This window comes from Myotis myotis, unplaced genomic scaffold (genome assembly GCF_014108235.1).
Source record: "Myotis myotis isolate mMyoMyo1 unplaced genomic scaffold, mMyoMyo1.p scaffold_m19_p_17, whole genome shotgun sequence".
Taxonomy (NCBI): domain Eukaryota; kingdom Metazoa; phylum Chordata; class Mammalia; order Chiroptera; family Vespertilionidae; genus Myotis; species Myotis myotis.
The window spans coordinates 36238452-36295930 of record NW_023416321.1 but is presented as its reverse complement, the minus strand read 5'-3'; the positions used below and the strand labels follow the sequence as shown (position 1 = coordinate 36295930).

Sequence of the window (57479 nt, the reverse complement as noted above, 5' to 3'; positions counted from 1 at the left end):
ACTACTCAACTCCTCCATCCGCTCATGGCAGCTAACATTCTTCCATCTACCCGTGCCTATTTTGTTCCAGTCACTATGCTAGGGCGATGGGGACACAGACATGAATGAACAGGACTCCTGCCTTCCTAGGATACTTGAGGAAACACATAAATAAGTATGATCCCAGGAATGCTATAATGGAGTTACGACTCAGAAGACAAAGCAGCTACTATTAGGGTTTTGCTGAGGTGGGGGTGGAGCAGTGCAGGCTGTCCAGAGGAGGGGACATTTGAGGACAATCTTTATGAATGGTGGGCAGAAGCTGAGAAAGGGCGTTCCAAATGCAGAGAAAGGCAAGGCACAGCCTGTTCTGAAGTGATTGTGGGGGTAAGACAAGGAGAGAGAAGGCTGAGAAGGAAGACTGGAACAGTGTGAAGGGTTTTGTATAACAGGTAAAAAGGAATGAGACCGAGGCGCTTCTCTGGAGGAGGGCACATGGGTCCAGTAGTGTTTCTTAAAGCAAAGGAGTGGCATGATGACATGTCTCTTTTAGGAAGATAATTCCGGGCAATGTGGAGGGTGGAGGGAGTGCAGCAAGGCTGTTGTAGTCTACAACTAATCGAGGGGAGATGATGAACCACAGAGTGGAGGGAAGAAGAGAGGCCAGGCTGACGAGTTATTTCTAGGGCAAAATTGACTGGATTTTGGGAGGATGGTGGATGACTGACATTTTGGATTTAAGGAGCTACAGTATTTCTTCTTCCATCTCCTTTTCCATACTCTCACTATCATCCCCAAATGAACCAACTTCACACTCCCCCCTCCACTTTTGTATGCAACAAAAAGTAATACACACAAGACTGTTTCTGAGATCATCTTCTTTTGTTTTGTTTTAAATATATTTTTATTTATTTTAGAGGAAGAGAGAGGGAGAGAGAGATAGACACATCATTGATGAGAGAGAATCATAGATTGGCTGCCTCTGGCATGCCCCCTACTGGGGATCGAGTTCCCAATCTAGGCACGTACCCTGACCAGGAATTAAACTGTGACCTCCTGGTTCACAGGTCGATGCTCAACCACTGAGCCACATGGCATGGTCTGAGATCATTTTTACAAAAATATATTTTATTGATTCTTTTACAGAGAGGAAGGGAGAGGGATAGAAAGCCAGAAACATCGATGAGAGAGAAACATCGATCATCTGCCTCCTGCACACTACCTACTGGGGATGTGCCGGCAACCAAGGTACATGCCCTTGACCAGAATTGAACCTGGGACCCTTGAGTCCGCAGGCTAATGCTCTATCCACTGAGCCAAACCAGTTAGGGCATGAGATCATCTTCAAGGGTTAAACACAGGCCTTGCCCACCAGATGCCACTTCCCCACCTTCAGTTCTATCACCAACTTCTAAGTTCACTGTTCACCTATTTCAGCGGTTCTCAACCTGTGGGTCGTGAACAATGAAAATACATCCTGCATATCAGATATTTACATTATGATTCATAACTGTAGCAAAATTACAGTTATGAAGTAGCAATGAAAATAATTTTATGGTTGGGGTCACCACAACATGAGGAACTGTATTAAAGGGTTGTGGCATTAGGAAGGTTGAGAACCACTGACCTATTTCAATATTTAAACATTTCTTGTAGACTCATCAATCACTTTTGTCAAAGGGTCATGACCAGAAGGTAATGAGATCTTTATTGCTACATATTTAAAGTGCTTTTGGAACTGAAAAGTAAGTGGTCTGCATAGAATGAAAACTATTGTATTAAAAGATACTAATTGAAAGACAACTTTAGAAAGATAATAAAGGCCAGGAAGAATGGAAAAGATATGCCCTATTCTAACTGAGAAAAACCATTACTATAAAGATGTAATTTATTGCCCTGGCTGGTGTGGCTCAATTGGTTGGAATGTTGTCCCATAAACTAAAAGCTCGCTGGTTTGAGTCCCAGTCAAGGCACATGCCTGGGTTGCAGGTTACATCCCTGGTCAAGGCATCCAGTTGATGTTACCCACCTTGATGTTTCTCTCTCTGAAATCAATAAACACTTAAAAAATCCTTTAAAAATGTCATTTCTCTGAAAATTTTCTATAAATTTAATGCCACATCAAAATAACAATAAGCCTATTTTGTGCACAAAGATAATCTAATAATCTATAATAATACCAGTGAAAGCATAATATGCTAATTAGACCAGACGACCTTCCAGACGAAGCTGGGACTGCGAGGGAAGCCTGGGTCCTGGGTGCCTGCCAGCGGCTGGAGGGAAGCCCAGGTCCCGGGTGCTGGAGTGAAGCCTGGGTCCTGGTTGCCAGAGGGAAGTTGGTGCCAGAAGCTGGGGGAAGGAAGGCCTACTCTTACACAAATTTTCTGCATCAAGCCTCTAGTCTTCTGTAATAACAAAAGCATAATATGCTAATTAGACCAGACAGCTGAACGTCCTTCTGGATGACCTTCCGGATGAAGCTGGGGCTGCGAGGCCCAAGCCCCTTGCTCGAATTTCGTGCATTGGGCCTCTAGTTTGAATATAATAAAAGTCAAATCTAAGCCTGTAGTGCAAGGGTCTTCTTTTTTCTTTTCATACTGCCTTCTATCTAATCCTTCTTCAAGTCCTGGCATTCTGCCTCCAAAATACATTAACCCATTGGGTTATTTTTTCTTTCTTCCTCTATTTCTTTATCTCCAGTGCCATTCTGGTCCCAGTCACCATCTTCATTTTCCCCCCCACCATCCTCTCTTACCTGGCCTGTTATGATAGCTTCTTACAATGCCGCCTCCTTCCCCTTCCCCTTCTCCTTCCCTTTCCCCTTCCCCTTCCCCTTCCCCTTCCCCTTCTCCTCCTCCTCCTCCTCCTCCTCCCCCTCCTCATCCTCCCCCTCCTCCTTTTCCTCCTCCTCCTCCTCCTCCTTTTCCTCCTTCTCCTTCTTCTAATCCTCACTGGAGGATATGTTTTTTATTGATTTTAGAGAGAGAGGAAGGGAGAGAAAGAGAGAAACATTGATCAGTTGTCTCCCCTGTATGCCCTGACCAGGGATCGAACCTGAAACCTAGGTATGTGTTCTGACTGGGAATCAAACCTGCAACCTGATAGGTGTACAGGGTGTTGCTTCAACCAACTGAGCAACCTGGCTATGTCACAGTGACTTCTTTATCGCTCTCCTTGCTTCCTTCTTAGCCCTCTAAGTCCCTTCTCCACTCACAACCAGAGTGGTCTTCTCAGTTCTTTTTTTCTTCTTAAATATATTTTTATTGATTTCAGAGAGGAAGGGAGAGGGAGACAGAAACATCAATGATGAGAGAGAATCATTGAACGGCTGCCCCCTGCACACCTGCCACTGGGCATGGAGCCCACAACCCAGGCATGTGCCCTTGACCGGAATTGAACCCGAGATCCCTCAGTTCCCGGGCTGATGCTCTATCCACTGAGCCAAAACAGCTAGGGCTGTAAGTCAGTTTTTGTCACTCCCTGCTTAAAACCCTTCAGTTGCTCCCAAATATTATGTGAATGAAATGAAATCCCATTTTGCACTTTAGTCTAGTAGAATCCACATGACCTGGTCCATATTCACTTCTCTTAGCATAACACATACCATATGTATCAATTACATTTCCTCTCTTTCTCTATCCTTGAGCCAAACTAGCCCTCTTTCTATCTTCCAGCAAGCCCATTTCCACCTCAGAGCTGTTGCACATGTTGCTGCTTCCACTTAGAGAAACTTTCTTTTGATTCTGTATGAATGACATCATCTTTCCATCCTCAGAGAGGACATTAAAAAAAAAGATTTTTATTGATTTTAGAGAGTAAGGGAGAGAGAGAGAGAAACATCAATGATGAGACAGAATCATTGATCTGCTGAGAGAGGGCTTTCTTTTTAAGAAGTCCCCACTGCAATCCATGTCACCCTCTAGCAAATTACCATGCTTATTTTTTATTTTTAAAAATATATTTTTATTGATTTCAGAGAGGAAGGGAGGGGGAGAGATTGAAACATCAGTGGTGAGAGAGAATCATTGATTGGCTGCCTTCTGCATGCCCCCTACTGGGGATGGAGCTCCCCCCCCCATGTGCCCTTGGTAGAAATTGAACCCAGAACCCTTCAGGCCTCAGGCCACACTCTACCCGCAGAGCAAAACCGGCTAGGGCCATGCTTATTTTTTAAATAACGCATAGCACTATACAAAATTTATTTATTTTCTTATTTATTGACTATCTCTTCTGTCTAGAAGTGTACTGTCTTCTTCATTATTTTATTCTCATCACTTAGAATGGTGCCTGGCACCTTAAAAGGTGCTCAATAAATATTTGTTGAATGAGTAAATGTCAGATGAGAGAGACTGCCTCGGGAACTAGCAAGATGCCATCAAGAAAGGCTGCATCAATTTACTTCCTTGCCAACCGTGTAGAATAGTGTTCTATGCCTTATACATCATTCCAATGTTAGGTGTACTGACCTTTTTAAATTGGCAAGGAGTGTGTTGTGTCAGTTCTGTAGTTGTAAATGTAGTTTAAAAATGCCTATGGTTTCAAACAAGAGGTCAGTTCCTTAGACGTCAGTGCTGCCTAGAGCGAAAGTGCCTGGATTCTGCTATTTTAAAGGATCCCTTTCGGGACTTCGGCGCCTTTTGTCCTCACCACGTGTGTTGCTTAGGCGCCCCCGGCCCGCCCGCCCGCCAGCCCTTCGCAGACCAGGAACCAAACCCCGCCCACCCCGCGGACCCCGCCCACCCCGCGCATGCTCCCTCCCACCAGAGCCCGGAGCCCAATCCCCGGGCATCCCAGGCGCAGGACCACAACCCCCTTCCGCCCCTCTCCACAGGCGTGCGTCGCGCTGTGTTTGCGTCATCGCGCCGCGCCACGCCACCACTAGAGCCCGGGGGAAGATGGCCGCAGCTGTGCTCAGTGGGCCCTCTGCGGGCTCCGCGGCTGGGGTTCCCGGCGGGGCCGGGGGCCTTTCGGCGGTGGGCTCGGGCCCGCGCCTCCGCATGCTGCTGCTGGAGAGCGTGTCCGGGCTGCTGCAGCCGCGAGCGGGGTCCACCATTCCTCCCGTGCATCCCCCAGTCCGTTCGGCCCCACACTTGCCCGGGCTCATGTGCCTGTTGCGGCTGCATGGGACAGTGGGCGGGGCCCAGGTGAGTCTGTGGCCGGCGTGTGGGCGGCCCCGGTGGGAGGTGGGCGCGGCATCTGTGCGCCAGGCTCACGGGGCTGCGGCTGCCGTGGTCCGGTGGAGGGAAGGAGAGCTGGGTGCAGAAAGCGAATCCGGGTATCAGTCTGCACGAAATTCACGTATTTCGCCCTTTTCAGCCACGAGGAGGAACTCGGGAACACATGGGCCTCGTTTCTCTATTGCTAGGCTATTGGTAGTCACACACGAATGGATTCCATTCCAGGCCCCGTCGCTAGATCTGTGATCTTTAGCTTCTTTTTCCTCTGGGAGTATCTGTTTTTGCGATTTTTTCCTGCTAAGTGAATGTGTATTGAACAAGTAAATATTTACTGAACTCATACTGAGGGCCAAGTACTGGGTGCTTCAGTTGGTTATAGATGTGATGGTGATGAACAGAATGTTATAAAACACTATGAGCATTGTATAGCAGGGACCTCTAACCCTACTCTGGAGAATGGGGTTTAAGCTGAGACCCCCAAGGATGCGTAGGGGTTGGTAGGGAAAGAAAATGGGAAAAGTGGTTCAGTCAGGGGGAAATTCATGTCGGTAGGCCCTGTGGTGGGAAGGAGCGGAAAAGAAGGGCATTGTGCCTGGGGCTCAGGGGGAGGGGAAGAGAGTGGGCGCTGTGAGGCTGGTGAGGTGGGTAGGTAGTGGACAGGTCATGTAGAGATTTTTAGACGGGTTTAGCAGGGTTCTTTGGGTTATACTAAGAGTAGAATTTCACATCCATTCAGTTCTGCAAGCTAGAAACCCAAATGTCATCCATCCTAAACACTTTTTAAAAAAATATATTTTATTGATTTTTTACAGCGAGGAAGGGAGAGAGATAGAGAGTCAGAAACATCGATGAGAGAGAAACATCGATCAGCCGCCTCCTGCACATCCCCCACCGAGGATGTGCCCGCAACCCAGGTACATGCCCCCGACCGGAATCGAACCTGGGACCTTTCAGTCCTCAGGCCGACGCTCTATCCACTGAGCCAAACCGGTTTCGGCAACACTTTTTTTTCTTGCTCACACACCTCCATACACACTCTGTTAGGTCCTGTTGGTTTTATCCTCTGAGTAGTTTTTAGATCTGTCCACTCCTTTCCATATCTTTGTCATTGCTTCCATTCTAGCTTGAACCCCATCTTGTTCAGATGAAGCCACTGATTCTAAGAAGATATAACATGTCTAACTATGGAAGGTGTTCCTTTACTATCTCTTGCCCTCCAGCCTTTCCCCAATCCTCCCCCAAATTCTACCCGTGCTTCGTGCTTCGAGACTGATGTGCACGAGGTCTTTCTTGTCCAGCTTTCGTTATGGGACCTTCTGAGCTCTATGCTTCCTTCCAGGAAGAGGGTTGTCATAACCTGCTGGGTGGTCCAATTATCTTAGCCCCACATTCATGAGGAATGACCTCATTTATTACTTGTATTAACATTACTCCTCATTGTTGAGGGTAACAAAGCTGTGCCTCTGCTATCTCAGCCCAGTTTCAGAAGCAGGAGCTGATTACATATTTCCTTTTCCTTCTAAATCCTCTCATATTCCTAAGTATTTCTGAAATGTTATATATTCTGCCTATGTATGTGTGATTTCTTTCATCATCTTTTTCAAGTTTTCCCCTCCTCCCTCAAGGTGAGCTACATGAATTTATTGTCTTGTTTATTTTCTCTAAGTGCCTAAAAGTCTAGTAGAATTTTGAGTAAAGAAGCTGAAGGTGATGTGGGAAGTGAGACTCCTTCCTTTAATATTGCATGTATCACATTTTTTGAGTATATCCTGCCTTGAGTTTTTTCTACTTGTGTCTCTGATATTGGGTCTTCAGTACTGTATTGGAACTGTATGGTTTCCCTTGCTTCCCCATGGATTTTCATTCGGCAAACATTTATTGAGTATCCGTTATGTGTTAGCTACTATTCCTCATCTTTAGGTTAGATAAGCAAGACAAATTTCTTGAGAGAGATTCTAGTCTAGCGGGGATGAGTAATGAAGGTAAGCAATAGGCTTGGTGCTTGAGAGAAAAAGATCTGTTGATTGGTCTGTCCACCTAGGCTTAATCACCAACATTGCTTTCCCATAGGTTCTGACAGGGAATTGAATTGCTGATTTGATTCTCTACTTCATGTAATCTGTTGATTCACTCTAATGTATTCTTTATTTCAGTTACTGTATTCTTAATTTCTGACTGGTTCTTTTTTATGTTTTCTATATTCATTTTATGTTTTCTATATTTATTTTCTATAATCTCTTTGTTGAAATTCTCACTGAGATCATTAAGCATATTTATAACCAGTGTTTTGAACTCTGCATCTGGTAGATTGCTTGTCTCCTTTTTGTTCTTTTTCTGGAGTTTCTTTGTTTTGTTCTTTCATTTGGAACATGCTTCTTTATCTCCTCATTTTGGCAGCGTCCCTCTTTGTTTCTATGTATGAGGTAGAGCTACCATGTCTCCTGGTCTTGGTAGAGTGTCTGTGGGGCCCAGTGGTACAGTCTCCCTGGTCGCCTGAGCTGGACGCTCCAGGTGTGTCCCTTGTGTGGGTTGTGTGTGCCCTTTTATTGTAGTTTAGCCTTAATTGCTGTTGGTACATCAATGAGATGGATTAATCCTCAGGCTGATTGATTATGAGGACTGGCTGTGACTACAGTGGAGGAGCCATTGTGCAGGGGTTAATCCTATGGAGCAGGATTTGCTTTATCAGGGTACTGGTGCCTACTGAGTGTGCCCTTTGAGTATGTCATTTCTAGAGGTGGTTGGGTGGTGCTCTGATGTGGCCTGAAGCTGGCCACTGGGTGTATTTGTTTTGGGGTCTCTTGGGAGGTGCAGGCCAAGGTTAGCTGCTGCTTTGTGCCCTCTCAGAGCCACCTAGTACGAGCTACAAAGTGATGTGCAGATCGTTGCCATTTGTGCTGGGCTTGGAGGTGCCTGGGAGAGGTTAAGCTATGAACTAAGGTTAGGTGCTGCTAGTGCTGTGTTTGGGGTTGCTTAGCTAGTTGGGGCATGGTGAAGCCAGGTTCTGCTTGTTTGGGGTTTGTGAACCTTTGTGAGATTTTAGGAAACTCTGAAGCATGAGCCGAGACAGACTGGTTATTTTATTTATTATATTTAAAAAACACATTTTTATTGATTTCAGAGAGGAAGAGGGAGAGAGAGAGAGAGAGAGAGAGCGAGAAAGAGAGAAACATCAGTGATGAGAGAGAATTATTGATCGGCTGCCTGGGAATTGAGCCTGCAACCTGGGCATGTGCCCTTGACCGGAATTGAATCCTGGACCCTTCCGTCCGCAGGCTGACGCTCTATCCACTGAGCCAAACCAGCTAGGACTGTTATATGGAAAAGCTACTGGAAGCCATTTGGGTGGGTTGGCAAGTTGGGTGGGTCAAGGTAAGGAAATTACTAGGGTGGGGTGAACAGTGTTAGCCAAGTTGATGGAGACTCAGAGGTAGTGCCTGCCTGCACCTGTCAGGGAAGAGCCCAGCAAAGGAACAATGGCTTCTGCCAGTATTTCTTTTTTTTCCTTTTCTTTTTAATTTGTCTGTATTTGCCATAACTTTTTAAAGCAGAATGTGACGAGAACACTGCACTTCTATTCACAGAACTTGCTCTGAGTAACTTTCAGACGGCTTTACAACATGCCTAGGTAGTTTATATTTCTGCTATGCTACACAATGCTTTTCTCTGGAGACAAACCCTGCGGACAGTTACTACCATTGTGTTGGTCAGCTGAGCATACTAACTTCTAGAGGCCATACATGCAGTTGATAAACTACAGGGTGTGTTGGGCTTAAAAAGTAGATCTTAGAGGAGGAAGGTTGTTTTAACCATGCATCTCAGAACACTTTAGCAACGAAGATTTGGTTTACTTAGGAATCTGCTTGCGAGATAAACACTTCAGACCACAAAGCTAACAAACATTAGGCTACATGTATCTTACAACAAAGATAGCCCCGTTCTGTTAAAACAGGCCAACATGGAACTAGGAAAGAAAAACGAGCCTGTGGCTTCAGTGCCTGAAGTATCACAGTCTCATACACATAGAGGGGGAAAGGAACCCAGTCTTCCCTTTAAGTAGTTGCCATGCCATACATATTTTAAAAATGTTAACAAAAATAAATAAATAAAAAAATTAAAAAAGATAAATAAAATGTCAACAAAAATAAAGGAAAAAGTCCTTGAAAATATATCATCCAAGTTCTGCCAGTATTTCTGTCTGGGAGAAAGCTCTCTCTCTAGCCCAGTGGTTCTCAACCTGTGGGTTGCGACCCCTTTGGCGGTCGAACGACCCTTTCACAGGGGTCGCCTAAGACCATCCTGCATATCAGATATTTACATTACGATTCATAACAGTAGCAACATTACAGTTATGAAGTAGCAACGAAAATAATTTTATGGTTGGGTCACAACATGAGGAACTGTATTTAAAGGGCCAGAAGGTTGAGAACCACTGCGCTAGCCCTTGCCCCAAAGCCAGATAATTTAGTTGTTGCTTCCTCTATGTCCCTGCTGCCTTTCGAGCTGCTGCCCCAGGGCTGGAGTTCAGAGGGAGCCAGTCCGAATAAGTCTGTGCACGGGATTCCATAGCCTTCCGTCTCACTGCTGGTTTTCACAGCCAGAAGTTATGGGAACGTCTCTTCTTGGCACTGGGACCCTGGGCTGGGGAGTCTGGTGTGGGGCTTGGACCCCTCACTCCTTAGGGGGCACCTCTGCAGCTGAGCAATCCCTTCAGATTTTTTATTGCCACATGTGGGTGTGGGACCAGCCTGTTCCACATCTCTCCCCCTCCTATCAGTCTCTGGCTTCTTCCATATATCCTTAGTTACAGGATTTCTGTTCCGGTGGTTTTCAACCTGTGGGTCGCGACCATCGGAAAACACATATAGCATATCAGATACTTCATTACGATTCATAACTGTAGCAAAATTATAGTTATGAAGTAGCAACGAAAATAATTTTATGGTTGGGGGTCACCACAACATGAGGAACTCTATTAAAGGGTCGCAGCATTAGGAAGGTTGAGAACCACTGGTAGGCTGTTCTCAATGATGGGTGTTCTGTAGTTTAGTTGTAATTTTGATGTGGTCATGGGAGGAGGTGAGTACAGCATTTACCTACTCATACACCATCTTGACCAGAACTCTACCTTGGCATTCTTAACAGGTCTAAGGAAGCCAGGGACAGGAGGAGGGGGATTTGTTTGGGGGTGAAGGAGGAAGGGAAGCAGGTGAGTTCAGTGTCCATTAAAGCAAGCATTTATGAATGTCTCCTCTGCTAGGTGCTGCTCAGGGATACACCGGTGAAGCAGACCTGTCTTTGAGGTCTGGTCGCTGGGATGAGTTGGGCTGTCCTCTGTATAGCACTAATCTGTAGGGTGGACAGTAAAAGAAGGAGTCAAGCATGACGTGACTTTGAGGAAAGTCTGCAGGGCAGGCTGCTGTGTGTGTCACCTACTGAAGATAGGACAAAGGCCGAGGCCTCTAGTCTAGAGGAATGGTCTTTTCTCCTCAGAGGAGGTGGGACTCCAGAAAAGGCTTCATAGGTACTGGGACATGGCAGGGCTTGGGGAAATTCTGCACCTTTAGCATCCTATTCCTGACTCACTTTCCTGTTTTCTTCTAGAACCTTTCAGCTGTTGGGGCGTTGGTGGGTCTCAGTAATGCACGTCTCAGTTCTATCAAAACTCGGTAAGTCTTTAACCTTTTTTTTCCCCCTCCAGAAGGATGTTTCCTTAGGAAGTGAGCTTACAGCTGTCCATTATTGTCCACCCATGGAGTCAAGAAGTTCGCTCCCAGGAGGCTGGGGAGTGTCATTCTTTCATGAACTCACTTGAGCTGGATCTCACCCATTCCAGCCCCACCTGGGATTATGAAGATCTCTGTTCCCTTTCCTTGCTGCCTGTACCTCACTCCACGTCTTCTGAGTATTTCAGGATTTAGAAACCTCAGTGACCTGGAGGTGAAGTTTTGCTGTAGTCTAGTCCAGTGAGTGTGAAAGAGCAATACATAGCTTTCTCTGAAGTCTAGCCTCCACCTTGTTATCACTCACTCCTTTCTTATAAGGTTTGAGGGCCTCTGTCTGCTGTCTTTGCTGGTTGGGGAGAGCTCTACAGAGATGTTCCAGCAGCACTGTGTCTCTTGGCTTCGGAGCATCCAGCAGGTCTTGCAGGTAAGGATTCAGCTGCTGCCCTGACTGCGCCCCCTCCCCCAACCATTCCTTGTTCCCCATTCTGGATGTGGTGTATTCTTTGTGGCTTGGACATTTAGTTCTGAGGACAGAATAATTAGCAGTTTTCTGACCGTAGGGAGGATAACCTTCAAATGGAAGTCTTTTTAAGCTTTTTGATATTTTCAACTACTGAATTATTTTAATTCATCTGACCTTTCACACATTGTAACCTCTAACTGTTTCACTTCCTCATTAGCTTTTCTAATGAGTGACATCTCTAAAGCTACTTTTTCCAGGTTGATTTCTTTTTTTTTGCCCACTCCTTTCTTTCTCTTTCAACATTTTAATATTTTTCTACTTTTACATCTTTTTTTTTTTTTTTAAATATATTTTATTGATTTTTTACAGAGAGGAAGGGAGAGAGATAGAGAGTTAGAAACATCGATGAGAGAGAAACATCGATCAGCTGCCTCCTGCACATCTCCCACTGGGGATATGCCCGCAACCAAGGTACATGCCCTTGACCGGAATCGAACCTGGGACCCTTCAGTCCGCAGGCCGACGCTCTATCCACTGAGCCAAACTGGTTTCGGCTACTTTTACATCTTTGATGACATCTCCGTTTACTTCTTCGACAGTCATTCTGAGCACATGTGGCAGGCTGTGTGCTAAGCTCTGGGAGACAGTGGTAAGATGGACGTAGACCCTGCTTTCATGGTGCTGACTCTTACTCTGGGGCTGGGAAACTTCCTATGAAGTAAATGTTTATAGATAGTAAATCTTTTATGTTTTGCAAACCACATATGGTTTCTGTTGCATGTTGTTTTTTTCTTTGGTAGTTTGCCAACCCTTTAAAAATGTAAAAATCATTTTTTAGCTTGTGGACCATCAATCAGCTGCCTCCCACTGGGGATTGAGCCTGCAACCTGGGCATGTGCCCTGACCCGGAATTGAACCTCAACCTCTTGGTTCATAGGTCGACGCTCAACCACTGAGCCATGCCGGCTGGGTGGGCACATTTTTTTTTAAAATATATTTTATTGATTTTTCATAGAGAGGATGGGAGAGGGATAGAGAGTTAGAAACATCAATGAGGGAGAAACATTGATCAGCTGCCTCTTGTACACTCCCTACTGGGTATGTGCCCACAACCAATGTACATGCCCTTGACTGGAATCGAACCTGGGACCCTTCAGTCCGCAGGCTGACGCTCCATCCACTGAGCGAAACCGGTTAGGGCCATTTTTTTTTTTTTTTATGCATTCTAGAGAGAGGAAGGAAGAGGGAGAAAGAAACACCAATATAAGAAACATCCATCTGTTGCCTCACGCATGCACCCACAACCTGGGTATGTGTCCTGACTAGGAATGGAACCCACAACCCTTCAGTGTGTGGTGCAACGCTCTAACCACTGCACCACTGGCCAAGTCCAAACCTTTTTTTTTCTTCATGAGTTCCAGGGTAGGTTTGAGCCAGCTTAGAGATGCAGTGATTTTGTTGCGGCTGAGACTTTGTTTTTTAGTCTGAGAGTGCTCTTTCACTGAAGGGAGGGAGAATATGGGAGAATCAAGCTCTTGAGCTCTTCCAGTTAGATCTTTCAGTTGTAGATTTGTTACTCTCCCCCTCCCCCAAACAAATTCTTAGGACCCCAGATACCCCTAATACGAAAATGTAAGCACATGTTCTTTCTGTGGACAAATACGTGACTTTTGAATACCCCATGTCTCTAATGTACTCTATTCCTAGTGGACCTGATGGTAGTGTTGACATTAACCGTGGTGTTTCTCAAAAGCCCCGTGTTGTCATACCTCATTCTTCCTCTTGGTGACCATGAAGATAAGGTTGGAAGCATGGGGTGTTGTTGCTTTTCAGTCCCAGGACCCGCCCGCCACGATGGATTTGGCTGTGGTTGTTCTGAGGGACCTGCTCCGATATGCAGCCCAGCTTCCTACAGTTTTCCGGGACATCTCCATGAACCACCTCCCTGGCCTTCTCACTTCCCTGCTGGGCCTCAGACCAGAGGTGAGACACCTGCCCAGTCCCTCTGCCCTTTGCCCCTTTTAATGCCTGTCTTACTCAGACGGCTTGGATTAAGGAATGTGATGGGAAGTGATTGGGGACTAGGATGACAGAAGTGAGAAGAAGGAAGGGCCAAGAAAAAGTGTATGAGGAGGGACCTTGGGGGTTGTGGGGTGGAGAGGGGGGGTCTATGGGGGTATTGGACTCTCATCTCTTCCTTGCTTTTCCCCCCACAGTGTGAGCTCTCAGCACTGGAGGGAATGAAGGCATGTATGACCTATTTTCCTCGGGCTTGTGGGTCTCTCAAAGTAAGTATTCATTGCAATTCCTCTTCCCGCCAACTTAAGCCTTGTAGCTATCTTACCTCAGATGCTATTTCTGAGACTTCTAAGCACCTGTCTTCTGATTTTTCTATCATTGATCTCCATAGCTTTAATTATACCACCTCTTAGCACTTCACATGCATTATCTCGTTAACCATCACTGATGAAGAAATTGAAATTAAATAACTTGCCTAAGATCAATAGAGATGGGAAACTAGATCTGATGCTAAAGCCCAGGCTCTTAGCCCAGGGCTCCTTCTGCCGGGAGCCTGTCCATCCTTGCTGTTTCAAGGGACCTGGCATATATGGCATACTGTTCTTAATATGTTTGCTCACCTTCTTGGCACTATGTGTTTTAACCAAGGTCACCTCTCTGAGAAAGGTTGTTTCCCCAGGTAGGGATTTTCCCCTGAAGTTAGGGAGGGAATAAAACCCCTTAACTAAGTGCCAGGCGGGTAATTAATCACTTTAACTACGAACAATCATGCTTAAGCTACATAATCTTTACTCCCTGGAATGGAGATAAGAAACGCCCTAACCTTTGGAATAGAGATTGATAGGATTGGAATCAACTGGTATAAATACAGATGTAACAAGACAACAGGACACAGAACCTAGACACAGAACCTATACACAGAACCTACACACAGAACCTACACAGAACCTAGAGACAAAAGAACTTCGCTGGAGAGAACATGGCAAAAGATCCTGGACAGAAACTGGAGACAGAACCTAGAGACAGAACCTAGCAAGAGAACCTGGCTGAAGAACCTAGAGACAGAACCTGGCTACAGAACCTGGATAGAACATGGCAAGAGAACCTGACTAGAACCTGGTGACTGAACCTGGCTGGAGAACCTGGACAGAACCTAGGGACAGAACCTAGCAAGAGAACATGGACAGAGAACCTGGCTGGAGATCCTAACCAGAACTTTGCCAGAGATCCTGACCAGAACTTGGCTAGAGATCCTGGCTAGGCTGCTGATCAACTGAACGCTGCCTCTGTGTCGTTCCTTCTTCGCCAATGCCGTCCACACCTTTGGGGACCCCAGCATCCTTCCTCTTTTTGCCTTCCTCCTCTGTACCTCTAGAGTGCCCTGCCTGTTTTTTCTACCATTTGCTCTTTTTTATTTTTAATTGTTTTATTGCTTAAAGTATTACAAAGATTATTCCATATGTCTCCCTTTTTTCCCCGCCCTTGACAATCCCCTGGCCTCCCCTACCCCCCCAGTGTCTTACGTCCATTGGTTATGCTTATATGCATGCATACAAGTCCTTTGGTTGATCTCTTACCCGCCCCATCCTGTCCCCCAAACCTCCCCAGCCTTCCTGCTGTAGTTTGACAGTTTGTTCGAGGCAGCTCTGCCTCTGTATCTATTTTTGTTCGTAAGTTTATAATGGTCTTTATTATCCATGAATGAGTGAGGTCATGTGGTATTTTTCCTTCATTGACTGGCTTATTTCACTAGCATAATGCTTTCCAGTTCCATCCATGCCGTTGCAAATGGTAAGAGTTCCTTCTTTTTTACAGCAGCATAGTATTCCATCGTGTAGATGTACCACAGTTTTCTAATCCACTCATCTGCTGATGGGCACTTAGGTTATTTACAAATCTTAGCTATGGTGAATTGTGCTGCTATGAACATAGGGGTGCATATATCCTTTCTGATTGGTGTTTCTGGTTTCCTGGGATATATTCCTAGAAGTGGGATCACAGGGTCAAATGGGAGTTCCATTTTGAGTTTTTTGAGGAAACTCCATACTGTTCTCCACAGTGGCTGCACCAGTCTGCATTCCCACCAGCAGTGCACGAGTGTTCCTTTTTCTCCACGTCCTCTCCCACACTTGTCGTTTGTTGATTTGTTGATGATAGCCATTCTGACAGGTGTGAGATGGTACCTCATTGTTGTTTTGATTTGCATCTCTCGGATGATTAGTGACTTTGAGCACGTTTTCATATGTCTCTTGGCTTTCTGAACGTCCTCTTTTGAAAGGTGTTTATGTAGGTCCTTTGCCCATTTTTTGATTGGATTGTTTATCTTCATTTTGTTAAGTTGTATGAGTTCCCTATAAATGTTGGAGATTAAACCCTTATCAGTGATAACACTGGCAAATATGTTCTCCCATGCAGTGGGCTTTCTTGTTGTTTTTGTTTTTTTTTTCTTTTCTTTTTATTTTATTTTATTTATTTATTTTTTTATTGCTTAAAGTATTACAGAAAGTATTACATATGTCTCCTTTTTTTCCCCCCGCCCTTGACAATCCCCTGGCCTCCCCTACCCCCCAGTGTCTTATGTCCATTGGTTATGCTTATATGCATGCTCACAAGTCCTTTGGTTGATCTCTTACCCACCCCTCTCCTGCCCTCCCACCCTCCCCGGCCTTCCTGCTGTAGTTTGACAGTCTGTTTGAGGCAGCTCTGCCTCTGTATCTATTTTTGTTCATAAGTTTATAGTGGTCTCTATTATCCATGAATGAGTGACATCATGTGGTATTTTTCCTTCATTGACTGGCTTATTTCACTTAGCATAATGCTCTCCAGTTCCATCCATGCTGTTGCAAATGGTAAGAGTTCCTTCTTTTTTATAGCAGAATAGTATTCCATCGTGTAGATGTACCACAGTTTTCTAATCCATTCATCTACTGATGGGCACTTAGGCTGTTTCCAGATCTTAGCTATGGTGAATTGTGCTGCTATGAACATAGGGGTGCATATATCCTTTCTGATTGGTGTTTCTGGTTTCCTGGGATATATTCCTAGAAGTGGGATCACAGGGTCAAATGGGAGTTCCATTTTGAGTTTTTTGAGGAAACTCCATACTGTCTTCCATAGTGGCTGCACCAGTCTGCATTCCCACCAGCAGTGCACAAGTGTTCCTTTTTCTCCACATCCTCTCCAGCACTTGTCGTTTGTTGATTTGTTGATGATAGCCATTCTGACAGGTGTGAGATGGTACCTCATTGTTGTTTTGATTTGCATCTCTTGGATGATTAGTGACTTTGAGCATGTTTTCATATGTCTCTTGGCTTTCTGAATGTCCTCTTTTGAAAGGTGTCTATTTAGATCCTTTGCCCATTTTTTGATTGGATTGTTTATCTTCCTTTTGTTAAGTTGTATGAGTTCCCTATAAATGTTGGAGATTAGGCCCTTATCAGATATGACATTGGCGAATATGTTTTCCCATGCAGGGGTTTTCCTGTTGTTTTGTTGATGGTTTCTTTAGCTGTGCAGAAGCTTTTTATTTTGATGTAGTCCCATTTGTTTATTTTCTCTTTAGTTTCCAATGCCCTAGGAGCTGTATCGGTGAAGAAATTGCTTCGGCATATGTCTGAGATTTTGTTGCCTTTGGATTTTTCTAGTATTTGTATGGTTTCCCGTCGTACATTTAAGTCCTTTATCCATTTTGAGTTTATTTTTGTGTATGGTGTAAGTTGGTGGTCTAGTTTCATTTTCTTGCATGTATCTGTCCAATTTTCCCAACACCATTTATTGAAGAGACTATCTTGACTCCATTGTATGTTCTTGCCTCCTTTGTCAAATATTAATTGAGCATATTGGTTCGGGCCATTTTCTGGGCTCTCTATTCTATTCCATTGATCTATATGTCTGTTCTTGTGCCAGTACCAGGCAGTTTTGAGAACAGTGGCTTTGTAATACAGCTTGATACCTGGTATTGAGATCCCACCTACTTTGTTCTTAGGATTGCTGCAGCTATTATTTTGTGTAGAGGATTTATCCAGTGATGTCAGTGGTGTATTAAAGTCCCCTACTATGATTGTATTGTTGTCGATCTCTCCCTGGATATCTTCCAGGAGTTTTTTTATGTATTTGGATGCTCCTGCATTGGGTGCATATATGTTTATCAGGGTTATATCCTCTTGTTGTATTGATCCCTTTAGTATTATGAAGTGGCCTCCCTTATCTCTTGTTATGGCCTTCACTTTGAGGTCTATTTTGTCCGATATAAGTATTGCTACCCCAGCTTTCTTTTCATTTCCATTTGCCTGAAAGATATTTTTCCATCCCTTCACTTTCAGTCTGTGTGAATCCCTTCTTCTGAGGTGGGTCTCTTGTAGACAGCAAATGTATGGGTCATGTTTTTTTTATCCATTCAGCCACTCGATGTCTTTTGGTTGGAGCATTTAGTCCATTTACATTTAAAGTTATTATTGAAAGGTACTTGTTTGTAGCCATTTCTATTTTTTGTGGCTGTTTTCTTTCTGAGCTTTTTATTTCTTCTTTTTATACTAGTCCCTTTAGCATTTCTTGCATCGCTGGCTTGGTGGTGATAAATTCCTTTAGCCTTTTTTTGTCTGTGAAGCTTCTTATTTCCCCTTCAATTTTGAATGATAGCCTTGCTGGATAGAGTATTCTTGGATTCAGTCCTTTGCTTTGAGTAACTTTCTAAATTTCCGTCCATTCTTTTCTGGCCTGATGTGTTTCTGTTGAGAAATCATTTGATAATCTAATGGGAGATCCCTTGTATGTAACTTTCCGTCTCTCTCTTGCAGCCTTTAAGATTCTCTCTTTGTCCTGAACATTTGCCCTGGTAATTATGATGTGTCTTGGTGTGGGTCTTTTCAGGTTCACCTTGTTTGGGACTCTCTGTGCTTCTGTGACTTTGTCTTCCCCACCTCGGGGAAGTTTTCTGATATTATTTCTTCAAACAGGTTTTCTAACCCTTGTTCCTCTTTCTGTTGTTCTGGCACCCCTATTTTTCGTATGTTGTTTCTTTTCATGTTGTCCCGTAGCTCCCTTAGGCTCTCCTCCTGTCTTTTAATTTTTTTCTCCAATTGCAGTTCAGTTTGGGTGTGTTTTGTTTCCCTGTCTTCTAATTCGCTAATTCGGTCCTCCGCTTCTCCTAGTCTACTGTTGAAACTTTCAGTGGTGTTTTTTATTGCAGCTTTATCAATCTTCATTTCTTCTTGGGTCTTACATAATTTATTGATTTTTTTTCATCTGTTTCTTCTTCCTTCTTGCATAGGTTGTTGATTTTTTCCTCCATCTGGTTTATGCATCCTAGTACCCTTAATCTGAATTCTTTTTCTGTCATGCTGCATGCCTCGGTTTCACTTAGCTGCTTTTCTGGCGAGTCCTCCTTTTCTTTCCTTTGGGGGTTTCTTTGTCTACCCATGTTTGATCTCACCGACATATCTAGATGTTGAGTCATTCAGGGGCTGCTCCTTGGGTGGCAGTGGCTCCTTGGGCTGTGGTTGCTCCTCTGGCGGTTGTAGCAGCTGCTCCTCAGTTGGCAGGAGCTCCTGTGGTGGGTGCTGTTCATCGCTGTGGTGGCTCCTCTGGCTGGTGGGGGGAGGCTTCACACACAGCTGCTATTCCTCAGACAGAGGGTGTGCTGATCACAAGGCTGCTGTTCCTTGTATGGGGCGGGCTACACATGCAGCTGCTACTCCTTGAACTGGGTTGGACTGCTCACGTGGCTGCTGATCCTTGGATGGGGGCTGGCTGCACGCTGCTGTTGTTCCTCTGTTGTGGTGGGCTGCTTGTGGGGCTACTGCTCCTAGGACTGGCTGCTGCTTGTTGGACAGGTGCAGGCTGTTGTGGCTCTGCTCCTCAGACCGGTGCGTGCTGTGTCGAGCCTCCACTCCTCGGATGTGGGCAGTCTGCTCGTGTGGTTGCTCCTCCTCGGACCGGGGTGGGCTGCCGCTGCTCCTTGAATGGGTCTGGGCCACTCGCAGAACTGCTGCTCCTCGGATGGGGGCAGGCTGCTCACATTGCTGCTGTTCCTCGGATTGGGCAGGCTGCTCGTCCGGCTGCTGCTGCTTGGGCGAGGGCAAGGTGCTTGTGCAGCTGCTGCCCCTCGGACTAGTGCAGGGTGCGGGCTGTGCGCAACTGCTGCTCCTCAGATGGGGGCGGGCTGTGAAGGGCTGCCTCTCCTCAGTCATAGGAAGACTGCTCATGCGGCTGCTGCTCCTTGGACATTTCGGAGTGCTCGCGTGGTTGCTGTTCTTTGGACGGGGAAGTGGGCTGCTCACACAGCTGCTGCTCCTTGGACAGGGGCAGGCCACATAAGGCTGCTGCTCTTAGGCTCGAGGCAGGCTGCTCACAGGGCTGATGCTCCCTGGACTAGAGTGCGCCGCTCACGTGTCTGTTGCTCACGTGGTTGAAAAAATAATGTGAACAGAAGTAGGAAATAAAGGAACAAACAAAAAAAGAACAAAGAAAGAAGAAAAAAAAGCAATAAACAAAAAAAAGGGAAAACAAAGAAAAAAGGAAAAAAAAGAAAAAAAGCCAACAAAATAATAAAAAAATAAAATTGAAAAATTGAAATGTCATTCCTTTGGCTGGCTTATGGTCCCAGTTTTCTGGAATGTCTGTGATTCTGTTGTTGTTGTTGCTGGGACTGAAAGGCCCTCTATAGGCCACACCCTGTTAACTCCCAGGGATTAATCAGATTATTTTAATCCTTCATCTCATTCTCGGTGGAATCTGGGTGTGGCTGTTTTCCTTGCCTGGGGCCTGGAGGGAGGAAGTTATAGCCTCAGGAGAAAAAATGGCTGCCCAAGTCCTGGACTCAGGGGTGACTCAGCACTCAATTTGCTGCCACCTCTCCTGACTCCTCTTCTCTCCCCAGCCTCTCCCCAGATTCCACTCGTCCGCACCTTCTCCCGCTCTTCATCATGGGTGAGTGTCTGTACCTGAAATGTCCTATGAACAGGGTTCAGTGAAAACAAACAAACGCCGGCCGCAGAAATGGGGAAGGCTGAGTCTCTGTAAGCTCCTCTCTTACTGGCACTGCATGGTCTGGTCAGTGCTTCAGGCTGCCACTTTAGGCTCAGTCCTCTGTAATTACGGAACCCAGATCTCAAATCCCCCGGTGCCAACAGTCCCGTGGATCTCCTTTCCCCCAGTCAGGGGCTGTGCCTGTCTGAAGAGACGCGGCTGTGTGTCCCTACCATCTGCTCTTACTTTGTTCCTAAAACTCTTGTAATTTCCTCCAGGAAGCCTTCCCGATTTATTACTTCCCTATAACAATGTCTCCTACACATTGTCTTATGTTCCTGACTAAACACCCTTAGTCACTTCCCTACCCTTTCCCCTAAGCTGTCATGACCCATACAAGATGTATTGCTGAGCCTTAGTAGGTTAGATAGGTATGTACGTCAGGTGAGAGAGGTCAGTGAAAAAGTTAGCTCTGTTTTCAACGGTAACGTGAATGGATGAATGAATGAATGAATGAATGAATACATTCTGCCAAAGCAATAGCAGTTAAATGGCCCTTTGTAATTGACACATCTGTTGTTTGCAGTATAATTGGATGTCAACTAGTACCTAAGAACAAATAGGTGTTCTCCTGTAGATTAAATGTTCTCTGTTTTATACTCATAGCTTGATAAACCATTGGCCATTTCATTCAGATGGAAGGACAAATCTATATAGAGAACTGGAATTAGCATCAAATTAATAATTGTTTTGTGTAACTGATATGCTTAACTGTATCAGCCATCAGTACTGTCAATTAAGGAGGAGTTTGCCATTCAAATTATCTTTTTTTTTCTAAAGTTTTTTTTTTATATTTTTATTGATTTCAGAGAGGAAGGGAGAGAGAAACATCAGTGATGAGAGAAAATCATTGATTGGCTTCCTCCTGCATGCCCCCTCCTGGGGAGGAATCTAGCCCGAAACTTGGGCATGTGCCCTTGGCCGGAATCCAACCTGGGACCCTTTAGTCTGCAGGCCGACGCTCTATCCATTGAGCCAAACTGGCTAGGGCCATTCAGATTATCTTGAAAGTAAGTTCACATGGTTCTTTGACCAAATCAAGAAAGTAAAATAAAGGGTAAGGGAACTGGTATTTATTAGGTACCCACAATGTGCCAGGCACTCTGTCGAGTGTCTGAGATGTGTCATCTCATTTTATTATTATAGTCATTGTGTGGAGTTGGTGTCACCAAACTAACCAAGAAACAGGCCCACAGGTGTTTAACTAACTTAAGGTTGGTATCAGATCTGTTTGCATTTAAAGCCTGTTCTTTCCCCTCCCACACACACACTTAAACTCTCTAGAAGCTTTTAAGAACATAGACAGGATTGGCAGGTAGGCTTCAACACTAATACCAGCTCTGAGCAATTGTTAGTGGCTTGAGAAGGATTGTGAGCCAGATGGGGAGCTCTGGGCACACATGCTGTGATCTGGGGGTGGTGTCTGCAGTGGCTTTAGTAACTGGTTAGTTGTATCTGAAAAGTTCCCTGAGGAGATGACGCTCCTCAGAGAACATGGAGTCCTGTCCTTGTTGATTCTCTATTTTCATGTGAACGCCACTAATGACAGGCAATAGAATCTTTGGGTAGGCAGGGCAGGACTTTTGTCAAGAAGGTATTTGGAGTAACTCATGGATTTTACTAACGCTTAGGAAAAGTTTTTTTTTTTTTTTTTTTTTACTAAAGCTTTATCAAGTTTAGTAAAAACTGCCTTTCTTCTGAAATGGTCTATAAATTATTAAATTACATGGGCTAGACAGATCTTTCTCCCTGACCCCTCACTGGTCAAAGTTTGTAAAGTGTTACTGCAAATAGCTGCTTTGATTCAGCTTGGTTTGGGGTTGTCTGTATCCGCTTGCATTCCCCATGAAAGTGGAAGGAGTATTGTTACCTTCAGGGTCAAGATTTGAATAGTCAGGGAGACTAGAATGCTGTTTTATTTAAAGTATTACATGTAGTATTACATATGTCTCTTTTCCCCCCATTGATCTCTCCCCGGCCACCCCCACCCCCTAGCACATGCCCTCACCCCCCTAGTGTCTGTGTCCATTGGTTATGCTCATATGCATGCATATAAGTCCTTTGGTTGATCTCTTACAGCCCCCCCAACCCTGCCCTGCCCTCCCTCTGAAGTTTCAGAGAGAAAGGGAGACGGAGAAAGAGATAAAAACTTCAATGATGAGAGAGAATCATGAATCAGCTGCCTCCTGCACACCCCCCTACTGAGGATCGAGCCTGCAACGTGGGCATGCGCCCTTGACTAGAATCAAACCCAGGACCTTTCAGCCCACAGGCTGACGCTCTATCCATTGAGCCAAACCAGCTAGGGCCAGACATGTAGTTTTTGAAGTCATGGCCTGTATTTTGAGTATCCTTTCCAAACCAAACACTTTCGTATGTTAACAGGATATGTGCGCCTTTATGTCTTTAAGAATAACATGTCATCTGAAGAACTTCTCACTGTTGAGGATATTGAGGATTTTGTCTTTGTTGCCAGCATGTCCGATAAGAATCTGTTTTGTACAAAGGCCCTAGGGGCAGTTTGTACTGAGAAAATCTTAGGAAACATACTTGCCATTTTGGAAAGTTATCTGTTTTCTGTCCCATCCCCCAGAAGCTCCCAGGGCAGTTGCAGTCTCCTCCTGAATGGTGTATCTCAAGCATTCCCAGTCCATGAGGTTACTTCTGTAGAGGTTTTACCTCTCCTTCCCAAATCCATTAGTAATTCTGTGGAATCAGTGGGAGGCCTAACCCCAGGCCAAATCCATTAGTAATTCCTTGGAATCAGTGGGAGGCCTAACCCCACTCTTGAGAGATACCCTGGGCGTGCTTGCTCGCTGCGCTTGCATTTCAAGTGAAATGTTCCAAGTGAGCCATTGCACAGGCCACCTGTGGTCAGAGCCATGTCTGTCCTCCGGCTTATTGCCGTCACAGAAGCAGACTTTTGTTGGCCTCAGCCCAGCTTCTGGAGCCAGAGCCTCAGGAAAAGTATGAGCGGTAAGTTGGCTGGAAGGGCTGAGTGCCACTCTAGTTGGGGCTCTGGCAGGTTTCTAAGAAATCTTACCCTGGGAGAAGCCGGTGCGTCAGGAGACCTGTGGATGGTTATTGTGTTTGGGTTGAAGTGCTCTGAGTCCTACCACATCTGGCATGAAAGTGCTGTCCAGGTCTTTATCCTGGCGTCAGCTGTGACAGTGCTTGTCTCGTGGCCAGTGAGAATCATGAAGTGCAACATGGGCAACTCCGTGGTTCCTGCCACAGGGTCGGTGGGAGGGAGTCCTTGTTTCTGAAACACACACTGACAGGCTTCTGCTCCTACTTTGCTCCCACAAGCCCCCTGCCATGTGTCTGGTGCCCCTGCTGATTTGTCTTGAGATTTGTGTTTGTGACGTCCCATCCTCCCTTCTCCAAAGTCCATGCTTTCTAGGCTGGGATTTAAGGCCTCAGCCTGCTTCTCCTTGGCATCTTCTGGGTCTGTAGCTCTCAGCAGTGTTTTCCCCTCTCTGGTCGCCTGGGGATTCTTCCCTTTCTTTTAAACCCAGCTCAGTCCTGCCCTCCCTAGTCCTGCCTCCTAGGATCGGTCCCACTGGACCCTCCCTCTATCCCCCTCTCGGAATAGTGAATGCTACTGTGGGTTCAGGTGGTTTTCCATATACTGGTCTTCCTGACTCACTCACATCCCACTGAAAGTGGAAATCCCATCTCATTTCGTTCTGTAGGTCTCCTTCAGTGTTCTTACCCTTTTTTATGCCATGGACCCCTTCCTGAATTCATAAAATAAAATACATAGGATTTTAAGAGAAACCGATTCTGTTAAAATGTATATTTTAAAAAATTTTGATAAGAGTAGTATGTGCTTCTTCATGAATATGTTAAACAACAAGATCTAGCGGCAGGGCTAATACCTACTGAATTTCAAATTAGTGATACATGTGAATGGTATCTCGAGATACCCTGTTACAATTATAATGTGAAATGAAAATGAGAGATTTTATTGGTGACAGCCAGAGGTACTGCTAATACTACTATGGCTTTCTGTTGACATTTAAAGTGGAAATAAATCCTACCTTTTACTTACATGTTAGTGAAAAGGACCCAATTCCCCCGCCCCCATCAATTTCATAGGCCCCTTTGATTCTACCCCCAAGTAAATTGTGACCCAGGTAGGACACTTCTGGGCCAGCACCTTCACATTCACATAGCAGGCAGAGTAAATGTTTGCCAGCTGACAGGTTACCGCTCCGAGATGTGCTGCCTCAGTTCTTCTCCAGAGGTCTTCACCTGCCCTCATACCTCTGATTAGTGCCTCAACTCCTACCCAGCTTGGGCCATCACTTCTTGTGTAAGCTGGTAGGGAGTTGGGTGTGGGGCTTGCTGCTTTTCAGCACTCTGTGACTTTTTGGCTTGAGGAAAAATTGGCATCAGAGAGTACAATGTCTGTGGGGCCCAGGCCAGACCCTTTCCCCACCAGACAGGGAGGCTGAGGATGAGAGCTGACCTTCAGGATGTCTTTCTACTGTGAGAGCATGTCTGCTTCCAGGCATGATACCCCATAAAATACTTTGCTTCCTGTGTCTGCAGGAAAGAAAAAAGGCGAGGGCTTAGATTCTGCTGCTGGGAAGGGACAGGGTGTATGTCTCTGGCCCTTGGAGCTGACTCACCAGCCTTTCCCTCTTTTCCACAACCCAGGGCAAGCTGGCCTCATTCTTCCTGTCTCGAGTGGATTCCCTGAGCCCTCAGCTGCAGCAGGTAAAGGAAAAGGAGGCAGATGAAAAGCGTGGGCATGAGTTGGAGCTTCTCTTAGTTCTCTCTCTCTCTCTCTCTCTCTCTCAGCACTTCGCTCTCTCTCTTTAAAAAAATATTTTTATTCATTTCAGAGAGGAAGGGAGAGAGAGAGAGAGAAACATCAGTGATGAGAGAGAATCATTGATTGGCTGTCTCCTGCACCCCTGTACTGGGGATTGAGCCCATAACCCGGGCATGTGCCCTAACCAGGAATCAAACTATGACCTCATGGTTCATAGGTTGATGCTCAACCATTAAGCCATGCCAGCTGGGCAGCATTTCTCTCTTGGTACTGCTTGGACCACGTTCCCACTTCCCTTCCTGTTGGCATACTCAAGAGGCACAAGATCTTTGTCCTTCTGCCCCATAGTCCCTTTTCTATGTTCCTAGAGCTGTCTGTGATCTCCTTGTCTTGGCATTGGTGGCGCTGGGGGTGTCTGGCTGGGCTGGATTCCCATCTGACCAAGCTTCTGACCTTTCTTCTGCAGTTGGCGTGTGAGTGTTATTCCCGGCTGCCCTCTCTCGGGGCTGGCTTTTCCCAGGGCTTGAAGCACACTGAGAGCTGGGAGCAGGAGCTACACAGCCTGCTGGCCTCATTGCACAGTCTGCTAGGGGCTCTCTACGAGGGAGCAGAGCCAGGTAGGGAGCATGGCTAGTAGGCAGTGGCAGAGTGGTTGGGGGATGTGGCAGCAGGGAACCAGGAGGGTGGCCCAGAGAGTGGGACAGTTGATTTCTAGGCAGAATGGTGGGTCATCCACCAGAAGTGAAAAGGGAGGGGACGGACAAGCCCTGGAGTGAGAAGCTGCTGTGTTTCCGTCCAGCTCCTGTGCAGTATGAAGGCCCTGGGGTGGAGATGCTGTTTTCCCTCGAAGATGCTGATGCGCATAACCTTTTCCGGCTTCGGCAAAGGTTTTCCGGTCTGGCCTGCTGCCTGGGGCTCATGCTCAGGTGAGTGAGTGCTGGAGGGAGCATGGGCTGGAGAGGGAGGGATTGATCTGGGGTGTGTTCCGCATCATGAAGAAGGAGGTTGAGGTGGGCCAGTCATGCTGGGGAACCTGTGCTGAGGATCTCCCTGCTCTGACTCTCTCCAGCTCTGAGTTTGTGGCTCCCGTGTCCATCCCTGTGCAGGAAATCCTGGATTTCATCTGCCGGACCCTCAGCATCAGCGCCAAGAATATTGTAAGTAATGTTTGCCCTCCGTTCCCAGTCCTTAGGACCCAGGGCAACCAGGAAAGTAGTGTGGGATCTGAAGCTCTCCAAATGATATCATCCCTGAGGTGTCTGTCCAGCGCCTTACTTCTGTCCGAATGCCATTCCTTGTGCTTCTCCCGACACATGCACAGAGTGGTTTCTCTCTCCTGGTGCGAGGACACCTGTAGCACATGCTTCGAGGGGAGGGCAAGCACGGAGGCCAGCCAGACATTGCCGAGAGGCAGCCATCCTCCCCTCATTCTCCTTACGGGCTCTGTTTTATAGGATGGGGGTTTGACCTTGTTGGGAGAGGTGGGCCGGGGTGGGTTCCTTACATGTGTGTCCATATGTATTTAGTCACACACATCTCCATCTCCCTTTCTCTCTGTGTCTCACTTCCCTGCTCCTTTTGCCAATTTCATTCTGCAGAGCTTGCTTGGAGATGGTCCCCTGCGGTTGTTGCTGCTGCCTTCTATCCACCTGGAAGCCTTGGACCTGCTCTCTGCGCTCATCCTTGCGTGAGTGGACTAGGCAGAGTGTGATGAAGGGACTGGGACGTACTGGGAATGGAGGTCACTATTGTGTCTTCGCCCCCAGGTGTGGAGGTCGGCTTCTGCGCTTTGGAGCCCTGATCAGCCGCCTGCTTCCCCAGGTCCTCAATGCCTGGAGCATTGGTAGGGATACTGTCTCTCTGGGCCAGGAGAAGCCTTACAGGTGACCATCAAGGATGGGGATCAAGGCGGGGGGGTTGGCGAGGCCATGCAGTGGGCTGGGAGCTGAGGGAGGAGAGGCATTCATAAGCCGCCCTGCTCACTCCACAGTGCCATGCGGACCAAGGTGTACGCTGTGTTAGAGCTGTGGGTGCAGGTGTGTGGTGCCTCGGCAGGAGTGCTTCAGGCAGGAGCCTCAGGAGAGGCCCTGCTCACCCACCTGCTCAGTGACATCTCCCCGCCAGCCGAGGCCCTGAAGGTGAGTGAGGCTCTGCCCACACTCCCCTGTGCCAGGACTTTCATCCTGCACATCTGGTCCATGTGAACCTCCTCATTCAACACCGTCGCCTCACTCTGTTCTGCCTTCCTGTTTGCCTGTGAGTGTGATTTGTGTTTCCCTTCACCACCAGCTGCGCAGTCCCCGGGGGAGCCCTGATGGCAGTTTGCAGACGGGGAAGCCCAGTGCCCCCAAGAAGCTAAAGCTGGACATGGGGGAGGCTGCGACCCCTCCCAGCCACCGCAAAGGGGATAGCAATGCCAACAGCGATGTGTGTGCAGCTGCGCTGAGAGGTGGGTGAGGCCTGTGCCCTGCACCTTCCGAGTGCTGGGATGGCTGGGGCTTTAGCCCCAAACCACGTGTTGAAGTAGAGGGTGTGGATAAAATGCAGAACCAGCTAAAAACCTTCAAGAGAGGCCAAAGGAGCAGAAGTAGCCATGCAGCTCCCAGGGCTGTGGCAAAATCTTGGATCTGGGCAGGGGAGGGGCGCGTGCGAGTGTTGGGTCGTTTATATTGCCCCCGGGGTCTCATTTATCTTGTTGCATATCCTCTGCACCTGCCAGGACAGCTGTAGCAAAGGGTGAATCCCTGCTTGTGGTGCTTACATTCCCTTCAGGCAGGCGGCTCAGTGGGGTTTCCTCCCAACACAAGTGCTCATTGGAAGCAGAAGTATAGTCAGTGACTGTGTGGTTAATGGGTGACTTTCCTTGGGGTTCCCTGTATTTCACTGCCTGTCACCCCACCCCATGTGAAGAGGAGAGTCAGTGCTTCTCAGATATAGAAGTGCACATTTACAGTGCACCTACATCATCTGCAATCCTGTGCAGTGCGATCCTCATTTCATGGTGGAGAAAGGAGCTCAGAGCAGTTAAGTGACTTGCCTGAACCTCGTGCTGCAGAAGCCCTTCTCTCAGTCCTGTTAGTAGCAGGTCTCTTACACACTGTTCTTCTTCCCAGGCCTCAGCCGGACCATCCTCATGTGCGGGCCACTTATCAAGGAGGAGACTCACAGGGTTAGTGGAGCCTGGTCCCCATGGAGATTGGGGCAGGGCCACTGCCTGTCCCTGTGAGGGCTGTGCCCCTGGAGAGCGTCCATTGCAAGTTGGGAGGGGGCCCTGGAGAAGGGTTGGGTCGTCGAGGTGGTGTCTCTACTTGTGCCCTGCATCCTTTTCAGAGGCTGCATGATCTGGTCCTACCCCTCGTCATGGGTGTCCAACAGGGCGAGGTCCTAGGCAGCTCCCCATATACCAGCTCCCGCTGCCGCCGGGAACTGTACCGTCTGCTGCTGGCTCTGCTGCTGGCGCCTTCTCCTCGCTGCCCACCTCCTCTTGCCTGTGCCCTGCAAGCCTTCTCCCTGGGCCAGAGGGAAGACAACCTTGAGGTAACTGTAGACGGGCCGAGTCCATCTCTTTGGTTTGAGGGTTCTCTTGTTTCTGAGCTGGCAGGCTCTCCTCTCTGGTACCATAGCACTCTGTATTCCTGATGCTCACACTTGCTTCCTCTTCCTTCCTCAGGTCTCATCTTTCTGCTCGGAAGCACTGGTGACCTGTGCTGCTTTGACCCATCCCCGGGTTCCTCCTCTGCAGTCCATGGGCCCCACCTGCCCCACACCTGCTCCAGTTCCTCCTCCCGAGGCCCCGTCTCCATTCAGGGCCCCACCCTTTCATCCCCCGGGCCCCATGCCCTCAGCAGGCACCATGCCCTCAGCTGGCCCTGTGCCCTCGGTGGGTCCCCTGCCCTCAGCAGGCCCTGTGCCCCCGGCAGGCCCAGTGCCTCCAGCACGTCCTGGACCTCCAGCCACAGCCAATCACTTAGGTCTCTCTGTCCCAGGCCTGGTGTCTGTACCCCCCCGGCTCCTTCCCGGCCCTGAGAACCACCGGGCAGGCTCAAACGAGGATCCCATCCTGGCTTCCAGTGGCACTCCGCCACCTGTGATACCCCCAGATGAAACTTTTGGGGGGAGAGTGCCCAGGCCAGCCTTTGTCCACTATGATAAGGAGGAGGCGTCTGATGTAGAGATCTCCTTGGAAAGTGACTCTGATGACAGTGTGGTGATCGTGCCTGAGGGGCTGCCGCCCCTGCCACTCCCACCCCCCTCAGGCAGCACCCCACCCCCTGTTGCCCCAGCTGGGCCACCAGCAGCCTCCCCTCCTCTACCAGCCAAGGAGGAGCCTGAAGAGCTTCCTACAGTCCCGGGGCCTCTCCCTCCACCCCCACCCCCTCCTGTTCCTGGCCCAGTGACACTCCAACCACCGCAGTTGGTGCCTGAAGGAACTCCTAGTGGGGGAGGACCCCCAGCCCTGGAAGAAGACTTGACAGTTATTAATATCAACAGCAGTGATGAGGAGGAGGAGGAAGAAGAAGAGGAGGAAGAAGAGGAGGAGGAGGAAGAGGAGGAGGAAGATTTTGAAGAGGAAGAAGAGGATGAGGAAGAGTATTTTGAAGAGGAGGAAGAGGAGGAAGAGTTCGAGGAGGAATTTGAGGAAGAGGAAGGTGAATTAGAGGAAGAAGAAGAGGAGGAGGAGGAGGAGGAGGAGGAAGAGTTGGAAGAGGTGGAAGAGTTGGAGTTTGGCTCAGCAGGAGGGGAGGTAGAAGAAGGAGGACCTCCACCCACCAGCCTGCCTCCAGCTCTGCCTCCCCCCGAGTCCCCCAAGGTGCAGCCTGAGCCAGAGCCAGAGCCTGGGCTACTGTTGGAAGTGGAGGAGCCGGGGGCCGAGGAGGAGCGTGGGGCTGAGACTGCACCCACACTGGCCCCTGAGGTGCTCCCCTCCCAGGAGGAGCTGGAGAAGGAAGGGGGAAGCCCCCCAGCGGGGCCACCTCCTCAGGAGCTAGTGGAAGAGGAGCCCAGTGCTCCTCCACCAGCCCTGTTGGACGAGGGGACTGAGGGTGGGGGTGATGAGGTCCCCCCCCCACCAGAGACATCTGCAGCTGAGGAAATGGAGACGGAGACGGCCCCTCCCCAGGAAAAGGTGAGTGGGCCAGGCTGGGAGGGCAACTCTGGGTAGGGAAGGTGGGGCGGGGCGGGCTGGAGGAAGAGGGGGTTGCTTGTGTTAGGGAAGGGCTTTGTCCAAGCCTGACCCACTCCTATATGTGTGTGAGGCTGTTTTGAATCGTGTCTTTGTCCCTTAAAGGAGCAGGATGACACAGCTGCCATGCTGGCTGACTTCATTGATTGTCCCCCTGATGACGAGAAGCCACCACCGGTCACAGAGCCTGATTCCTAGCCGTCTCCTACACCCCCACTCGTTTCCAATAAAGTTATGTACTTCGGCCTCGACTGCTGCTTCTGCCTTTTGCCACAACTGTGTCCCCCCCTCTACCCCTTGCCTTCGTCAGCACCTCCCTGGCAGGAATTTGGCAAGTTCACCCCAGGCCTTCCGACCCGTTCTTGAGATTTGGACATTCCTGGTCAGTGTCTGATCCCTTTAAGCAGTTGCATATCCTAGGCCTTGCCGGGGTGCATGTGTGAGCAGGAACCTAGAGGAGTAGACGTGAGGGCATTGGAATCTATGGACTGGAGGTAGGTGCCCCCTGGTTCTTTCACTCAGTCCATTGAAGGGTGAACATAAGGAAAGGGCCTTGGAAATGCAGAAAAGGGAGTGACTTCCCAGCTGGGTGTATTCTGTGAAGTGATGTTTGAGCTGATTTTGGGAAACTTAGGGATTTTAAAGTTTCCCTCAACTTGTTTTTTCAAAAATTTCAAGCCTGCAGAAAAGTTAGAAGAATAGAATAGCATAATACCTTTGCATAGGTTAATCAGTTGGTAACATTTTCTCATGTTAGTGTTTATAATGTCTGTATCTGCATATAGACTTGTATTTATATATGTACTTAAACCTGTCTGTAATCAATACACAGTTATATGTGCACACATTTTTTTTGTGTGGGGCCATGTTGCAGACGTCATGACCCTCACCTCTAAGTTCTTCAACATTAACTCCCAGGGTTAAGACATTTTTCTACATAATCACAGTACCATTATCAGACCTAAGAAAAGTCACAGCAATAAAATATTATGTGTACTATATTGTGAGATCCAAGTGTCCTATTTATCTCAAATGATTTTGATGGCTGTCTCTCCCCCACCCCCCACTTGATTTAATTTCAAGGGTATTATTTTCTTAGGTGGAAAGGGCTTAAGGCTTAAGGATCACTGCAAGGACAGGTGCGAGGTGTGCAAACTCTTGGAATAGTGATTTTTCAAAAATGTATAGAACCTGAATTCTGGAAACGGTAGGTTAAGTTGACATTGACCCTGAGGAATTGGCTAGAACAGAAAGTTTTAAAGTTTACACTATATTGTGAGTAGGATTACATATTCACAGTTCAGAACCCAAGAGACATACTTAAGAGAGACAAAATGTTTGTTGAAAAGTTTCAGGTGCTGGCCTGCTCGCTGGCTGGCCCTGCCCCCCACCGCTGCCTGCTCATTGGCTCGTCCCCTCCCCCCTGCCCCCCCCCCCCCATTGCCACCGCTGGTCACTTCCCTCTGCAGGGCAACTGGCAAGGTGATTGGGGGGCCCTGCTAGCACCTGCTTTGGCTGGCTTGGGGCCTGCAGGCTGGGGGCAGCTCCTGCATCAAACATCTGCCCCCTGTTGGTCAGAGTGTGTCATAGTGACCAGTTCTGGTCATTCTGCTTTTTGGTCGATTTGCATATTAGGCTTTTATTATATAGGACTAGAGGCCCGGTGCACAAAAATTTGTGCACTCGGGGGCATCCCTCAGCCCAGCCTGTGCCCTCTCGCAGTTTGGGACCCCTGAGTGGATGTCCACCAGCTGGCTTAGGCCTGCTTCCCGGGGGATTTGGCCTAAGCTGGCAGACATCCCTCTGGCAGCCTGGGAGCCCTTGGGATGTCAACTTGCCAGCGGGGAGCAGACCTAAGCTGCAGCCGGACATCCTTAGCGCTGCTGAGGAGGCAGGAGAGGCTCCTGCCACCACCGCTGTGCTGGCAGCCATCAGCCTGGCTTGTGGCTGAGCAGAGCTCCCCCTGTGGGAGCACATTGACCACTGGGGGAAGCTCCTGCATTGAGCGTCTACCCTCTGGTGGTCAGTGTGTGTCATAGTGACCAGTCATTCCCAGTTGTTCTGTTCGGGTCAATTTGCATATTATTATCCTTTTATTATATAGGATAGAGTTCTGGTACAGGGGTGGGGGTCAGCTGGTTTGCCCTGAAGGGTGTCCCAGGTCAGGGTGAGGGTCCCTCTGGGGTGCCTGGGCAGCCTGGGTGAGGGGCTGATGGCTGCTTGCAGGCTGGCCATAGCTCCTTCAGGGTCGGGGGGGTCCTGCTGAGGTGCCTGGCCAGGCTGGGTGAGGGGCTGAGGGCCGTTTTCAGGCTGGCCACACCCCCTTCAGGGTGGGGGTCCCCACTGGGGGGCCTGGCCAGCCTGGGTGAGGGGCTGATGGCTGTTTGCAGGCTGATGAAGCCCCCCAGGAGACCCTCACCTCATGGGAGTGTGGCTAGCCTGGGTGAAGGGCTGATGGCCATTTTCAGGCTGGCCACGCCCCCGGTGACCCAAGCTCTCAGCCTCTCCTTTTTTTCTTTTTTTTTTTTCAGCGCCTCCTTGAGCAGAGGCCATGGCTGGCTGGAAGCAGGTATCTGGGATTTATTTATCTTCTATAATTGAAACTTTGTAGCCCTGAGCGGAGCGCAGGCCCGGTCAGGGCAGGCGGGAAGCTTGGCTTCCTCCATCGCCGGGGGCAACCCAAGCCTCCTGCTTGCTCCAGCTCCATGACTGCTGCCATCTTAGTTGGGTTAATTTACATACTCCTGATTGGCTGGTGGGCGTGGCTTGTGGGTGTAGTGGAGTGGTGAAGTGATGGTTAATTTGCATGTTTCTCTTTTATTAGTGTAGATATGCATAACCCATGGACAGACAATAGTGGGGGGAAGGCCTGTGACTTGGTGTGAGTCTTTTCGGGTTCACCTTGTTTGGGACTCTCTGTGCTTGTGTGACTTTTTTCTTCCCCAACTCGGGGAAGTTTTCTGATATTATTTCTTCAAATAGGTTTTCTAACCCTTGTTCCTCTTTCTGTTGTTCTGGCACCCCTATTTTTCGTATGTTGTTTCTTTTCATGTTGTCCCGTAGCTCCCTTAGGCTCTCCTCCTGTCTTTTAATTTTTTTCTCCAATTGCAGTTCAGTTTGGGTGTGTTTTGTTTCCCTGTCTTCTAATTCGCTAATTCGGACCTCCGCTTCTCCTAGTCTACTGTTGAAACTTTCAGTGGTGTTTTTTATTGCAGCTATATCACTCTTCATTTCTTCTTGGTTCTTACATAATTTATTGATTTTTTTTCATCTGTTTCTTCTTCCTTCTTGCATAGGTTGTTGATTTTTTCCTCCATCTGGTTTATGCATCCTAGTACCCTTAATCTGAATTCTTTTTCTGTCATGCTGCATGCCTTGGTTTCACTTAGCTGCTTTTCTGGCGAGTCCTCCTTTTCTTTCCTTTGGGGGTTTCTTTGTCTACCCATGTTTGATCTCACCGACGTATCTAGGTGTTGAGTCATGCAGGGGCTGCTCCTTGTGTGGCAGTGGCTCCTCGGGCTGTGGTTGTGTGGTTGCTCCTCTGGCGGTTGTTGTAGCAGCTACTCCTCAGTTGGCAGGAGCTCCTGTGGTGGGTGCTGTTCATCGCTGTGGTGGCTCCTCTGGCTGGTGGGGGGAGGCTTCACACACAGCTGCTGTTCCTCAGACAAAGGGTGTGCTGATCACAAGGCTGCTGTTCCTTGTATGGGGCGGGCTACACATGCAGCTGGTACTCCTTGAACTGGGGCAGACTGCTCACGTGGCTGCTGATCCTTGGATGGGGGCTGGCTGCACGCTGCTGTTGTTCCTCTGTTGTGGTGGGCTGCTTGTGGGGCTACCGCTCCTAGGACTGGCTGCTGCTTGTTGGACAGGTGCAGGCTGTTGTGGCTCTGCTCCTCAGACCGGTGTGTGCTGCGTAGAGCTGCCACTCCTCGGATGTGGGCAGTCTGCTCGTGTGGTTGCTGCTCCTCGGACCGGGGTGGGCTGCCGCTGCTCCTTGAATGGGTCCGGGCTGCTCGCAGAACTGCTGCTCCTCAGATGGGGGCGGGCTGCTCACAGAACTGCTGTTCCTCAGATTGGGCAGGCTGCTCGTGTGGCTGCTGCTGCTTGGGCGAGGGCAAGATGCTTATGCATCTGCTGCTCTTCAGACTAGTGCAGGGTGTGGGCTGTGTGCAGCTGCTGCTCCTCAGATGGGGGCGGGCTGTGCAGGGCTGCCTCTCTCAAACGTAGGAAGACTGCTCGTGCGGTTGCTGCTCCTTGGACAGGGGCAGGCCACATGAGGCTGCTGCTCTTAGGCTCGAGGCAGGCTGCTCACGGGGCTGATGCTCCCTGGACAAGAGCGTGCCGCTCACGTGTCTGTTGCTCATGTGGTTGAAAAAATAATGTGAACAGAAGTAGGAAATAAAGGAACAAACAAGAAAAAAGGAGAACAAAGAAAGAAAAAAGAAAAATAAAAGCAACAAACTAAAAAAGGAAAACAAAGAAAAAAGAAAAAAGCCAACAAAAAAAAAAAATAAAATTGAAAAATTGAAATGTCATTCCTTTGGCTGGCTTAAGATCCCAGTTTTCTGGAATGTCTGTGATTCTGTTGTTGTTGCTGGGACTGAAAGGCCCTCTATAGGCCACACCCTGTTAACTCCCAGGGATTAATCAGATTATTTTAATCCTTCATCTCATTCACGGTGGAATCTGGGTGTGGCTGTATTCCTTGCCTGGGGCCCTGGAGGGAGGAAATTATAGCCTCAGGAGAAAAAATGGCTGCCCAAGTCCTGGACTCAGGGGTGACTCAGCACTCAATTTGCTGCCACCTCTCCTGATCCCTCTTCTCTTCCCAGCCTCTCCCCAGATTCCACTCGTCCGCACCTTCTCCCGCTCTCAGCACAGGTGAGTGTCTGTATCCAAAATGTCCTATGAACAGGGTTCAGTGAAAACAAACAAACAAACGCCGGCCGCAGAAACGGGGAAGGCTGAATCTCTGTAAGCTCCTCTCTTATCGGCACTGCATGGTCTGGTCAGCACTTCAGGCTGCCCCTTTTAGGCTCAGTCCTCCGAAATTACGGAACCCAGATCTCAAATCCCCCGGTTCCAACAGTCCCGTGGATCTCCTTTCCCCCAGTCAGGGGCTGTGCCTGTCCCAAGAGATGCGGCTGTGTGCCACGGGGTCTCCCTCTGACCCTCTGGGCTCGGATGTCTGGAAAACTTTCCTGCCCAGATCCCTGGTTTTTACCTTTCCAGGGGAACTCTGCCCTTCCCGGCTGCAAACTGTCTCACCAGCTGAGTATACTTTGTCAATTCGGGGTGGGTGTTATTAGTTTCAGCTGCTCACTCCTTTGCTCTGGGACAAGACCTGGGACGGGTCTGCCTATTCCGCTACCATCTTGTCGAGTTGTTGGTCCTTTTTCATATCCTCGAGGGTCTCACTAGATTTATCGAGAGTCTCACTAAATTTATTGGCAGTTTCTAGAAAATTCTTGAAAAACCTTATAACCGTGGTTTTGAACTCTATATCCAGTAGTTTGCTTAAAAACTGGGTTTTGAGTAATATTTTTAAAAAGCCTTCACCATTTTGAGATTGTTAGAAGGAGCTAACATTTTTTTCTGGTATTTTTATGATGCCATACTTTTATAATATTCCTTTATGGTTTTAGTTTTTACATTTAAATCTTCCATCCATTTGGAACTCACCCTAGTACAAAGCATGAGGTACAGATCTGACTTTACTGTTTTGTCTGTCATTTATTAAGCAATCTATCGTTTCTTGCTTTGAAATGCCACCTTTGTTATATCCTAAATTCTTATATGTATTTGGATATATATATATATGTATATTAAAAAATATATATTTTTATTGATTTCAGAGAGGAAGGGAGAGAGAGAGAATCATTGATCAGCTGCCTCCACATCCCCCATTGAGGATGGAGCCCACAACCTGGGCATGTCCCCTGACCGGGAATTGAACTGGTGACCTCCTGGTTCCTGGGTCGACACTCAACCCCTGAGTTATACCCAGCTGGGCTGCATCTGTATCTTGACCTTGTGTTCTATTCCATTGATCTGCCTGTGTGTACTCACTTATTGTGGCTTTATGATATATTCCAGTATCTGGTAGGAACAGTAGGTTATTAAGGTGGGTTTTGGCGTTACTTTGGAAAAAAAAAAGGATTGATAGGAGCTAGAATGTGTCACAGTTCAGAACAGGGCCTGTCAGATTAACCCTCTGGGGTTTTGGGTTGATAGTCGTGGAAATGGGGTAGCATTTGCCGCCACAAGCGTTCTAACACTCTCACATGAGAATGTTGGCTGAATACAGGGTATGGCAAAAGTAGGTTTACACTTGTGAGTCTAGGAAACATTTTCCATACAAATAACTGGAAATCTACTTTTGCCCCATCCTGTATCAGGATACTTAATAAATTATTCAAGCAGTTAATAACCATCCCCAAAGGTTAGTAGATCAGGGTTATTCTGGAGATTTCTTGGGGTGTGCTCCAGACCTAGCTCAAAATCACTGCAAGTACCTTGGTGACCTGTGTATTAAATTTCTGTGGGACACAAAATTGGAATGCTAGTCTGTATTCTGTGGCTTAGCAGAAAGGGGATTCAGAGGTAGGTGCGGGACTAGGGAGAGCCTGCCTCCTCCAGGCGGCTTCCATCAAGAGCTGGAGCTGGAGCTGGAGCTGGGCAGGTGGTGATCAAAGGAGGCACCGGGTGTGGTTGGATGGGTTTGTGGCTCAGGAGTTAGGGCTTTGTTCTCTAAGTAGCAGAGATCCCTTTCAAGTTTACCCGGGAGGAGGGAAGTAACTAGTTTTATTTTCCATCAGCTTTGGAAACCTGTGGAGGAGAGCTGGAGCCCAAGAGACCAGGGAATGTGCTCTGGGCTGGGCAGCAGCCATGGTGGGCATGCAGAGGTCTGGCTGCCTGGAGTCTAAGGGTGCCCGTGGTCTGCTGTCTGGGGCAGGGCTGCCACCCAGTCCCAAATGCTTCAGTTTTGGGGACCCTTGCTGAAGGCTGGCTGGGCCTCACCTGGGCGCAGTGTCTCCTCGGGAAGAGCTGGCTGCCTCCCCCAGGCCTTTCAGTCCGTTGTCACACAGTAGGCAGTGTCAGTGTCCTTATTGCGTATATGCCCCCAGAGTGGGGCCTTTGGGATAACCCCCAAATGGCAGGATCTGTAGCCCAAATAGCAGTTTTAGGCTTTATGGAGTGCTGATGGTGTACCAGGAGGGTACCAGGCATTGGGGAAATAATACATTCATTAGATCTTTCTCGAAAGAAAGTCACAGTCTGGCAGTAATTTAGAACATGGAAGCAACTGGGTAGGTGGGGTTTGGAGCTCGCGAAGGGGGCTCAGGGCTGCAGAGAAACTTGGGAGGGGCCAAGGCACCCAGGGAATGTGATTGGAATGAAAAGAGAAGTGAGCTGAGTATGGAACCCAGATGACACCAACCTTTTAGGATCCAGAGGTGCCTGTAAAGGAGGGAAGAGAACTTGGAGAGGGTGGTGTCCTAGAAAAGGAGAAGAGCTTCCAACAGGAGGGAGCCTCAGTGCCGCGGAGGAATGGAAGGGGCTGTGTCGGCAATCAGTGCGCTCAGGGAGAGCAGTCTCAGAGGGCAGGGGGGTAGAGCCCGTGGGAGGATTGGGAGGCGAGCCAAGATTCTGCCCGTGAAGAGGGAGGAGGGCACCGGCCCAGGCTCTGCCCCACTGCCACTGCCACCTCCACCCAGGGACCGTGGCCACCCGCTGCTCCCCAGCCACCCACGTGCCCTTCCTGTTCAGTTCCTGGCCTGTTCTCTGGTTTCTGTCTGCCAGGGAGGGTGGCTCTCCAGCCTCTCCTCAGCCTGGCATGTGGTTCCTGTCTCAACCGCTAGGGGGAGGCAGTGCTCCCGAGACCCATCCCAGGCTGTGGGCTGGGCCCTCTCTCAGGGAGGCAGAGATTTGATGTTTTCAGAAGGCTTTACTTGGCCATGCTGTTGGAAATCACTCCTTCTGCCCCCATCTCCCATTGTGAAGCCCGTTCCCTGCCCCTCGACTTTTAACTCATCACCACCTGATATAGGCTATTTGATATGAATTTGTTTAGAGTGTGTCTCCTCCCAAAAGAATGCAAGCACCATGAGAGCGGAGACTTTATTTTGGGCTGCCCACTGCTGAATCTCCTGTCCCACAGTCCTGGCTCATAGTGGGGACTCAGTCAACTCCATGTGGTGGCATAGTGCTTACGCCACATTTTTGGGTCTCAGACACCAAGAATTTAAACCCTTTCACACTTTGATCATTTCAGTCCCTGTCAACCAGCCTGGAGGGTACTTGCTTTCATTTGCCATATCCCACGTACCATCTGTCTGTTTGTCCATCCAACAGGCCATTCCTTCACTCACTGCTTCCACATGTCCATAGTACTTCCTGCAGGCTGCGCATTATGCTCGGTGCTGGAGGTTACAAAAATGAGAGCTACCAGGATATCTCTGTTTCCTGGGAAAGAGAAAGGTAAATAGAGGAATACAATGCAGTGAAATTATGTGGTTATAGAATACAATGGGGGCCCCACAAGAGAGCTGTTGGGGATAGTGGGGAGACATATGGTACCAGAGGGCTTTGAGAGAGCAGTGCCTGTTGTGTGGGCAGTCTGGGGGGCAGGCATTTTGGATGGAAGAAGGTTGGGGAACTCCACCAATCCTGTGACTGGAGGCAAGAGGCAGGACATTTTGACATTCACACTGTAGCAAACAAAGTATTTTAGTTTTGAAAAAATAATTTAAGCTTCCTAACACATTTTTTTTTTCAAATCTGTAGGGTGGTTAACAGAATAACAGTATAATAGACACCCATATACCTTTCCATTAGATTAATCAAATGTTGATATTTTGCCTCATTTGCTTTCTCTATGTCTGTATTTTTTTCTTGAACCATTTGAGGGTGTGTTGTATTTCCTGGTTTTGTTTCTTGGCTGCAATCAAAGTAAGTTGTATCATCGTGATACTTTACCCTTACATACTTCCACACCCCTAAATATTTATACAGTATTGCTTGATTAGTAACATTCTCTTACATAATGATATCTTTTGTTGGCCAAAAATTTAACAATTGAGAGAACACTGCTACATAATATCTTGCTCATATTCGAATTTCCTCAATAGTCTCACTAATGTCCATGAGAGCCATTTGTGAGTTTCAGCTTTTTAATGCCATTAAGTTCCAGGTACTGTTGTCTCATCTCTGACCTGAACTCTGTCTGTTGTCCCATTCCTGAGCCTCATCCCTTTCCTGACCCCCACCTATGTCCATTCATGGCCCTTAGAAGAATCTCTATGGCCTGGGCCACCTCTCCTAACTCCTGCTTAGTTGTTAAAGCATGAGATTCTGGATTTAGTATTTACCTCTTCCTTTCTCTTTAGTCAAAAGCATGAATAATCCCAACTAACAGATATTTATAACTTTTAACTAAAAAGATACCTGTTAAACATGAATGCCATAAAGTCCAGGTTGTGGCAGGATTGATGGACTATCAGGCTCCCACCAAGCATCTCTCTCCTCTCATCAGGCCACATAGAGGCATCAAGGGAGGAGCCCTTGGCCATTGGAATGAAGACACACACACACACACACACACACACACACACACACATTGAACCTAATCTTACTGCTTGTGTCACTTCAATTTCTGCAGAACACTGAGGCTGGCACCCAAAACGACCTGTGAACTTACTGGTCAGACTTGAATAGGTGATACAATTGCTCCTTTTTTTTTTATTTGTTTGTAAATAATCACCTGAAGATATTTTTTCCATTGATTTTTAGAGAGAATAGAGGGGAGGGAAGGGAAGAAAGAAAGAGAGAGAAAAAGAAAGAGAAAGAGAGAGAGAGAGGGAGAGAAACATTGATTGGTTGCCTCCCACAGTTGCCCGAACAAGGGCTGGGGATTGAACCTGCAACCCAGTTATGTGCCCTTGACCAGGAATAGAACCCAAAACTTTCAGCGTGTGGACCAATGCTCTAACTACTGAGAACATTGGCCAGGGTACAATTGCTCTTTTAACAACACAGTTTGCACTCATTTTTGTAAAATGAATGAAATATAAAGGGATGGTTGGGGAAGCCAGGCATTGACTGGACATCAGGCAGCAGGACAAGAAACTCTGGGATTTCTTATAGTTATGTCATTATTAGTTGGCATTGCAAGTGGGAGTAGGAGAAAACAGATAAACTAATACTGAGCAGAGAGCATTTAATGGAGAAATCCATCTTATTCCTTATCTTTTGTTGTGACATCTCTACAATAACTTTTAAAAATATTTCTACATCTTAAAATTTTAATTTGTGTGTATTTTTAAATCCTCACCTGAGGATGTTTTTATTGATTTTAGAGAGAGAGGAACATCGATATAAGAGAGAAACATCAATCAGTTGTCTCCCATATGTGCCCCAACTACAGATGGAACCTGCAACCTAGGTAAGTGCCCTGGCCTGGAATTGAACCCCAAACCTTTTGGCGTACAGTACGATGCTTCAAACAACTGAACCACCTGGCCAGATTTAATTTGTATTTTAATCAAAGTAAAACTTTGTCATTCATTCATTCATTATTGGGATATACTTCCTGCTTTACTCTAGATAGTTCTGTAGACCTGCTATTTAATTGTTATTCTCTCACCATCATCCTTGGGAATTCTCTTTGCCTTTCCTCTGTTTCCTAGATCCCATGCCTTCTTCTTTCTCAGCTTTTTTTCCTTAGGACAGTGGTACACATCCTCCAGTAGCTTCTTGAGAAAGGGTCTATAGGAGGTAAAATGGTTTACTTCTTGTATGTCTGAACAGAACCTTATCCTCACATTTGATTGACAATTTGGCCAGGTATGTGGGTCAGAACTTTCCTCAAATTCTTGTAGGCATTGTCCCACTTCTTGTGGTTTCCAATGTTGCTATTGAGGAGTTTGACACCATTTGGACTCTCTATGTGACTTTAAAATTCTCTCTGGAAGTGTTTAGGATGCTTTTTCCTTGTCCCCAGCATGCTGAAATCTCACAGTGGGATGCCTTGGTCTACATGTTTTATGTTCATTTTGTTGGCACTTGGTGGGTTGTATCAATCTGGAACTAATGCTCTTAGTTCTAGAAAAATTTCTTATAAGTTTTCCTTACCCTTTCCCCCCTCTTTGCTCATTCACGAAGTCTTATTTTCTTTGTGTTCTTCTGGGAGATTTCACTAACTCCTCCTCCAAACCTTCTTTTGAAACTTTAATTTGTGCTATCACATTTTTATTATCAAGGGTCCATCCTTAATCTCTAAATGGTCATGTTTAAAAAACAATTTCCTGGTTTTGTTTCTTGGCTGCAATATCCCCTCTTATCTCTCTTTTAATGTCATCAATAATTTCAAAAATGTTTTCTTCAGTCCCCTCTTATCTGTCTTCTGCAAGTTCCCTTTCTCTTAGGTCTCTGTTTTTCACATTAGAAGCTTTCCTCAGATACCTGGTGATGCTTGGCTATCTTTGATTTTACAAGCAAGGCCTTAGGAGATGCTCATTGGAAAGTTTGTGTGCCCTTTCCAATGGGACTCTTCTACTGGAGGGCTTTGCTGAGGGTGATTAGGCGAGACCCGGCTGGCTGTTCTGTGGGAGGACCTTAAAGCCAGTATCTGTAGATCATTTCACTTGGCCATGTTCATTTCCCCAAACAGGCGTCCTTATCTCAGTCTGGCTACTGCTGTTTCATACAGGTTGGGCAAAAGTAGGTTTACAGTTGTGAATACATGAAACACAGAGTTTATTCTTTTTTTTTTTTTTTAAATATATTTTATTGATTTTTTACAGAGAGGAAGGGAGAGAGATAGAGAGTTAGAAACATCAATGAGAGAGAAACATCGATCAGCTGCCTCCTGCACATCTCCTACTGGGGATATGCCCACAACCCAGGTACATGCCCTTGACCGGAACCGAACCCGGGACCCTCAGTCCGCAGGCCGATGCTCTATCCACTGAGCCAAGCCGGTTTCGGCGAGTTTATTCTTGTTAATTACTGCATTATTTTCCATACGAAAAACTGTGAACCTACTTTTGCCCACCCCGCATTAAAAACCCACAGAAATAGGAGATGAGATGTCAACAAATGTTGTCATTTGAGGCTTGGAAGGGTGACAATTTGAAGCTTGGGTGGGTGGGGGAGCTGGGAATTCCCTGCCCAGTAGGTTGTTTTCAGGATCAAATTGCACTCTCACGCTGTCTTGCCCGGTGTTCCCAGGAAGTGCCCTTCTACTTTTCCTCCAGGGCTGGGCAGAGGCAGTTGCCTGGCTGAGCAGATGGGGGAAAAGAAAGATCTGCTGCCTTTAAGGGTTGTCAGTGACTTCTTCAGGGTCCGGTCCTCCTCTGCACTCGTGCCTTCACAGGTAACTCCTAGGGCCTTCCATTTTATAACCCTAGCTCTGTCCTGCTCCAGGTGTCTAGTTTTTCATCTTTTTCTTTCTTTTCTTTCTTTTTTTTTTTAAATTTAGAGAGCCTTTATTGACTGGCCAGTGTCGGCTCCTCCACTCGGGAAGCCCAAGACAGAAGCGGCCCCGACCATCTGCAGAGTCCAATATTTAAAGGGGACAACTACATCCGTGTTCGGGTTCCCATAGCAAGCAAAGCCAAGTTACAAAAGCTAATGGCGTAGTTGTAGCCAAGCTGTTCATCCTCCTCCTGTTACTCATTTCTGTGTAACTTAAAGATCAGGACTGTTCTTAATTTTAATCTGTCTGTTCTTTGTAGGCTGTTGCTCAGGCGTGTGAGCTCAGTCCCTAGAAACTTTGCACAGGCTGTCAAGCTGCTGAGGTGACGAGGCAATTAAGCAGGCCTAAAAAATTTTCTACTCTGTAATAATGGGTCGACACTCAACCACTGAGACACACCGGCCGGGCTCTGGCGTTTCGTTATATTCACCTCACTGTCTGAAAGTACCAATGGACTGGATTGCACACTCAAATGTATAACCACAGAAGATTCCAAATATCAAATAAACAACATACAGTCCCATTTTGTAATTAATAAGAAAACTGTACATTTGCAAGAAATCCTCAGGTTTTGTGTCCTCACGCTGCTGTCTAGGCCCTTAAGGAATGGGATGCAATCCTCGGTGCCTTAAACCCAGAGGCACCATCATAAGTCAGTGGCAGAGATATTCCAGGCAGTTCAGCTTCCCCTGTCCAGTCCCTGCATAGACAATCCTAAAGTTGTGAATGTGTTAGAAATGTCTCTGGCACAAAGGCCCTCGCCCAGCTCTCTCCTCGCAGGCCTGTCAGGTGATGGCCTTCGTCAGATATCCTGGTGAATGTTTGATCTGTCAGACTCTTGTTCTTCAGGCCCCCCTGTTCCTGCTGCCTGGAGCCAAAACGGGCAGGTGGGGTTCTGGGCAGCACAGGCAGGTGGGACTCCACGGCCATGCTGGGACCAACAGCCTCCACACGTACCTGCACCTGTTACAGAGTAGAACGTTTTTTAGGCCTGCTTAATGACCTAGCCACCTCAGCAGCCTGACAGCCTGTGCAAAGTCTCTAGGAACTGAGCTCACACACCTGAGCAAAGGGCCTACAGAGAACAGACGGATCAAAATTAAGAACAGCCCTGACCTTTAAGTGGCCCAGAAATGAGTAACAGGAGGAGGATGAATAGCATGGCTAAAACTACGCAATTAGCTTTTGTAACTTGGCTTTGCTTGCTATGGGAACCCAAACACGAATGTAGTTGTCCCCTTTAAATACTGGACTCTGCAGATGGTCGGGGCCGCTTCTGTCTTGGGCTTCCCGAGTGGAGGAGCGGACACTGGCCAGTCAATAAAGGCTCTCTAAATTTTAATCAGCCTGGAGGTCTGGTCATTCTGTCACTCTCGCTCCACAACACACCGTCGAATGTCTTTTTTTTTTTAATTTAAAATATTTTTTTTATTGATTTTTTTACAGAGAAGAAGGGAGAGGGATGGAGAGTCAGAAACATCGATGAGAGAGAAACATCGATCAGCTGCCTCCTGCACGCCTCCCACTGGGGATGTGCCCGCAACCAAGGTACATGCCCTTGACCGGAACCGAACCCGGGACCCTTCAGTCCGCAGGCCAATGCTCTATCCACTGAGCCAAACCGGACAGGGCGTCGTCGAATGTCTTTATAGCCACCCGGGAGCAGGGCAGTTATGTCTGCCTTCTGTCTGTAACTCAACACCCTCCCTGGAGGCTTCCTCAGGGAAAGCAGGTGGGAGATGGCATTCGCAGTCTCAGCATTCTCAGCAGCGGGCAGAGGATAACTCCCAAGAGATGCTGTCCATGTGTGGGATAAGGTCTGTCAGTTAGCATCACTGCATTACAGCATAACCTGTCTGTCTTTCCGGGCTCTCCGCTGTTCCTGGGCATGTACCCGGGGGAGCATTTCATTGAGAAACCCGTAAAGGAGGCCATGACCCGATTCAGCAAGAACCTCGACGCCATCATGGCTAGAAAACAGTGAGACAGGGAACATTTTCTTTTATTTAAGCTTTGTCTACATAATCATGCCAGTAAATTTCAAAAATTAAAAGTTAAAAAATTATAATAAGAAAAGCTATGGATTCATACTTTGAATTATTTTAAAAAACTTATTCTTTTCTTTCTTGAAATTTGATTCTCTTTTTCAATGTAAATGCTGATTTTCTTACATTTTGTTGTTACAGAGTTAATGACCTCCTCCACATTTTCTGTGCTTGATCTTCAAGCAACAGTTTAAAGCTTGGTGCTTTGCTGTGTATTATTTAAGACCTATTACAGCTGTTTGAAAATATTTTGTGTCTGATGAATTGCACTTAAAGCTTCACAGCAGAAAACAAAAAGATAACTAAGAAAAGAAAAACTGCCTACACAGGGGGTAGGAGCTGAGATGTTCCTCTTGTGTTTGCATTTAAAAAAGCAAAGTATACTTCAGAAATTGAGATTAAATTTTAAAAAATTGTCTTTGATGTTTGATTAGCTTAAAAATGAGTACTCCATCCAGCTTGGGCTGGAAACAAAAACTGTATCCAAAGTGAGCTGGAATCATTGTGAACTGTCAGTGAACTTGCTTTTGCAATGAACATGTTTAATGATGTCAGGGGCTAACTGCACAACAGGAAATTCTCAAAATTAACTTTCAAGTAGAATACAGTGTTCGTTGAAAATAAACAATAAAAATCCTAGGTTTACATATATATTTATTCAAAATAACAACTTGAGGTGTAGTTCACATACCATGGAATTCACCCTTTTAGAAGTTTTTTTTTTAAAAAAATATATTTGCAGAGTTATGCAACCACCACCACTACTTATTTTCAGGACATTTTGCATCCACAAAAGAAACCCCCTACAGACACACCTCAGAGATATTGTGGGTTTGGTTTCAGACCAAGGGGAAGGGTCTTGCCTTCAATTTCTGGAAAAGGCAACATTTGTGAAGCACAATAGAGTGAAGTGCAGTAAAATGAGCTATGCCTGTCCATGGGGTTTCTTCTCATTCACTCTTCATTCTTCCCTTCCCCTCAAACTTTGGAAACATGAGTCTTTTTTTCTGTTTTCTATGGATTTATCTATTCTGGACATTTCATATCAGCGGAATCATACAATATGTGGCCTTTTGTGTCTGGCTTCTTTCACTTAACATGATATTTTCAACATTCATCCGTTGTACATGCATATTATTAAAATTCAACAATGACTTCTGCTAAGCCCAATACAGCCTATCTTTCCCACTGATTACAATGGGAAATTCTGAACAAATACACACTGCAACTAATGACCTGAGGAGTCTGTGAAGTTACTAATGGCATGCAGATTGAGAGGGAAGGCAAAACTTGAAAGTCAGCCCTGAGATGATTCAGCTATTGGCATTATCAGACAAAGATGTTAAAGCAGATGTTATGACTGTTCCTTGGTAAAGGTCTCAAATGGAGAGATAGATGTTCTTGGCTGAATAGAGACTATAAAAAAGAATTATGAAAGTTTTAGAACTGAAAAATACAATATCTGAAATAAAAATTCACTGGGATAGCTCAACAGTGGAATGGAGGTGACAGGAAAGAGGCAACAAATAATCGGACATTTTCTCTATGATAAACAGAGAGAAAAAATATAAAAAACAATAAATAGAGCCTCAGTGTTCTGTGGGACAATATCAAAAGGTCTAACATTCATGCCATTGAATCCCAGAAAGAGAGGAGAGAACACATTGGATGCAAAAAGCATATTCTGCTAGAGCATCTCACAGACCTCACAGAAATATTTGGCTTATTAGATTATTGGTTTATTATAAAAGGATATAACTGAGGAACAGCCAGGTGGAAGAGATGCATAGGACAAGGTAGGGGCAAAGGGTGTGGAGTTTCCATGCTCTCTCCAGGCACCACTCTCACCCATTTCCCTGTTATCAAGCCTGGAAGCTCTCTAAACCCAGCCCTTGGTTATAGATAGGTGGGATTGATTAAATCATTAGCCACTGGTGACTGAGCCAACTTCCAGGCCCTCTCCCCTCCACAGAGGACTGGGAGTGGGGCTGAAAGTTCCAACCCTCTCATCAGTTTAGTTTCTTTAGCAACCAGCTTCCATTCTTAGGTGAACTAGGGGCTTTTCAAAAGCCATCTCATTAACATAGTAAAAGACACCTTTCTTGCTCTTATCATTTAAGAAATTCCAAGGGTTTTAGGAACTCTGCCTAAAATGAGGAGGAAGACCAAATATATATTTCTTATTAAAAATCACAATACCAACCCTAGCCCATTTGGCTCAGTGGATAGAGCATCAGCCTGTGCACTAAAGGGTCCTGATTGGATTCTGGTCAAGGGCACATGTGCGGGTTGTGCGCTCGATCCCCAGTAGGGTGCATGGAGGAGGCAGTCGATCAATGATTCTCATCATTGATGTTTCTATGTCTCTCTGCCTCTCCCTTCCTCTCTGAAATCAATAAGAATATATTAAAAAAATCACAGTATCAGTCAGATGAATGGGAGGGAAGGGAGGCGAGCAAGACGGTACAGACTCAGGGTACCAGGAGGAAAGTCTGTTATTACTCCTGTGATAGGATGCTGGAAATTACTATTAAGGACAAGGCTACCCAATGAAGCCTCATCGAATCTGCATGACTCACAATTTGCTACTTAACTATGGTCTCTAAGGCAAAGTGGAAATCTATCACCCTCACAAGCCCAGGCTGATGAGATGACCCAGCACATAGTGATGACTACATAAAATTCTTGCACTCCATCCTCCCAGATAACACGTCTGAGTACAGCAGGCAGCGGCAGAGATTCAGTGCTGGTGAGGACGGTCCAGTGCTTGATGGCCTGTTTGAGTTCTGCCAGTTGTCTATTGGTGGCTCTGTGGCAAGCGCTGTGAACCTTACTAGTACCAATAATAAGCAGCAGGTGGATATAGTTGTGAATTGGGCTAGGGGCCTGCACATTCAAGTGGAGTTCACCTTGGGAATGCAAGGATGGTTATACACTTGAAAGTCAATCGATGCAATTAAAATCTTAGCAGCTAGGGGAAAAAAAATCATATGATCATCTTAATATGTGAAGAAAAAAGCATGTGGCAGCCGTAGATGGTTTGGCTCAGTGGATAGAGCATTGGTCTGCGAACCAAAGGGTCTCGGGTTCAATTCTGGTCTAAGGCACATACCTTGGTTGTGGGCTTCTCCCCAGGCCTGGGCCCTGGTTGGACGCATGAAGGAGGCAACCAATCAATGTCTCTCACATCGATGTTTCTCTCTGTCTTTCCCTCTCTCTTCCTCTCTCCCTAAAAATCAAAGAAAAAATATCCTCAGGCGAGGATTAACAACAACAACAAAGCATGTGATAACATCCATTTATGGTAACTACCAGCAAACTATGAGTAGGACGGAACTTCCTCAAACTGATGAAATTAAAAACCTACAACTAACACCATACTTAATTATGAAATACCATATGCTTTCCCCTCACAGCAAGCACAAGGGAAAGTTGTCCACTCTCACTGCTCCTATTCAGTATCACATTAGAAGTCCTAGCTAGTGCAGAAATGCAAGAGAATAAACAAAAATCAAATAAAGACATGAAAAGCTGCTCATTATAATTAGTCATTAGCAAAATGTGAATAAAAGCCACAAGGACATACTACTATACAACTATTAGAATGGCCAAAAAGACCCCACAAATCTCTCCCCAGCTGACAATACCAAGTACTGATGACGATGCAGAGCAACTGGTATGCTCAGACATTACTAGTGAGAGACAGAATCTACAAAAGGACAATGGCCAGAACCATATGAAAATATAGAATTCTGACCTACAACCCCTGGAACAAGTAGCAGAGAAGCCAAACCACACCTCTGCAGCAACCAGTCCAGGAAGCCAAACCTCAACCTCTGCAGCAATTGACCCCCAACAGTTACCACTTGGTCAATAATTGCCAACTTCCCTAATTTTTGCCCCTGTTTCCAATTTAGGACCAACCAGAGAAAGTCAAAAGGGCTTCCCCAACCAATCACATAGGACACCCTGCTTCTGGTTAGCTTGCCTGCAGCGTTCCCAGGCTAATAGCCTCCAATCAGGAAATACCTAATGCCCTCCCTTTTTTCCATTGCAAAGATTTCCAACTACCTGCTTTTGAGTCTCTGCCAAACGCAAGTGATGGTGGCTGACTCCCTTGGTTTGTAGCAAACTCTGAGTAAACAGCCCTGTTTGTCATCATTTGGGTGATCTTTGTTTATTTCCACACTGGTGGGAATGCAAAATGGTACAACCACTATAGAAAACTATTGGCAGTTTCTTATAAAGTTAAACATACACTTTCCATATGATTCAGCAATCCTACTCCTAGATATTTACCCAAGAGAAATGAATACTTATGTTCACACAGCAACCTGTGTGCAAATCTTTATAGTAGCTTTATTTGTAATCACCAGAAAAATATAAGCAACCTAATGTCTTTCAACGGGATAATGGAATCCTCTTTCAGCAGAAGGAACAGAGTGTAGACTGATCAAGTTCAAGCATATCAAATATGCTTCCTGAAAAGCTCTACTCTCTTAAGGAATGGGGTGTCTAGAGCAGCCATGGGCAAACTACAGCCTGCGGGCCGGATCCGGCCCATTTGAAATGAATAAAACTAAAAAAAAAAAAGACCGTGCCTTTTTATGTAATGATGTTTACTTTGAATTTATATTAGTTCACACAAACGCTCCATCCATGCTTTTGTTCCGGCCCTCCGGTCCAGTTTAAGAACCCATTGTGGCCTTCGAGTCAAAAAGTTTGCCCACCCCTGGTCTAGAGGCTGGTGAACACCAGACATTGAGGTCTTCTGCCATCAGTTATTTCACCAGAGAATTTCTTAGGCTGAGTAACTCTAAGTTCATGTAATGATGTAGATATAGCTTACCACGGCAACATCCAACTCCAGATTGTGTATTCATTCCCGAAGGCTATACGACTGGTTTCAGTGCAGTCACATAGCTTCCTGTTGTCTTTGCAGTGGATTTCCTAGGACCATAGAGGCTTTTGTGGGCTGAGCATCAATACCCTGACATACATTATGAAAAATTGGGCAGCAGTGGGGAGCGTGCACTTCTTGCTCAGGATCAACATGCAGTTGGCTACCCCACCTTGGTTCAAACTATCCTGGATGGGACCTCAAATGTAACATAATGGTCAATTAGAACATCCCTGTCCCTTTCTTCTGAGGAAAATCTCCTTACTCTTCTCCCCAAATGTCCATGGCCTAGAGAAGTTCAAAAGTTTTCCCCAAATTTCTGTGGAAATCTTCAGACTAATAGCTTTACCTCTTACCTGTCATCCCAACTCCCAGTATAGTGTCTCTGATGGCCTTTGAGTAAACTTAGATGCAAAAGTCAGTTACTTCACTCAAAATAACATCAAACATTTTATACTTTTTATAGAAGGGCCAGAAGGTTCATTGGAGGAACCACATCATGCAACACAGCAATCAGCAATTTCTTTGCCTTTTCTTTTTTTTTTTTTAATATATTTTATTGATTTTTTGCAGAGAGGAAGGGAGAGAGATAGAGAGTTAGAAACATCGATGAGAGAGAAACATCGATCAGCTGCCTCCTGCACATCCCCCACTGGGGAAGTGCCTGCAACCCAGGTACATGCCCTTGACCGGAATCGAACCCGGGACCCTTCAGTCCGCAGGCCGACGCTCTATCCACTGAGCCAAACCGGCTTTGGCTCTTTGCCTTTTCTTATATCCTGCTTCTTCCCCCATGACTGTTCTGAACACTATAAACCATTAAATTACATTGCTGGGCCCCACTTTGATGGAATAATACTCATAAAATACAAAATTAACATATGGGTTTTTTATGGTCCTGATACTTCCATGATTTCATTTGTGCCTGCTGCACTTGAGCCTCAGTTTTGGATTTTTGAGTTTCAAAGCCTGGACATAAAGAGACTAGGAATGCCTCCTATGCATAGGTGAGGGCTGTGGGAAAAGAGTGATGAGTGAGGATTGGGAGGAGCTATGGAGTTAAGTAGGATCAATATCCAGGGCTCTCTCTGCCCTTAAATTGAGGACACCATCTGTTGTCAGTGCACAGGAGCCACATGGGGACAGAGGAGGGCAGAAAAATGACATGTGGACATCACCTGATAGAAAAGCTTTGCTGATTGTCTAAGCTTGCTCCTTTGACTGTAGCCAAGATGTCACCTATTGACAGTCTGCCCTGAAACCTTGCTTAGCCCCTCTCTGAATTATCTCAGATGGATGGGTCTTCTTCCAGTGTCAACATTGTCAATTGCTTTGCTGATTGATTCATTTTCTAACAGCACTTCCATTGACTTCGTGAGGTCCTCTATTTCAAAACTTGAAGTTAGATGAGCAAGGTTGGCAGGAACACATGAGGACCAATTTTGTAAGAGGTCAGTTCATCATGAATACTTCTTAGTTTTACAGAAGCTTCTGAGTTCAGGGATTCAGAAAATAAATATGGCAACCATATTTGTTATTTCTTACGTATTGCTGCATTACTGTTACCTCTAAATTCAGTGGTCTAGAACAACAAATATTTATTATCTCCCACAATTTCTGAGAGTTAGATAGTTCTAGCTCAGGTCTTTTATGAAGTGTAAGTCAAGATGTCAGCTGGGGCTGCATCATCTGAAGGTTTGACTGGGGCTGGAGGATCTATTTCCTAGATGGTAAACTCACATGGTTGTTGGCTGGAGGTCTGTCTCAGTTCCTCTCTGGCTGTTGGCAGGAGAGCTCAATTCGTTGTTATATGGACCTTTCCACAGAGTTTCTTGAGTGTCATTATGACATGGCAGCTGACTTCTCCCAGAAAATGAGAGAGAGAGAGAGAGAGAGAAAAGAGAGAGAGTTTCTATTGGTTCATAGATTAACCACAATATAATTTGGGAGATTTTGGAGGATACTATGCAAGGATATGAATGCTATGAGACAGGGGGTCACTGCAGGCTGTTCTGAAGACTAGCTACCACTGTGTGCCCTCTGGCCCCTAATGATTCATGTTCCTCCCACCTGCAAAATACTCACCCCCCCTCAAGGTACCCCAAACTTTAATCCTATTATAGCATTATCTTGAGGGCTAGAATTTTGTCATCTGAATTAGGTTCAGGTAGGTCCTAGCTGGTTTGCCTTAGTGGATAGAGCATTGGCCTGTAGACCAAAGGGTTCTGGGTTTGATTTCGGTCGAGGGCACGTACTTCAGTTTCAGGGTCCTTCCTGTCCGAAGCCCTGGTCAGGGATCATGCTGGAGGCAACCAATCGATGTGTTTCTCTCACATTGATGTTTCTTTCTCTTTCCCTCTCTGTTCCACTCTCTCTAAAAAGAAAAAAAAAATCAATGGGAAAAATATCCTTGGGTGAGGATAAAAAAAAAAGGAAAAGAGAAATAAATGTGATCTTTAAAAAATAAAAATAAATTAGGTCCAGGTATGAGTGACATTTCTCAAGTGCATTTCCTTAAGTACAGCTGCTCCCTAAGTATTGATTTGAGTGAAATTCCTCCCCTTAAGACCCATGAACTGAGGAAAATGCCATCTGCCCCTTCCTCCCAATATAAAATGGTGGAACAAGCATAGGATAATTGCTATAGATGTTTTTATTAAAAAAACTGGGGGGAATGGCCTGGGTTTTCCCTCTCAAGGTTTCAACTGCATCATAAGCTAAACTCACTGAAACTACCTGCAAGTTACTATGAATGACTTTGGGTGTCTTCCCAACTCTTCAACCACACATTTGGTCCATAAGAAAATTACTAATTTTGTGCCATTTCTACAAATGATGAGTTTTATTCATTACATTTTAATCTTTCTAAATTTCATTTACAAAAAAAAGCTTGAACTTCAGTTTGGGGCTTCCCTTAAAGTTAATGCTTTTATGATAGCATTATAGCCTTGGATTTTGTTAAAGATTAAAATTTGAGCAGAGCAGCCACCAGAGATCCCTGATGTTCTGAGGAGCTGTCCGCAGCGCAATGGAGCAGGCCAGGGACACTTACACTTGAGATGGACTACGGAACAGCACACACCAGGTGTGAAAGTCCAAGTCAAATGTAGAAAGACAGCCTCATTGAGCAACCACAGGTGTCAGCTGTCCCTGAGGCGATCTCAGCAGCAGCAAGTGCCTGCGGTGGGATTCCAGGGGGAACCGAGGCAGGCATTCTTAGCTGAGACACCAAGAGGCGGTTGAAGCAGTCTTGGACTAGCCCAGCTGACAGTATAATAAAGATATTATTGACAAAAAGATTAATAATTTGAGATTATAGAAATAACTCATGCTTCTAGTAAAAAATTCCAAAAATTCCAAAGTAGTTAAAAATGAAAGTATTCTCCCCACCTTCTCTCACTCCCTGGCAACAATCTCTGCTGCTCCTTTGGTGTACACACTTTTAGGTACTTTTCTTTCTTTTTTTTTTTTTTTTGTTTTGTTTTTTTTTGTTTTTTTTGTTTTTTGTTTTTTGTTTTTTGTTTTTGGGTGTAGTTCACTTTAATTGTTCACATGAATGTGTGAGAGAATGACACATGAGTATGTCCAAACTTGAGAAGGGATTGAGACCCTCAAACCCAAGGGGTGTCCATTCTGTCCTTCTGCTGGGGTCCAACCCCAGCAGGTCCAGGGGTCCCCAAAGGTGTGGACGGAGTTAGTGAAGAAGGAATGACACGGAGAGGGCGTTCAGATGATCATCATAGCAAGGTTCTCTAGCCACGTTCTGGTCTGGATCTCCAGAGAGGTTCTGCTTAGGATCTCCAGCCAGGTTCTGTCTAGGTTCTCCAACCAAGTTCTGTAGCCAGGTTCTGTCCAGGAACTTTTGCCATGTTCTCTCGCTAGGTTCTGTCTCTAGGTTCTGAGGCCAGTTTCTGTCCAGGATCTTTTGCCATGTTCTCTCCAGCGAAGTTCTTCTGTCTCTAGAGAACGTTCTGTGTAGGTTCTGTGCCTAGGTTCTGTCTCTCCTCGTTCTGTCTTCTTTCTTTGGGTCTCCAGCGAAGTTCTGCTGTTTATTGTCTTGTTACATCCATATTTATCCCAGTTGATTTTAATCCTGTCAATTTCTTTTTTTTTTTTTATTAGTTAAGGTATTACAAATGTGTCCTCATCCCCCCCATTAACCCCCAACCTCCCCCCCACACACACTCATGCTCCCATCCCCCCTGTTGTCCATGTCCATTGGTATGGCTTATATACATGTATACAAGTCCTTCGGTTGATCTCTTCCCCTTACCCCCACCCTCCCCTACTTTCCTTCTGGGGATTGATAGCCTGATTGCTGTTTCTCAGTCTTTGAGTCTGTCCCTTTTCATCAGTCTATGTTGTTCTCTATAATCCACAAATGAGTGAGATCATGTGGTATTTATCTTTCTCTGACTGGCTTATTTCACTTAGCATAATGCTCTCCAGTTCCATCCATGCTGTTGCAAAAGGCAAGAGTTCCTTTTTTTTTTACCGCAGCATAGTATTCCATTGTGTATATGAGGTACTTTTCTATGTTTATTGTTGATAGAACTTTTAAAGTTTAGGTTTATATTTGTCCATGGAGAGAACACTCCACAAATATTTGTATATATTTTTTGGTTATAAAGACAGACTATGTTTATTAATATACATATTCAATAGGCACATATTACATAATATTAATGATTATAGCAAGAACTCCTAAGTGGTGCTTATTACTATGTGACAGATCTGTTCTAAGGTGCTTTATAAATATTAATATATTGACTCCTACCATAGCTCTATTAAGTAGGGGCTATTAGTCTCCTGCATTTTACAAATGAAGAAACTTAAGGCCTTGAGATGGTAAGACATTCAATAATTTGCCACGAAAATGCTAGCTCTACCTCAGCTGGAAAGAGGTGGAGCTAGAATTGGAACAAGGAAAGGTGGCTCCATGCTAGACCCTATTTGGCCTCATCACTGTTTGGCCAATGAAGAAACTGAGCTGCTGAGAGATGAAGGCCCCCCCACCCCCTAATAGGCCATCCTGGCTTTGGCAATGGCTCTGTGGCTCTGGGCTCAGACATAACCCTGAGGCCTCTGCAGCTTTCCCCTTTCTTAGTTTTCTCTGCCTCTTTTCCTGAATGTTGGTTCATGGATCATGGAACTGGGGAGTAAACTTGAACATACTACTCTTTGCTCCTGTATCTGTGTCCAGCTGCCACTGAGAAAGCATCACACAGAATCATGTGGACTCTTCTCAGGTAGCTCAGCAGCCTTCTGCTTTATTAGGCTCAGAGAAACTGTTTTTGGTGGAAGTGGAGTTCTTGAGATGTCACGAGGAAAAGAATTTCCTGAGACTGGCTTGGAGGATAAGGGTTGTTTGGGTGGAAATAAAGCCCTGGACTTCCAATGTCCCATTTCCCTTAGTCACACCCTGGGAGAAGGCCAGCCATGTCTTCAGCAGGGCCAGAATAAAGGCCATTGCTCACAGTTCCTGCTCCATAGTAAAGTCCAGTCCAGGCCAGCATCCTGCGTGTGAAGTCCGCACAGGCCAGCAGGAGTCACAGAACAAGAGAGAACAAGCTTAAGGGAACTCTTTGGGGGATTTTAACCAGTAGCTTCTTCAAACTAACTAATTAACTTTTCCAGATTTTCCATGGGGTTCACTGCCTAGACAATACATTGTTCCCCAGGCTAGACTGAGAGGTAAGCACCTCCCCTGCACCACCAGCCTTCTCCTGTGGGTGTGCCTGTCTCCCCCTTTTCTTCTCCCGCTATCAATGCAGTACCTGATGGGGAAGGGAGGGGTGTTAATCTCCTTGGAGGAACACTGTAGCTTTCTGAAGGTTCCTGTTACAGCTAAGCCCCTCTTGTACTGGGGAAATGGAACCAACTGTGGTCGAGGGTAGTATAGGCAACGGGGGCAAGTTAATATTAGTAGTCGGGGCAACGGGGCAAGTTGATTTTTTTTTTTTTTTGTAGTCACAATTACTTTATTGGCAAGTTGATATTATTAGGTAGGGAAACGGAGCAAGTTTATATTAGTAGCTAGAGCAATGGGGCAAGTTGATTAATGAGTACCTTAGTAACAGGGCAGTATTGATTAATTTAGCCCTGGTAACTTTGTGTCTGTATCCCAGGTAACTTTGTGTGTATTTAGCCAACCGTTGTATGGTTTTTGGGAATAAAAGGCTGGCCTAGAACCAGGGCGGTGCTGTCCTAGGAGAAAACGCCTATGGCAGTCGCTGGCCAGCTTTCAATAAATCCTCACTTGCTGCTTAAGACCTAATTGGAGTTGGTGGTCTTACTCTCGCGAATGCTGGTCCATAACAGTTCCCAGGTACCCAGGCTTACAATGTCCGACTTCCCTTTTCTTTCTTTCCTTTATTAATATTAACTAGCTAATAACAACAAAACTAAAACTGCCTCACTTAAATGCTCTACTTGATTCACCTACTGTTGACTTTTCTTTTTCGGGCTTAAGGCTACAAGTAGGTGAACAATAGAATATTTTGTTAAATAGTGTTAGTGAAGGTAAGTCACGGATTCTGAGAAAGGTGCCTTTCCCAGAGTTTATAGCAATTCAACTGTCAATTAAAAGAAGATCAAACTTTCCAACAGGTAAGAACAGGTAACCCCAGAGCACTTGGCTCCTCCAGAGGTCTGGTGTCCATTAAGATCCAGTGTTGCCCAGCTGGCATGGCTCAGTGATTGAGCTTTGACCTATAAATCAGGAGGCCATAGTTCAATTCCTGGTCAGGGTACATGCTGGGGTTGTGGGCTTGATGCCTGGGGGAGGAGGGGGACATGCAGGAAACAGCCAATCAATGATGTTTCTCTGTCTCTCACCCTCTCCCTTCCTGAAAAAAATAGAAAAAGAAGACTGGGTCTCATGATGCCTTTAATCAGAAGACCACACAGGTTGGAGCCTGGAGAGGAACCTGTTGGGTTTAGATTTTGCCTCTACCTGGCCAACTCAATGTCCTTCAGCAAGACACTTAAATTCTGGGTCTCAATCTCCTCACTTGAAAGGATGAATATTTTATGGATGGTAGGCAGAAGTCACAGGAAATCGTCCTTGCAGCATGAAATATCTACTATGTCCCTTTCAGGCCTTAAAGAATTGCTAACTTTCATTGATGACTGAGAACGAACAGGATCAGAGGTGCTCTAGATGTCCATTTGGGGATTTCTCATCCACGCTCTCTAGTTCTGGGTGGTGCAGCACCAGCCTGGCTCCAGGTTCCCAGGGACTGTGGGGAGGGAGTTGGGGTCACCCGGGACAGGATCTGGGCTGCCTGTACTTCTGGAGGGCCAAGCACAGGCCCTGGGTGGCAGGGGCCACCAAGTCCTCGGTCGCCTCCATGTGGTCACAAGCAGAGAGTAGACTGGGCCTGCTGAGCAGGCCCAGGATGGGCGGGCATAGAGGGCCCAGGCTAGTGCCAGCCATGATGGTTTGATCTTCACCCAGTAGGAGGACTCAGCTAGGCTTTGCTGGAGAGCAAGGGAGGTCTATTTGTATTTTTTAAATATCGAATTTACTAAACACATATCTATGAATAGAACTTTAACAAATAAATATTTATATTTAAACAGTGATTGCAAACGTTATCAATTTCCTTAAACAATATCAACTGCAATTACAAATTTAATATGATAATTATTTGAATACACTTTAAACACTACACAAAACCAAACCTAATACAATATATA

The 57479-nt window shown here is 46.3% G+C and overlaps 1 protein-coding gene and 1 pseudogene across 3 annotated transcripts; both read left to right on the top strand.

Moving 5' to 3' along the window:
• The first annotated feature begins 4853 nt into the window (after positions 1 to 4853).
• PELP1 (proline, glutamate and leucine rich protein 1) lies at positions 4854 to 30606 on the top strand. Of its 3 annotated transcripts, none has more exons than XM_036341099.1 (17): positions 4854 to 5123; positions 10761 to 10825; positions 11201 to 11306; positions 13179 to 13328; positions 13562 to 13591; positions 25056 to 25115; positions 25640 to 25790; positions 25973 to 26099; positions 26243 to 26330; positions 26772 to 26860; positions 26940 to 27056; positions 27164 to 27311; positions 27463 to 27622; positions 28287 to 28342; positions 28504 to 28710; positions 28844 to 30298; positions 30461 to 30606. In XM_036341099.1, exons 1-17 carry the CDS (start codon positions 4875 to 4877, stop codon positions 30551 to 30553), a joined length of 3351 nt encoding a protein of 1116 aa, XP_036196992.1. In that variant the 5' UTR covers positions 4854 to 4874; the 3' UTR covers positions 30554 to 30606. The 3 variants fall into 3 exon arrangements, with proteins under 3 accessions (XP_036196992.1, XP_036196993.1, XP_036196990.1); XM_036341100.1 differs by having other exon boundaries at positions 13562 to 13633; positions 25640 to 25646; XM_036341097.1 differs by having other exon boundaries at positions 13562 to 13633.
• Positions 30607 to 52806: 22200 nt separating this feature from the next.
• LOC118671178 lies at positions 52807 to 53021 on the top strand (annotated as a pseudogene).
• The last annotated feature ends 4458 nt before the right edge of the window (positions 53022 to 57479 follow it).

Excerpts from the sequence above, each read along its gene's own strand:
- PELP1 (XM_036341097.1), top strand. The coding sequence starts at position 4,875 with ATGGCCGCAGCTGTGCTCAGTGGGCCCTCTGCGGGCTCCGCGGCTGGG. Across the intron at positions 27,312-27,462 it reads CGCCAGCCGAGGCCCTGAAG|CTGCGCAGTCCCCGGGGGAG; the intron begins GTGAGTGAGGCT and ends CTTCACCACCAG. Across the intron at positions 27,623-28,286 it reads GTGTGCAGCTGCGCTGAGAG|GCCTCAGCCGGACCATCCTC; the intron begins GTGGGTGAGGCC and ends TCTTCTTCCCAG.